The sequence below is a fragment of the Alosa alosa genome, chromosome 6 (genome assembly GCF_017589495.1).
Source record: "Alosa alosa isolate M-15738 ecotype Scorff River chromosome 6, AALO_Geno_1.1, whole genome shotgun sequence".
NCBI lineage: Eukaryota > Metazoa > Chordata > Actinopteri > Clupeiformes > Clupeidae > Alosa > Alosa alosa.
Window position 1 is genome coordinate 13,088,424 of NC_063194.1, and position 71,901 is coordinate 13,160,324.

The 71,901-nt window shown below is 41.6% G+C and overlaps 5 protein-coding genes across 5 annotated transcripts in view; 3 read left to right on the top strand and 2 right to left on the bottom strand.

The window, feature by feature from the left end:
* Window positions 1–5,915: 5,915 nt before the first annotated feature.
* On the bottom strand, window positions 5,916–11,776 carry LOC125296492 (perforin-1-like). The gene is made up of 5 exons (XM_048246441.1): window positions 11,704–11,776; window positions 10,144–10,699; window positions 9,719–9,857; window positions 7,872–8,095; window positions 5,916–7,559 (listed from the first exon to the last, which is right to left on the bottom strand). Exons 2-5 carry the CDS (start codon window positions 10,674–10,676, stop codon window positions 6,701–6,703), a joined length of 1,755 nt encoding a protein of 584 aa, XP_048102398.1. The 5' UTR covers window positions 10,677–10,699; window positions 11,704–11,776; the 3' UTR covers window positions 5,916–6,700.
* A 33,144-nt stretch (window positions 11,777–44,920) lies between these two features.
* Window positions 44,921–49,093, top strand: LOC125296521 (MAPK regulated corepressor interacting protein 2-like). Its single transcript, XM_048246487.1, has 5 exons — window positions 44,921–45,509; window positions 45,828–45,897; window positions 47,307–47,440; window positions 47,650–47,760; window positions 48,639–49,093. The coding sequence occupies exons 1-5, from the start codon at window positions 45,455–45,457 to the stop codon at window positions 48,707–48,709; spliced, it is 441 nt and encodes a 146-aa protein (XP_048102444.1). The 5' UTR covers window positions 44,921–45,454; the 3' UTR covers window positions 48,710–49,093.
* Window positions 49,094–50,424: 1,331 nt separating this feature from the next.
* Window positions 50,425–59,051, top strand: trap1 (TNF receptor-associated protein 1). Its single transcript, XM_048246436.1, has 18 exons — window positions 50,425–50,614; window positions 50,979–51,143; window positions 51,259–51,341; window positions 51,489–51,629; window positions 51,802–51,873; window positions 52,094–52,254; window positions 52,547–52,656; window positions 52,769–52,842; window positions 53,009–53,164; window positions 53,763–53,883; window positions 54,938–55,007; window positions 55,215–55,362; window positions 55,506–55,691; window positions 56,127–56,265; window positions 56,484–56,569; window positions 56,786–56,931; window positions 57,941–58,013; window positions 58,167–59,051. Exons 1-18 carry the CDS (start codon window positions 50,494–50,496, stop codon window positions 58,266–58,268), a joined length of 2,154 nt encoding a protein of 717 aa, XP_048102393.1. The 5' UTR covers window positions 50,425–50,493; the 3' UTR covers window positions 58,269–59,051.
* Window positions 59,052–63,731: 4,680 nt separating this feature from the next.
* ubald1b (UBA-like domain containing 1b) lies at window positions 63,732–69,577 on the bottom strand. Its single transcript, XM_048246484.1, has 3 exons — window positions 69,150–69,577; window positions 68,675–68,731; window positions 63,732–64,192 (listed from the first exon to the last, which is right to left on the bottom strand). Exons 1-3 carry the CDS (start codon window positions 69,255–69,257, stop codon window positions 63,887–63,889), a joined length of 471 nt encoding a protein of 156 aa, XP_048102441.1. The 5' UTR covers window positions 69,258–69,577; the 3' UTR covers window positions 63,732–63,886.
* A 401-nt stretch (window positions 69,578–69,978) lies between these two features.
* The window catches only part of mgrn1b (mahogunin, ring finger 1b), an 11,389-nt gene continuing 9,466 nt past the window's right edge, over window positions 69,979–71,901 (top strand). The window contains 6 exon segments of the mRNA XM_048246442.1: window positions 69,979–70,628; window positions 70,935–70,954; window positions 70,956–71,054; window positions 71,171–71,259; window positions 71,356–71,502; window positions 71,744–71,861. Of these exon segments, the coding sequence (XP_048102399.1) occupies window positions 70,541–70,628; window positions 70,935–70,954; window positions 70,956–71,054; window positions 71,171–71,259; window positions 71,356–71,502; window positions 71,744–71,861 (561 nt within the window). The 5' untranslated portion in view covers window positions 69,979–70,540.

Sequence of the window (71,901 nt, forward strand, 5' to 3'; positions counted from 1 at the left end):
CTGGCACTCTAGGACAAAGCTTCCGAAAACAGCTTGGCATTCAATGAGTTAACTGAGACATAGATTGACTGGCCCCCGCTTGCCGCGGTGCTGTGTTGAGGGGTGAAGGAGCTGGGCAATGGTGAGCTACATGACCTTGTTCGCCGCAGCGGAAGCACCCATCTGACCGGGCGAGATGTTATCTTCGAGCCTACAGGAGCTGTGACGTTAACTGCGGTGGCAAAACGTGCTGCTGCTTCCTCCCCTTCTTCCTCACTCTCGCTGATGTCGGCTTGACGGATACGGTGTCTGCCAGTCGGCGGATCGCAGGAGGATGTGTTCAACCCGCTCTGCCTCTTGAGCTGCACCCAACGAATCGAGAACGCGGAGACGAATATGTTCCCTCAATCGCTCAGGCTGCAGGCCCCGACAAACGCCTGGGCGCCAGCTCCTCCTGTTGGACAGCATCGAGCGAAGGGTAGCCCCGGCGGGCATAGAGGCCTGCAGTGTACGCCCCTAATCCTTCCGTCTCCGAAGGTCTGCAGTGTACGCCCCTAATCCTTCTCAGGATTTCTCAGGAACAGAGGCATGTAGAAATACACGGTTTGCACCCACTGAGAGCTTAAAGTCTCACCTTTTAAACGAGCCATCAACAATGGTCTAGATTGCTGGCACTCTAGGACAAAGCTTCCGAAAACAGCTTGGCATTCAATGAGTTAACTGAGACATAGATTGACTGGCCCCCGCTTGCCGCGGTGCTGTGTTGAGGGGTGAAGGAGCTGGGCAATGGTGAGCTACATGACCTTGTTCGCCGCAGCGGAAGCACCCATCTGACCGGCGAGATGTTATCTTCGAGAGCCTACAGGAGCGCTGTGACGTGCTTGCGGTGGCAAAACGTACTGCTGCTTCCTCCCCTTCTTCCTCACTCTCGCTGATGTCGGCTTGACGGATACGGTGTCTGCCATCGGCGGATCGCAGGAGGATGTGTTCAACCCGCTCTGCCTCTTCGAGAGCTGCACCCAACGAATCGAGAGAACGGAGACGAATATGTTCCCTCAATCGCTCAGGCTGCAGGCCCCGGACAAACGCCTGGAGCGCCAGCTCCTCCTGTTGGACAGCATCGAACGAAGGGTAGCCCCGGCGGGCATAGAGGCCTGCAGTGTACGCCCCTAATCCTTCCGTCTCCGAAGGTCTGCAGTGTACGCCCCTAATCCTTCCGTCTCGTCTCGTCTCTGTGAGGCCAACTTGTCTTGGCATCGTCAGCAAAAACTTTCTGACCAAATCGGCGCTGTAGTGCTCCTTTCAACGCTGGCCAGCTCGCTTGTTCATCTGGCTGTAGATCCAATAGGGCCTGGAGTGCTTTGCCATCAAGAGCCAGTGCGACTTGCACTCCGGTCTCCTCTCCTGTCCACCCCCCGAAGTTGGCGGCGAGTTGTACTTGAGCCAGGAATGTTTCAAATGGCTCGTCTCCCTTATATCGGGGCAACTTGGGAATGTTCTGGCGTGACGTCTCTCTCCCCGTTCCACTGGAATTGGAAGTCGATTCACGGTGCACCGACGCAGTGGCATGTTCGGCTTGACGGAGACTCGCTTGTATCCCCTTGCTCTGACTCGGCAACGGGCTCCCCAAGTCCAAGCACTGCACTAGGGTGGGCAACTCGTTGCTTACTCGGCCCGACTGTTGCAGAGGGGTCCCTGGTGCATCACGCGGTAACCACACACGTGTCCCGTCCCTCTCCTGGCGGGGCGCGCTGGCTCCCTCTGGTGCGCCTTCCCCGCGCTGGCACAGAGCTGAAGAGAGCATGTCAGCCTTGAAAAAGGCTGCCGGAATATCGCCAGGCCCTGCAGGAATGAATGCTATGCACACCGATCTACAGACACCCTGTGCACAGATGGAAACATTCAAAGCCTTGATAATATTTGTCCGTTTCCCAGTTTTGTTCGTGCATTAGTCAACTAAAAATTTAGTAGCCTATATAGTACATCTACATGCAATATCTTTACAAAAACAACGGCTAATTACGACCTATTCATTTGGACAACTTTATACAGCCCTATAAAGGCTAAAGTTACCTTTAGTTTTGTTCCAATTTACCGTTGTGTATGGCTTTAAACATTGTGTGCGCTTTAACATCAGCCTATAAGCATTATTCCAGCTGCGCTAAGGTTTTGACAAGCACCTCCAAGCTTTGCTATTTTCCCTCCATCCTTTCGTTGTTTTCAAAAACCGTTTTATATCCATGATGGCCTTGAAGTCTTGAGTTTGTGAATTAGCTTAAATCAGCTTATTATGTGCTGTTAACCAGCAACCATAGATAGTAAAAGAAAGCAGCAAGCAGCCTTGGCTACAATTTCTGTAGTTGCTGCGTCCATTCATTGTTATTCTCTCTCCTGCTCAAACAAAAGTTGTGCGTGCATTAAGTTGATGATAAAGTGTTTACAAACTCTACTTTACATAAAATATTGTAAATAGCCTACTGTCATGCAGTTAATGAGATACTGTACAGAGTTGGAAAGTTAGGTCAACTTGGAAACTGTTTCTCGTTGTTGAGTTGCCTGATGGTAAGGTGCTTGGGCAGATGTGTTGCGCAATGCACTTTGCTCCTCTCATCTATACGACACAGTTCCCATTTCTCCAAACCATACATAATTACAAGGACAAATATTGCTACACGAGGGAAATCAGTGTGGTGTCCGAAGTGAAAAAATAGGTATAAATCTGGCGTACACATTTCCACGAATCACGGATATGTTGATGACATAAATTAGGAAATATTAGAGGACTTAATGAGACGTGATGTTGAACTACATGCCGATGCCATTTAACCCAAATGCCCCAGCAGCAGCACGGGAGAGGAGAGCTTATCTGACAGAAGATCTGCATTGTCTATAGTGAGGTAATGTTAGATTACATTGCAAAAATATCACCATGCATTCATAACCTCGTAATTCAGTGAGAGTGATCCCAAAACATTGGAAAGTGAAATTTCTGTATTACATTTTGTCAAGAGGAAAAATCAATAGCAAACTGTTCCCAACTGACTATAGCGCTGTGAACCGTTCCTGGCTGCGCCTGGCAAATCCGCCATCATAATAGCAATCCGCTATGGAACTTTGTTAAAGGGAATGTGAGATGACACTCTGATTGGTTTATTGCACGTTACGCCCAAACCACACCCATGAGTAATGTAGCTACTACAGACCACTCCGCCCACAAAGCGACTTGTGCAAAGTCAATTGCGCTTGAGTGCAAGATAGAGCCCATATAAGACATAACACAACATATAAGACATAACACAACATATAAGACAGGACAAAAGAAAGAACAGGACAGACAAAGAAAGAACAGGACAGACAGGAGTGTAAGGGGGTTAGTCCCAGGAGATGGAGGAGGAGGGAACTTGGAGCATATTCAAGTTCAACAGGCGAATAGCCTCAAAAGTAAAAGTGGCCTTCCTCCTGTTAGTCCTAGCCAGAGGACAGCACAGACGCCTGCCAGAGGGCAGCCATTCAAAACTCTGTGTAGGACATGGGTAGAGTCTTCTAAGATGCAGTTGGCTTTCCTTAATGTTGCCTTGTCGTGCAGTGATGTCAGAGACTGAAGTGGGTGGTTTGGTTTCGATACGTGAAAGCATTGCTGAAATATGAGCCCACTTCCTTTGATTATAGCGCCCCCTAGTGGTCAAAGGTCATTAAATTAATTGAGCCTCCTCCTTATTGGGTCCTGACCCCATGTACTGACTTTGGTTTTTATATGTCAAAACGTTGCTGAAATGACTATACTTCCTGTGATTATAGCGCCACACAGTGGTCAAAATTTACCACATTTCTTGAGCCTCCTCCTAATTCACCCTTCGCTAAACCACACTCGAAAACCGCCACAGGCCAATCATGGCTTAGCAACCCGTCACTAGGCACGGAAGATTTGACAAGCTTTTCGAGTTTTGCCATGTTAACCTGTGGAGACTGAAGGCCTGTGGGTCATGAAGGGCACTTATTTGGATGTGTGGTGCCCTAACCCATGTAAAGACACAGTGAAATAACATGTTACACTATAGAAACATGATATAATTGGGAGCACATATTATTGTAACTATAAAAAATGACATATTGCATGATATTTCCATAACCGCGAGATACACGCTTCACGATGACGGCAAAAAGTTGTTACTGTAACAGGCATTCACCAAGATGTATAGCCTATCAGCAATCTATTTAAAATAACACCTATTTGAAGTACCATTCATGATATGTTGTCAAGTACATAGCTTAAATGGTATGTTTCTTTCGTCCCCCATGCCTGTTCCATTAATTCTGACCAGGAGAGTCGAATGAAACAAAACGCACATTCGACTTCTGCTTAAATAACTCATGAACGGTTTTGTTCACAGCTGAAATTCCAACTGTATTTGACAGAGGAGCTTGCCAGGCATAGCAACAGTAACTAAGGAGGGCGGGACTTAGCGAAGGGTGAATTGGGTCCTGGGAAACATGTATTTTCTTTTACAGTTTATATAAAAAATAGTCACATTAGGTAGAAGCTTTTTATTATTATTCGTAATTCACATTTATTGACTGACTGTCCACGTGATCTGCCAGAGTCAGCTGGGAGGAGCTCGTGACTCACGCATAGGGACTCACGCCAGATATTGCGCGAAATTTTGGTTTATGGCTATGGTTTAAATGTCCTTCCTATTCATTAACATGAACATGATGACTGACGAAATAAATGACCGATGTTTAATAAACCATTGTAGGCATACATTTAACAAGTTATCATTATATCACATCAATTACGTGTTTTCTGTAGGCTAGGCTACTGTGTGACATGCTTTACACTACAGCATAAAATCAACAATAGGCAACACGTTTGCAGTATCACTGTTGCAGAAATCACATACAAGAAGGCATCCTCTTGATTGTTTGTACTTTTTTGCACATTCCAACATAAGGATAGCCTAGAAATCTAGACGCGCCCCTAGCGGCAGCAAATTACATTTGCTGCCAGGGCTAGTCTAGCAACTCTCTGTTGGCTTGTGAGCTCCTGAAATCGAAACTTAATCAGGCCAATGAAATCGTGTATAGAGTCGTTAGGTGGGCTTAACATAATGATTGATGGCGCTACTTGAAAACAAATAAGAGGCTAACAAAAGGAAGCAGCATGAAGAAACTTGTCGTTTTTCTGCCTTATGTTCTAACTAATTTTATGAGTCTGCAGCATCACCGAGTAAAACAGCTGTTACAAGAGGATCTGGCGTCCCTTTGTTATGATGCACTTCCTGCGATGGTCACTCGTCTCTAAATTACTTAACTCCCTCTCGAGACTATGTACTGAGTTTGGTGTTGATACGCGAAAGCCTTGCTGAGATATCACTTCACTTCCTGTTTGACTTGATTGGTCACGACAGGCGACAGGTTTTGAATATGGCTCCAAAAAGCAATGCATTTGTGAGTCATGGTCTGACGATCATCTGCGTCAAGTTTTGTGAAAATTGGAGAAATTTTCTGACCTTTGATGCCTTTTTTTGTTGTTTTTGATTAAATCCAATATGGCGGAAGATCCAGCATGGTGGAAATTGACGTCATGGGGTGCGTTGAGTTCGGCCTCATCTAAGGAATCCAAATATACCTCAATGTGTACGGCTCAAACGTTAAGCACATAGATGTAATGCAAAATTTGACACATTGGTGGCGATAGAGCACTTGACACGAAACTTGGTGACATGAATCATAGGACTGTACCGAATCAATGTGCCAAATTTCCCAACTTTTTACTGGATGGTTCAATGGCAAATGATCGTTTCGTTATAATAAGAAGAAGAAGAACACATAGAATCACTATGGGTTGCCTCGCAGCTTCACTGCTTGGCCCCCAATGAACACAACAATACATTTTAGTTCCAATAATGTTTATTACCAGGCTCCAAGACCACTAAAAACATGCATCACAAGCAAAATATAATACATCCAATAAATTAAATAAAGAAAGCATTGGCGCTTCCCATAAAATACCATTATACCAATGTTTTCACCACAGTGACTGGTATTGTTAACCCTGAGGTTTAACAACAGCATGACTGTCATTCTGAGAATCATTCAGTCGATACATCAAGATTTCTAAATAAAGCCTGAAAATAGCTGCCTCCTACATTACACAACAAGGCACTCACTCAAGAGCACCTAAGGCTTTGAATAATCCACATACAAATACTATAGGCAGCCTGAGGCTTTCACCTTTTAAAACTTTGCCCACAAGGGGACAGTAGAAAGGGGAGAGTAGAAAGTGTGCAATATGCTCTTAAGAGCCTTATCTCAATATGGTTTGGTTCTTCCAAATTTATATACGGCACTGCCTATATATGCCATTACCTATTGATTGACATTTGAACTGTACAAAAAGTGCCTTTTATTACAAATGCATAATTTTTATTTTATTTAACCAGGCCTTTATTTAACCAGGCAGATCATTAAGAACAAGTTCTTATTTCTTTTCAAAGAACAGGATTACATAAACAGCACAGAATATAAAAAAAAACAATAAACAAATAATGCAACAAATAAATACATAGCACTTGCACTACTTTGCATAAAGTTTTATATAAAGAGACACTAGATCTCAGGGCTTAGCATAAATATAATGTAATGTGATAGAGCTGATCATCATCATTATTCTGTCTGAGTAAATACATCCTGTCTGAAACAATACAAATAAAACAAAAGTTTAATTTGGGTCAGTCAGATTCGAAAGTGAAGGGTATCCGTCCTGAAATACTCCCATCTTCACGAGCATGTCCTTCGGTATGGGTCGGGCATGACGAGACACGTACAGCCTCTCCAGGTGACCGTTCATGGGAGAGCTCACATACTCAGAGCAGGACGGGCCACTCAGACTTGGACCACAAACCACCTGGAGTTTGTAGTAGAACAGCCCGTGGTTCAGGTGACACACATCCTCCTTTGTTCCTTCCTTGAGATCCACTGTGCAAGTTCCGAGCCGGTCGTCATCCCACTTGCTGTCCTCGTCCCAGACCTCGAACTTCACCATGCTGGTCTGAGAGAGAATGACATCACTAAGGTCAAAGGGCATGTTCCATTCAGGTGAATTGTTGTTCCAAATTACAGGGGTTCGTCCGCGTTGGATGCCCTGGGAGTCGAAGACCTTCACATAGGCGTCTGTAGCTGTGGTGGAGTCCCCCCACAAGCCAGAGGCTCTCACCGCGGTGATGACAACCCGAGCGAGACCGCGTTTGGTGGGACAACAGTCACTACCGACCCCGGGATTGCCATGGCAACTGCACACACAGGGCTCCGTTGGGTTTCTTTTGACACCAGACTTGCAGGGCTCAGAGCAGTTTTGCCATAGTCCACTCTCTAAAATGTAATGCTTAATTGCTTTGCGTAGTTCTTTTCGCACTGGATGATTGGGGGTCACCAACTCATGGAGGGGATCCAGTGAATAGGAAATCACGTCTGGGTTGACTGGCAGGGAGGAGAGCCACTCCTTGTAGGCACTCGGGTCTTTGTCTGCTGAGAAGAGAAGCTCAGGGTCAGTGTAGTGGCCACCAAAGATCTCTGTGAGCCTGTCAGGACAAAGGGAAAAATATCAAATTTGATTGTTTGTATCACCATTATCACATTGCCTATCATTTCACGAATAAAGACCTTAGGACACTGTACCATAAAAAAGATCTTATGATAGTACACTAAATCATAAAGAAGATATTAGGACAGACCACTATACCATAAAGAATATCTTAGGACAGTGCACATAAACATGTACCATGTCTCAAGCACCACACAGGTGTATTCCCACTAACTCCTCAGCTCAGATAGATAGATAGATAGATAGATAGATACGCTATTCATCCCGAGGAAATTTTTTGTCAGCTCACCTGTCATTGAAGTTGCTGGAGAAGCTGTTCTTGGTCTCCATCCGTTTCTTCTCCTCCTGACAGTGCTTGAACTCAGCTCTTGCCTCCACGGTCCCTCCACGGTTTACGCTGGCTTCAGCCTCCAAATTCAGACACATCTGGATCTCGTCTGCGCTCAGGCCCTGTAAAGAGACCATGCACTGCCTGATGCTGGTCACCGACTGCACCATCCCGCCCAGAGTCACCTGAAGGCAAGCAATTATTATTATTATTATGACCGCCGCGCAGCGAAGCGGCGGTCATATAGGTTTAGTCAGATTTTTTTTCTTTTTTTTTCGCATGCCCAAATTTCCGTCAATGATTCCCGGGACACTGAAAGACCGGGGTACACAAAACTTGGTGGGCATGTAACCCCACATGGATAGCATGGAACCATCATTTTTCGTTTTGATCTGTAGCCCCCCCGCTGGACTGGACCCCCCGAAAGGAGGGTAGGGCAGACACAGTTTTCTGTGAATATCTCGAAAACCGTAGGGTTTAGGAGGCCCATTCTTTTTTTGTATGTTGATCTCAAGGGGCCATGTCAACCCATTCCATAACCACTCATTTCATGTATAGCGCCACCTAGTTAAACACAAAAAAGTAAAACATTAGGTGTTTTCATCACAATATCTCTGGCTGACAAGGTCAAAACTGCACGAAATTAAAAGTGTAGGATCATTATGACACCCTCCGAATGCATGCCAAGTTTTGTGTACTTTCGTTCATGGGGGCCTTACAATAAAATAATTTATGTGTACATTTAGTGACGCATTACCAACAAGGATTCCCTGACACTGAAAGACTGGGGTACACAAAACTGGTGGGCATGTACCCCCACATGGATGGCATGGAACCGTCATTTTTTGTTTTGATCTGTAGCCCCCCCGCTGGACTGGACCCCCCGAAAGGAGGGTAGGGCAGACACAGTTCTCTGTGAATATGTTGAGAACTGTAGGGCCTAGGATGACCATTTTTTTCTGTATGTTTGCCTCCAGGGGTCATGTTAACCCATTTCATGTGCACACATGTGCACAAACAGATACACACACACACACACATACATTCACAGTAATCATACATTATGACACATACTCACACAGTAGACATATGTACGCTTGCATGCACAGGCACATACGCAGGCACACACACAAGCAGGCACACACACACACACACACACACACACTCTCACACACACACACCCACACACATAACATAAACATAACACAAACAATCAAGAATTTCTCAGAATTATGAACAGGCAAGATGGAGGTGGGGTTGTATAAAATGAATTTTACATGTGAAATCTATGAACTAATCATGTTTTGGTACTTGTTGTCTAGCAGATACCAGTGAGAATTGAGTGTGGATAATGCAATTTAGTGAGACAGAATCATATAGGCCTTTCAGCGTGATTTGTTTTTGTGGAAAAAATGTGCTGAACTGGGCGGCGGTCATATTTTGTACCGCTCTGCGGTACATCTAGTTATTAGTAGTATCAATTCTGTCAGACTTGCCTCTGAAAACAGATATTGGTATAGTACAGCTGTGTATAGTGTATAGTACAGTGTTTTTTTGTACAACAAAATCAGCTAAAATCATACATTGCACCAAATACATAAAAAAAAAAAAAATTCATTTGTGTAAATTATTGGAGCTATAACACTGAGGGTCTCTCTTCTCATGAAATACATTACTGGCATCAGAGAAATTCTTTTGACATATCAGAACAGCAAAAGGATTTTTCTGCCATGAGGCTTGGCATTATAGACATAATGTAAACGAATGTAACTCATATGTCACACGGATAACCTGCTCCGCATGCTTACCTTTGTCATGTAGTGAGTGCCAAAGTTGCTTATAAGCTTGTAGAAGCGCTGTTTGCTCTCACTGGTGTATTTCTTTGGAAGTTGACGTATGGCGCGCTCAAACTCTGGGTGGAGAGGGGGTTGGTTGGAAATGCTGTAGCTGAACATGGCAACAGAGAGAGTCAGCCATAGGTGAAGAGTAAAAATGTATCTCTATGTCGCATTTAAAAGTGTGGTATCATTTAATACATTTTAATGTGTAACAAAAATAGCAATGTAAACCCAGTAGGTATGTATGTAATGTAAGTACAGTATGTAAACACATATAGGCTACTGTCAACTTCAGTAACTGTGTACTGTTATTCAGTTGGCTTTGATTACTGTATCGGATTTGCTAATGTTGATTCGGTTTTGCCAACTCAGAAATAAACAATATAAAAACATACCCGTAGAAACCACAGACCACCTTATGGCTTAAGAACGTAAACTTGTCCTTCTTTGTTTTTTCCATAGAGTACTCAGCCAAATGTGACTTGGTCCCAGCCAGCATCAAAGAGCCTTTCCCCACTTTGGCATCTATTCCTAAGTTAGCTGTCCAGTTGTTCTCCACGCTGGAGGTGCTGGAGCTGACCAGGGACTCGCTCGACTGGTGCTGAGAGCTGGCCACCTTCATGCTGCATTTCTGACTGGGTCTCCAGTGAACCACAGCTGCTGGGACTTTCTGCATCTTGCCCTCTTGATACGGGTTCCTGCACAGCATGCAGGTGTTGTTTTCACGTCTCCATAGGTTCATGTCGATGACAAAGGCTCCCTTGCGCTGCATCTTGGTGATGTCGAAGCCTTCACCGGCCAGGTTGGATCCTGGGGCAAACTCGGCCTCGTTGCAGTCGCGGGGGGAACCTTTGGTGCAGGACGGGGTAGTTTGGGGTATGAGGGTAAGATAGATAGCTACCATAAAGGTGACTAGTAAAACACTCATGGTCAAACGGCCTGGAGTTGGGTCTGTGGAAAGGAGCAAGGTCTGATATTTATGATAGACAAACAAATAAACACACAAAAAACAGCAGTCTATGATTCAAATCATTCAAATCTCTCTCTCTCTATCTCTCTCTCTCTCTCTAAAAATCCTCCAGTGTTTATACTCAGTTTGTTAATTGTAACAGAACAGTGTTTTGCAGGGATCAGTTTTAACCCTCAAACTCAACATTTTGGTTTTATTAAAACAGTTTGTGGCATTAAAAATGTATTTATATGATATACTGCTGATTTTTTTTTTAAATGAACAAAAATCATTGTGTTCACACGGTGTCACAGGTGTGAAGACACTTTGGGTTGAGGTGTAAAAATCACAGTCGTTTTGTCTTTTCACATCTTATCTACCTAATGTTGAATTTGACCACAGATGTGTTGCAGATAATGAAATAGAAAATGAAACTTTTCAAAATCGCAAGCTGTTACAATTCTTCAAGTTCCTTTACCTCTTCTCAACTCTGCTCTCTGCTCAGCTGTTTTTTGGGGAGGGCTTGTTTATCTTACTTCAAAGACATGGTTTTTGAACTTTTACAGTGTGTCACAACCAATATGCAACATGAATGAAGGAGGGATTGTCTTTGTCAAGATCTTGCAAGAGATTATAAACTGACATTTAAAAACATAACCTGTTTAAGTGACATAATCAGTCTTCTGTGAGGAAAGTATCCCAGCACACATGGGTTATCTTGCTATTTCCTGAAAAGATCTTTGCTAGCAGCTACTACAGTGCAGTTGCTGTAGTTTTCAAATTATCTTCCAAATAGAACTGGAGATTCACAGTCTGAACAACATGAAACAAATGTTTACTTCAATGGGCCTTTAACTTGAGTAGGTATCTGAAACTGTCCGTGTTGCCTAGTCAAGTATTTATATTGTTAATAATTTTCTTTGTGAAGAACCTGAAGATCAAGAAGGTCAAACAAAGAACAATGTCTTCTACGTAGCTATTGTGCATATTCAACTGGAGCTCTTACCTTGATTCTGTCCTTGCAGCAGCCGTTATGTCGTATTAGACATCAAGTGAAGACTAAGAGTCTGTAATGTTTTCTGACAATACTTTAACCTGACATCAAGTGACATTAAGTGACTCAAGACAGAGGTTGGAGGTGGAGCAAAGTTAGTGGTTGCAGATGGAAATGTTTGGTGGTTTCAGTAATGGTTGCCATGATTCAGAGGTAGGACAGCAGAGAGATACTTAAAGTGAGAAACAAGAGTGAGGGAGAGAGAGAGACAAACGTGGGCAAACATTGTGATGGAGTGTCAGATGACTGTTACTATACTGTCTAACTTTTGAAAGATATTTTTGTAGTGGCTTTATTGCGTGCATCAGGTGAAGCACCGTGGGAGGAGTGTGGTTTTTCTATGAAACTGACATCATTTTTCAAGTGAATTCTACTTCCAGTTTGATGATTGTTGAATTTATCATGCCATTTCTCTGAAGTGGTCAGGAAACCTAAACCTTCGACCCCTCATGTTGAGAACCGAGAACTGGGTAACTGAAAAAATGCAGCAAGCATGCAGATCACCATGAGTTAGGGCCTGTGCCCACCAATCCCGCTGTTTTCTATAGGTTGAGAGCGCCCTTAAACTGTTAATTTCCTGTCAGTAAAACCACAGCTGGTTGAAACATCTATCCTACACAACTGATTGTCTTGAACATTCTGTGTGTGGAGCAGGCTTCACTTAGTTTCTTATAACTTTTTTAGAGTACTTGGCCAGTAACATCAAAGAAGAAATTGGCCACACTTTGCACACAAATGTGTTTATTGCACATGTGCAGCATTATTATGGCACTTGCAATTGATTGAGAGGATGTAGTGAGTTTTGTAAATAACTGTACTTGGACCACAATATACTGGAATTACACAAACCAGTCTTATTTTTCTTCAAACCATGACGGAAATATGTTGAATTACCTATTTTGCTGCACCACTCAATTCATTCGATTCGATGTAAGGTGAGAGTGAATCAGCTATCTAGTTCTTAACCGGGAAGGCAAATGATCACATGGCCTGTGGGAAACCTTGCTGCAACCACTTCCTTGGGTTACCAAAAACCTTTGCAAGATGACTGAGACAATCAAGCATCTATTAGTGTTGCTAAAACCTTGCACATGTGCCAATCATGTGGTGTGATGTGAATACATTGAGCCAATCATATGATGTGTTGTGAAGACATCGTGCCAATCATCTGTTGTGATCTCGCCGCTGGAGCAAGATTGGTGTCGTGAAGCCTTGCGCACGTGCAGTTCAACCCAAAGACTGTGCCCGATGAGTGCCCATAAAACGTTGGTATATGGCCGCCGAGTGGAGGGACTTGCCTAAAAGGACTGGTATGAATTAGTGGTTCTTATTTTTTGTTTCCCTCTACAACGATTGCTTCTGAAAACTGTGGCACAATGCATACAGAATGTGTAATTTTAAGAAGCATTGATTTTACAATTTATCATAGCCTATTATTGACACACATATACTACATATACATATACACGTACACTTATTGGCCTGTAGATGGTGGTGTTGAGCGAAGGGTTGCTGGAAGAAGATATTCTCTCACACGCACTCTTTCACGCAAACACACATACATACATCAACACACACACGCAATCACGCATGCACACACACTCACATCCACATACACAGACACACACACACACACACACACACACACACACACACAAGTACGCACGCACACATACACACACAGACAGAAACACACACATGTGTGACGGGTCACTCCATTCTATTGTTGCCTCTACACATCACCACGGACAACCACTTGGATCAGGTTTCTTTATTGCTAGAACAAAGTATGACAGTGTGGAATTGTGGGTTCAGCAAATAGATCTCGGGACAACAATCCAGTATCTCGTAATCTCCAGTCTAGGTAAATACTATAGCCTACAAATACTTGAATGTATTTGTGCTAGTTGCAAATGTATGTGATATATCTATGAAACAAAATAAAACTGTGTGATCGTATAGTGGCTAAGTTTTAGAATATCTGATATAAGCCTTAGGCTAAATTATAATCTCTACACACAACATACTGTAGCCTACATTTCAGCATTACAATAGTGAAACTACTTGATCCATTTTACATTATATTGAAATAACAAAATAGGGGACATGTTTATCATGGCAAACGCAGCACTCGAGCACATGTGGCTAATCTCCAAACTACCACGCTGGTCTGCAATATAGCTAAACTAGCGCGAGCTGCTTATCTATAAGATAAGGTATAAAGCTATAAGGCAGCTTGCACATAGAGAGTAACATGACAATGAAACCATTTACACAACATAAGAGTAGACCTGGAACAAGGTATGACCGTGTGGAATTGTGGGTTCAGCAAATAGATCTCGGGACAACAATCTAAATAACATGTAAAGCAAGTGACAATTCGCAGGCTAGTTCACATGAAAATATGCTTTGTTGCCAATCTCTGTAACATGACTTTACAACACACATAAATCATCAACTAAGCTCAAAATAGTTTACTGAAATCATTATAAGTACATTGCATGACAAAATACGAGACATACATAGAATGACAAGAAAACATTGTTTATCCCAGACATCCCAAATTGCTTGACTTACCCAGTATCTCGTAATCTCCAGTCTGAGTAAACGCAATGCGAATCCCACTGTCACACTGAATCAACCTGCCGCTAGATGGCATAGTTGCATCACTTTTAATATAATTTAACTAGCAACTTTTTTTACTCTGTTACACATGCACACACACACATCCACATACACACAGACACGCACACACACACACACACACAGGCACGCACCAACTATCGGTATCGGCAATTAGAACGGCCAATACATAATTACAAATTCAGTAGGATTAAAGGAAAACCAAATATTCATCATCATTTGGCTGCATTTCCAGTGTTACGTAGTAGTTTGTCCACCAGATGGCGCATCGTTGCAGCGAGACGCAGACGGCTCTGGCAAGACGTAACTTTGTTGGAAGTTAAAGGAGAATTCCGGTGTGATATTGACCTAAAGTGTGTTGAAACATGATACAGAGTGTGAACGTATGTCTCATAGCCCATCTCGGCTTGTCCCATGCACTTCAAAATCTGGCGCTAGTTAGCCGATGCTACCAACAGCTTTTTCAATGGGGGTGCCTCGGCATCGGCCTAGCCATGCAAATAAATCACTGTTTTACACCATTTATGAGGCTCAACGTATCTCCACACTTCATTGGTAGACTTCCAAGGGCCCTGACATTTAAAACGAGACATTGAGAACTTTGAAAAAGCACTGGTAGTTTACTTACAGAACTTTGAAAAAGCACTGGTAGTTTACTTACAAGACGATTTATACAGACAGTATCTTCACGAACTTTAGCGTTTGCAGCCATCTTGAATTTAGTCACGATAAGTCGAGCGACGAGTAAGAATGAACAGGTATGACAGGATGAATTTTGTGGAAATGCATGGATACCAGTTACTTCAGTAGCAGCAACTAGAATCCATGCATTTCCACGGAATTATTTTTGGAATATTTTAAACTCACAGGCAAAGTGAAACTAACTTCACCATGCTCACAGACAAAACAGTTCTACCAGAAAGACTCTGTAGACAGAATATAATCAATTAATAATTTAATATGAGAAGGAATAGCTTGGATACAAGCATAATAAAGTGTTCTGAATAGGTAACAGTCTTTGCCATGGACCCGGTCTCTGATCCGTCCAGAGATGAGCGGATCTCAATTCCTGCTGATGGAAGAAGGCAGGGGCGGGGAGCCCCCCCCCCACATCGAGATGGGGACCAAGTGGTGGTGGTGGCTGAAGGGGAGATGACGCAGTTGGCGTACCGCGTCCGATGGACGTGGACTGCTGGCAGTGGTGGCTGGAGGGGTGGTGGAGGGAACGTCAAAGTCGGCGTACTGAGTAGCAGAAAGAAGTGTTAGATGTAACAGTTTTAAAATGCCTGCTGAATAGGCTACCTATAGCACAGATTGAATGAGTGAATGTCGTAGAATGCAGGGTTTTCCCAAAAATGCAAGCAAAGATTTCATGGGTGGAGTAAGAAAAGCTATGAGTCATCCCAGCAGAACCTTTGCTTAAGCTATCATTTCTACACAGTTTGACTTACACTATTGACTGCGGTCGCCATTGGTTACCATCGACACATCAACACATGCTTTGAGCTGATACACACAAGATCTTGAAACAGCACAAACTGGTACACAGGTCAGAATCATGATTATATATGGCTATGTGAGCATATGAAATATGTATAGCATTATTTTAGTCTGGTGTTGACCACAACCTGTAAACAAAGAGACAAGTTAGATAGAATGTGGCAGGAAATGCTCATATCTCAAACCCACGTCAGTGAGCTGTTAGTTTCAGTTCATTGTGGCTGGTCGGTTTGTGGTGTTCTTTTTGAGTTTTCCGGGCAGGAAAGGGAAAAGTTGGCCATAGAGGGTGCAATAATCTTGTGCCTTTGCTTCATAAAAAAATGATTATACATACAGTAGCATGTACTGTAAGTATGTCTGATGTAGTATGTGTTTGTCACAATACTATTGACTATGCAAGACTTGCTTCTTAATATAGCCTACAAAAGGTAATCAAAATGCAAGTTAAATAAAGGAGAAAAAAACAGCAGAAATTCAATATAAGTTCATGCGTCTTTATTTCTATTATAAAGGAGATTCTGACCTTTACTTGTTCCAACCAAAGATGGGCACCTCCCCTCCATAAAAGATTATTTGAAAAACTTAGTGTTTGCTATCTTCTTTGGTCTTTGCCTGTCAGGCTGGCTTGTCCCCCAGCAAGATTCTTCACTCTCAAGGCAGTGATCATAGCCTAATATACTTTGAGGGGGACATATCCCCCACCCCCAATATTCAACTATGCTCAAAATGCCAAAGCATTTGTCAAAGTATAATCAAACAACTAAACTAATTTAAACTATTAAAGGAACTATGCAGTTTTTTAAGCTTGATTTGACTGAACTAACTGAACAGCTTCGGAATCATTGGAATGATTATACTTTTTTTGGGTTGAATAGGTGGGGTCATCCCTATGTTCCCCGGGTCCTACAGTATGTTCCCCGGGTCCTATGTTCCTCGCTTTGTATGGGACCGGGGAACATAGGACCCTAACCCTATTCCTAACCCTAACCAGTGCATAATGGTCCAAACAACCACTCACCAAAGCAAATTTTAATTCTAATTTCCTAACCCCAAGTGGGGGAATAGTCAGTACACCAAATAAGGAAGGCCTACATGAATTGACACATGAATTAACACTTGTTAAACTCACCTCAACATGTCTTTTCACTTACATATGTGGGAAAATGTTTGTTTTTTTTACATTAACTGACCTGGTTTTCCTTTTCCATATCCAAATCGGTTGTGTGCTCCACAGCCATTTAACACCACTTAATGCCAAGCTTACAGTAAGCTACGGACGGTAAGTAACATTTCAACTGAGTTCAGTTCTGAAATTGCTGAGCAGAAAACATATGGGGCACAGGCAGAGGTGTCAGAGTGGATGAGCATCCTGTAGTCCCTGTTTTAGCAAGCTGCTTACCACACAGACCCAAATACATGAATAGGCAATATTGTAGACGGCGTAAGAGCTTGGCAGCCTGTGAGTCCCTGGTGGCTATGGTCGCCCCCTGGTGGTCCCTCCGCCACTTTGCAGGACTTTAGACATTTCAGAAGCGTTTATTCTCATGTTTCATTCAGATAAAACTACATGCAGTTGTATAACAGCAAATAGTCCTCATTACCTCAGTATGCCAGGAAGAACAGTTTTATAACCACCTCAAGTGTTGATATGTGGTTGATCATAATTCATACATCATGCATATTTTTAACTGTCTGCTGATGACAGCTGCTAAATGAGATATTGTCAAGGTGCCTGTCTTTTGTACATTCACATGCTCAATTTTTATATTTATATTTTGCTCAAATTTAAATAGATATGATCTCTATATGATCAACATCAGATTCTGATTGGTGTAGACAGGTGACACTCCGGAATTGACCCGCATGTATAAATAATCAATAGCAACACAGCACGCTACCTTGCAGAAGTTAGTATGGAGGCTGAACAGTGCGTGTCATTTTTAAGTTGCTGTGCAGTATCCTAAGCCAGAGAATTCGTGAGCAGATTATGTCAAGTGTCTAAATCAGCAGGTTCATTTCTGTGCCCATTTTGTTGACCGCGTAGGAGCCTAAATGAAGTCTAAAATAATTTTACATCTAAAAGGGTACAAGTTCATTAATATGATAAATATGATTTATAATTTCATGATTTAAAATGTTTTGATTTTTTTATGTTGCTTTAAGAGTTTTAAGTAAACAGTTAAACATAAGAAGTGGACTCTTTTCAAGTGTTGTTTAAGACGAGGGAGTTTGCTGAGCATCAAGCTAAAGCTTCAATTGGAACCTATGAAACTCAGACCTCTTCATTGATTTGAGTCTATAGCTCATTTAAACTTGGCTTTAAGGCTCAAGTTGTCTTTGAAAGTGCTGCACATTCTTCTGGTACATTTCAACCATTTGTTTTTATACGCTTTAAACCTGGCTGAAGCCGGCTTTAATCAGACCCATCAACTTGTGCTTGCAAGTTGCAAGTCACATAAACTCCAATATGACCGTTTAGACTGGTCACATCACAAGTAAAATCAGACCTGTATGTGATTTAAGACCACATATGGAAGTGGCTGGTAGCCCAAGGAAATGGAGCGTAAATGACTCCAGCTGACTTGTGCTGTTACAGTTTTTTTCAATCGCTAACAAGCGCTTACCCATACTTCAGATACTTTTTCTAAACACAGACTCACACCTAAAACACAATTGGCCAAATGGATAATTTTCTTCTCAAAAACACATTTTGTTAAATATATTATTAACACATATTTCTCTGCACACACTAACTTTACCAAAACACTGGAAATCTGACTCAAAATGAAATTATTCTGTCAAAGAATGACACTTGTTTTCACTTCACAAGGTACATGCATTCAATCAAAGTACACCAGGTTTCAAAATACTGGCTATTGTTGACATTACAAAAACCGCATAGACTTTTATGTTTCAGTTTTACAGGTATTTGCATGCAATTTGTACACTAAGTGTCTTGGTTGGGAACTGTATGTCCACATGTTATGTTCACATTCAAAAGCATTCCAGTAAAAAGCAAATCAGTTTATTTTTCCCTTTACTGTTTACTACAGGAGGTACAGTAGAAATACTGTTTACAGTATGATAGAACAGAAAAAGTTTTACAGTATTGCTTACAGTGAACAACAAAATATCCATGAAACACACAAGAGCATTCTGAACAAAAAAACAACAGCAAAAAGACCAGATAAAAAGGGGGGGGGGACTAAAAAAAGCACAAAATTACTGTATCTACTGCGATCTTCAGGGTTAGGCCACATGTTTTCATCAATATCGCATTGATTACATGGTCAATGATAGTGGCACGAATTTAATCACTGACAACAATTCTTGCAACCTTTGGAATGCCACCACCACACATTCTTACACCTCTACCTTGCCCTCTCTTTGGGCCTGCTCTTTTCCCTGGTCCTGCTCCTCTCACTGCTCCTGCATCTCTCACTGCTCTTCTCCCTGGACCCCTTGCTCTTACTCTTCCTCATCAAGACATTACAGTGTTTGTCTTTTTCTGTTTCTGTTTCTAAAAACATCACTTCTCAAAGTCCTCCTTTTACTGTATACGTGTCAATGTAATAGAAAAAAATAACCCCTGACACTGAGTCTAAGCCAGACTGGAATTAGTTGTGGTTGGCCCAATTTACCCAACATAAATCAATTGTGTGTCAATTATTAAATTGTTTGTTTATTATCAGCTGAGATATGTTGTTTTTGAACTGATATCATTGCAGAAGCAGAGGTTTTTATACTGTATCTAAGGTTTGGAATATTGTTTTTGCTATTGTGGGATGTTGTGTGTTAACATAGGGACAGCCGTGGCCTACTGGTTAGCGCTTCGGACTTGTAACCGGAGGGTTGCCGGTTCGAACTCCGACCAGTAGGCACGGCTGAAGTGCCCTTGAGCAAGGCCCCTAACCCCTCACTGCTCCCCGAGCGCTGCTGTTGTTGCAGGCAGCTCACTGCGCCGGGATTAGTGTGTGCTTCACTTCACTGTGTGTTGAGTGTGTTTCACTAATTCACGGATTGGGATAAATGCAGAGACCAAATAGTATAGTATATATACTAATACTATATACATTCGTAAATACTGCAAAAACAATCCCTAATTTTGTTGGGAGGTATAGCTTGTCTGAAAATGTAAGCACTGTAGAAATGTGTGACTGCATATCGTGTGAAAACGACATGAAATGTGTGAATGTTATGGCCACAAAAGACCGATGCTGTGCTAACTGTATTTAGAGTTTTGAAAATGTGACAACTGGTTGGACAAACGCTTTTTAGCGACTGAAAAAAACTGTAATACAAAAAAATAGATATGTCACATTAAATGAAAAAAGTTTTAGCTTGGTAATGTCAAGCCAGGGTCTGTAATCAGTTGTATGTGTTCAGGTCACGAGTTTATTCCACAGAAAAAGTACAAAAAATGACAAAGGACTTCAGTTTATTGCTTGCTTTCAAATGCTTTATTAGTAATTAATTCAGAAATGGATTTAATGGGGTTTTTTTGTCTTTCTGATTTCTTGCTGATATCACACATATAACTGGTTAGTAAGAAAGTAAACTGATCTAACTGAATAAGGCTTTAAAACACTTCAAAAATACCTTGATAAGCTAAAACAATCTGGGTCATTGTCAAGAAAGAATCCTGACCAATTTGTGATTGAACTTAGAGCCGATCAGCTTTGCCACCATTCTGAGCTGAGCTTTGGCCCGCGAGCGTGTAATTGAATGCCTGCCTATCCAGCCGCATTCCCATTTGGAATAGCATGTGCTTGGGAATGGGACGGGCAAGGGCGTAGGTTTGGTCTCAGCTTTGGTGTTATCCCCCCGACCCATCATGCCTTATTCCAGCATGGAAAGCGTGCCCTGCACGCTGCAGCTTTTGTCTGGAAGAAGTCCCACTCTAGCCTCGTGAGACCATCCTGATCTCGCGAGTTTCAGATTTTCGCAGATCAGTCTGGCATCTCTCCGATAAAGAAAATTTGGAGCAGTTCGCCAAACGAACGTCCAATCAGCGTTGGTTTTGAAGCAGGTTTAGTGTGACGCAACGAGAAGCTACCGTTCAATCTGAACAACATGGCAACTTCCACGGATGAGATGAGCATAGCTATCGCTGAAGTTTTATCCGAATATATTTTAGTATTCCTGGGGAAGCTAGGAGTCTCTACAATGTAGCTGGGAGGAATGAAGGACACAGACATCCTCCACGGCCAATTCAAGTTAGTGTTTGGTAGCAATGAATCTTAGTTACTTAACAAGAAGGAATATGCTTTCTTCAGACGTGTAGCCTACCATGAAAACTTGGTGGGGGATTGTCGTTGATGAGGTTCATGTCACATACAAATAGTAAGTTTAAAAACGTTAACGTTAGCTACTTATCTAACTTGTATGTTAAAAGATGGCTTTAGAAGAATGCTTCGTTTATCTGATTGGTTGATTTGGACCGACCAACATAGGTGGTGATAGACAGATGCTTTATCAAATCAGCTAAACAGTATTTTCGCCCCTTTCTCCAACGGAAAGTTCCCAGATGGATATGCGGAGCAAATGCGAAGCAATCCATCTGGCGGAGTCAGGTTTTTTTTACTGAACAAATAGATCATATTTTTAAAAGGGCAACCCAAAGACTGTTTCTTTTAAGGAAACTTAACAGTTTTGATGTTAGTAGAGAGGTCCTGAGGATGGTCTATACCAGTCTGCTGGAAAGTGTCATCTCATTCAACATCACATGCTGGTATGGGAATCTAGGGGCTAGAAGCAAAAGTAAACTCACAAAAATATAAATATGGCCAGTAAAATCATACTGAACCCCCAGAGGCAGCTGGTGGAACTGTACACAACACACATTAAGAGGAAAGCCCTACAGATAGTCCAGGATCCTTTTCATCCACTACATCACACTTTTGAAAGACTCCCTTCAGGAAGAAGATATAGAGTGCCTACATCAAGCAGAAACATTTTTAAGAAATCTTTTATACCATCATCTATTATTTTGCTAAATCAATATAATCTATGAGTTTTATGATTAACTGATTAACTTATATTATTTACTGCTTTTTTATTGACATCAACCTCTTTTGCACATTTCCATGTCTCCATATGTTGTACCTGCTGTGTAGACCTTCTTGTATGTGCTATATGTTGTAACTGTTGTATAGTCTTTGTGTGTTTGCATTATGTTGTTGTTGTTGTACCTGCTGTGTAGTCTTTGTTTGTGTCTGCTTTATGATGTACCTGTTGTGTAGTCTTGCTTGTGTGTGTTACATGTTTGTGGGGCCAAAGATGAATTTCCACAGTAGTGGACAATAAAGACCTCTAATCTAATCTTAGTCCCTCTCCAAAACTCCAGAGATTCCAGACCCCAGTGAGTGGGGTTGGGAATGGAATGACAGAACCAAAGTCTGGGTGCCATATTGGACAGATCTGGAAGATGCCAGCAAGGGATGCTCACTCCTCCTCAACTGTGACTGTGTGGTTGCCTGTATGGGCAACTGTAAGTGCCACTGAGCTGGACTTTGCTGTACCACATTGTGCAAGTGTGAGGGAGGCTGTAATGATGAAGAGTGAAACCAAAAATCTTTGAATAATAAATGATGTTTAAGTATTTAAAGAGTGCAGTGTATTTTTTTTTTGTGTTATTTGACTAAAATGTAATATTGACCCTTAACATGGTGAAAAGCCTAATATAACTTTTCACTGTGGCATAGTTCTGAAGTTGTGTTTATTTAAAGCCTCAACAATGGTCCTTTTGGTCACAACATGTGATTTTTGTGAAGTATATTTTTTGCCTTTATTTGTATAGGAGGAGAGAGATGGGGTGGGACCGGGACATGACCGCAGGTCGGATTCGAACCTGGGTCCCTGTGGGCACTTGGACCCGTATATGGTATGAGCGCTGTAGCCTGTTGTGCCACAGCGCCCCCCACAACATGTGATTTTTGACAGTATAGTGATAGTGACCTGTCCAATCAACAAAGAAAAGCATACCTTGGAGGTAAAAATATGGGTCTAGGGACCTGAGTATTTCAATGTGACTTTTTCAGATATTGACAGTTTATGAGCTAAATATGGCTATAATACTACATGGAAATGGACTTAAAATAAGCAGAACATATCAAAATTGGATTCCTTGTTTCAAACAAAGTAGAGAAAATACATTATACAACAATTTAAGACTAAAGGAAGCTGAGATATAACCTTTTTCTTTTTTTTGAGGGGGCCATTTTGGATTTTATGGATAACTGCCACCCCAACTTGTATCCATGGATTTTTTAAAACCTTAGGCCTATACCTAACACCCTGCCAAAAATCAAAAACTTATCCAGAAGTGCCCAATTTTCATGAGTTGCATCCTAGCTAAAAAGGGAATATCAAAATGTTTCACTCTGGCCTTTTATGGGGTAGGCTATATGTGCAGCATGCGTGTCAGATAACCCTTCCCCCTCCCCCTCGGTTTTTCAGCCAATCAAATGACGACGTTGCTTGTACTGTCGTGCTGGCTGTCGGAATGATCAGCAGCGCAAATGAGTTCGCTAAAATATTGGTGGGGACAATTTTGTCATCTTAAAATATTGGTTAGGACTAGTCATGGGCGTCCCACCCTAAATCTACGCCCATGGGGACGGGCATGGCGAGACACATACAGTGTCTCCAGCAGGCTGCTCATGGGAGAGCTCTTGTATTTGGTGCAAGATGGGCCACTCAGACTTGGACCACAGGTCACCTTAACCTTGTAAAAAATCCGCCCATACCTAAGAGGGCAGACCACTCTCCCCCGGTTATTTGAACGAAGTTTAGCGTAGCACGTTCCAAGGAGGTCATCATACCGGTTGTCCTCATTCCACACTTCAATCTTGAGTTTGCTGTCTGCAGACAAAAGCATGTCACCAATGTTGAACTGATAGTTCCAGATAGGAGAGTTGTTGTCATTAATCGTGGGCGTCTTGCCAAGCGGTATGTTGTTCTTATCAAAGACCTTCACATACTCATTGGTGCCTGAGCTAATATCTCCGTACAAATCTTCGCCTTTTATGACGGTCAAAATAACCTTAACTTGCCCACTGCGCGTTGGACAGCAGTTGGTGCTTAACCCCTTGTGACTTTGACAGTGGCAGGCACAGGACCCTGGGTTGGTTCTCCTCCCAATGTTACACTGGTCAGAGCATGCTCTCTTCAGGCCCCTGCTGAGGATGTAGTCTTTGATGGCTTGCTTCAATCCCTCCCTCACCTGTGTAGATGAAACCAGCTGGTGAAGGGGCTTCAACGTGTAGGGGATCACATCTGGGTTGTCTGGCAGATATGAAAGACACTTCTTATAAGAAGATACATCTGAAGAGAAAAGAAGCTCAGCCCCTGTGGTTCTCCCACCACTGATTTCTGTGGTCCTTTGAAAAAACATTGAAAGATACAGCACATGTAGAAGCACATTTTATACTTTAGAATTGTATGTAGCTGCAACACCCACATAGCCCTTTCCCACAAAGGAACCAGCCATTTTGCTGGCCAAAAACATACATTGTTACATGATACAGAAACCCTATGGCTCAGACTCATGAGACTCAGTCGAGAGTGATAGGCTACTTCTGGAAAAGCTTTTCTGAGATATCTGCACAAACTTCCATGGCAACACACAAAATTTGTGGTTTTGTCTGGGGGTATAAATAGGGCTATTGTTTGAGTATTTGTGTTTGTATGTCAATGTCTTATGGGTGCCGGGGATGTTTATGTAATTTTTGTGAATAGTGCGTTAAGTTTCCCATCACATCCTGACTCACCTCCAATGAAACGTGTTTGAGAAGCTGCTTCTTCCCTGCAGATTCCTTTTCCGTCCATTACAATAGTTTGTCTCTGCACTCAACGTCTGAGGTCAACGTCTGTCTTGTATTTGATTTTTCCAGAAACCTCAGCAGTCAGGCACATCCTGACCTCATCAGTGTTCAGACCCATTAGAGAAGCCTTGCACTCCCTGATACTCGTCATAGACTGCACTTTCCCGCCAGCCTGCACCTGTACAAAGCCATCATATTTGGTACATCTATCAAGGTTATATCTTGGCCAAACCCATGAACAATATTGATATTTAATTTTACTGCTATGCTGTGGCAATGCTATAGTAGACTTTAAAGAACACACTGATGAAAGCTAGCTAGTAGTCTTGTTCCCATACCTTTTTTATGAAGTGAGTTCCATATGTGTCAATGAAAGAATCAAAAGTTGCTTTATTACTGGGGCTGTAGATCTGGGGGAGTTTATCCAAGGCTTGTTTGAAATCTTGATTCAATTTTGGATTGCTAGAGACCATGTACCTGAGTTGGAGAGGTTTTAAAAAACACACACACACACACAAAAAACACAAGTAATCCACTTCAGAATCAGCTTTATTGGCCAGGTTTGCTACCCTGGAAAATTCAGAGTTCTCGCAAGAGCACAATTTAAATTGTCTCTGCGAGACACTCTGCCAATGAGTAATGAAGTAAAGTAAAGTTACTTTTGCCACTTGTATCGCGGGGAGCCAATCACATCGGTGTATCTGATATAGGCGGGCCAAAAGCGAGCTAAACAGATCGTAGTGTTATCCAATTGCGTCGAAGTCTGGAATCAGTCAGTAAACGTTGGTCGTATAGTCTTATCCAATTGCGTGCAGTGAGATTTTCAAATGCACGCTTGGTGCCGCCCCTCGAGTTGGGCCATTACATTATTCGTGGCCAGACCCTTAATCTTTCTAGATTACCAGGGTCTGGAATCTCCAGGCTACAGGTTTGCATAAACAAGCAAGGAATTTGGCTCTGGATAATCTTTGCTCTCAAAGTACAACACTCACTTAGCATAAGGATAAAAAATAATAATAAACTACTTCATTTGCATGATGTGTTAGTGTGTCTGAAATGAATGCTCTGTTGACCTACCTGTAAAATCCACAATGTACTGAATGGCTAACATAGGTGAAGCGGTCCTGTTTACTCTTATCCATAGCAGTCTTCGTCAGTCTTGCATGGGTCCCAGCAAGGGACACTGAGCCTTCATTGACCCTACTTAAACCTAAACCGATCCTCCAGTCGTTCTGCACGCTCTCACTACCATGATCCACCACTGACAGAGCGGACTCCAGAGTTTTGCTCTGGATTGCCATCCTGAATTTTCTGCATTGCCCTATTGTAAGTGTTATTACAGAGGGTGCAGGTTCCGTTTTTGGTTTGAGGTTCTCATGCCGATAACAAAAGCTCCCTTGCGTTGGACTGTGGTAATATCAAAACCTTCACCAGCCAGGGTGGATCCTGAGGCAATTTCTGCCCTGTGGCAGCACTCTCTTGTGCCAGATATGCATGACAGGAGAGTGGGATGGGGCAGGAGCAGAAAGGCCCCTGCCAGTATAGTGGTGGTTGGCAGCAACATTGCCACCTACTGATTTGAGCACCTGAAAAAAAACAAAAAAAAAACATGCATGTCATCAAAAAAAAGTCTCAGTCTGGCCTTTAAATAGATAGATAGATAGATACTTTATTGATCCCCATGGGGAAATTCAAGTACATGAGTTTATGAGGAGTAAGTAGACTGAGAAACTGAATATTGACATTCTTTTCAGAGCTCTCTTAATATTATGGCAGGTTGTGGTTAATTTCGCTTAAACGAATAATAAAATGAATGAATAATGAATAAATAAAAAAACTGATTTTAGGGTGCATCCGAGTTGGTCAAAAGTACTGTATACTTTTGCATCGTATACTGGAGCATCGTCTCCAGCAGCATCACAGTGTGGGGCGGAAGCTGCACAGATCAGAACAGGAAGACCCTCCAGCGCACTGTTAACACAGCTAAGAGGATCATTGGAGCACCACTCCCCTCCCTGCAGGACATTTACACCACCCGCCTCACCCAAAGCACTAATGATTGTCAAGGATACAACCCACCCTGCACACGAAACTGTTCAGCCTCCTGCCCTCTGGAAAGCGGTACAGGAGCCTCGGCCCCCGCACCACCAGACTGGCAAGTAGCTTCATCCACCAAGCAATCAGGATGCTGAACACTCTACCCACTCTCCCATCACTGACAGCCCCCACCCACCAGCCAGCCAGGAACCTAGGGAAACTAGGATCCTGTCTACCCTAAACCCCCCAACACCGCCCTGTGGAACTGCACTGTGACTGCGCAGCCTAACGTGTTGCTGCTTCACATCAAGCCTGATATACTTGAAATTACTGCATACTGCATATCAATGTAAATATACAGGTCACACAAGCACAAGTTTAAACTTCATCTAACTGTTAAGACTATATAAATACACAACACAACTACCTCTATTTTTTATATATATGTCCTATATTTCTATTTTGATACATACATGTTCTATATTTCAGTCTTGCACTTTAATTTAATGTTTATTGTCTATGGCTATGTCTATAGTATGTCTATGTCTGTATTTAAAGCATGTCTATGTCTGCATGGGAAAGTAAGAAACGAAATTTCAATTCTTTGTATGACCAGTGCATGTAAAGAAATTGACAATAAAAGCCGCTTGACTTGACTTGTATATGGAACCACAAGTCAAGTGTGCAAACACACACACACACTCTTAATTAGCTATTTAAATTAATGTAATCATTACTTATTGCTCTGTCGTGTTTCAGTTCTTGCTCTGGTTATGATCTATGCATCTGTCCATTCATAGTGAAAAATATATTTGTGTAGGGTATATGTGAAACTACGCCCTTTACTCCTCAACGAGCAACATCACAGCTGCAACATTGTGCAGTAACAGTAATTCAGTTATGAATGTGTATAGGAACTGACCAAAGTGGTAACAATATTATTGCAGCACCAAAAAGGGCTGTGAATTGTTTTGGGTGTAGCTAAATTATGTGCTGGTGTGCCTATATTGAAAAGTTAAGCCGGGCAAACACGGAATTTTAGCAATGTTTTTGTTAAATACCAACTAAATACTACAAAAGTAAATTGCATGTGATGTAAAGCTAAAGCTCGCGATTTATGTGCTCACACTATATGGTCCAATGGTCAAGCTACAACTTAACTGCTCGCTACAAGTGTGAAATAAACTAATTTACATTTTGCAAGAAGAACTGGGGATAAGCAACAGTTTGGTAAATTACATTGCAGTTAACTGGATAGAACTTGCACAATCCTGTCACAGCTCAACCACCAGTTGTCTTCATGGTTGTTTTTGCACAGGTGCTAGCCTGGAGATTCCAGACCCTGGTAATCTAGAAAGATTGTGCTCTTGCAAGAACTCTGGATTTTCCAGGGTACACAGGTGCAGTGTGTGAAAAAAACTGAATTTCAGCGGATCAGTTCGAGGCTTGGGTTCAACTGTGCAATACCCTTTAGCATGAATTTCTGTTACAGTGCCTATAAAAAGTATTCACCCCCTTGGATATTTGCCCTTTTACTGCTTTCATAAATGGAATCTTGATCAATTTAATTTGGCCTTTTTTTTACAATCATCTACAAAAATCCCCTCTTTAATGTCAAATTAATGAAAGCAAATTTCTACAAAGTAATGTTTGTAGAACATAATTGAGCTTTTTGGCCATCAGACTAGATGTTATGTTTGGCGAACACCAAACCCATGATAATGACTGGGAATAATAGTAGAGTGATAGCTCTCATACAGCAGAAAGCCCCAAATACAATTTTTACACACTGTGTGCTCCATCGCGAAGTGCTTGTGGCTAAAATAATTATTAGGATTAGCTTAATGTATTTTTACATTTGCCGTAGTATTGTCGATGGGTTTACTAGGGGGGGTCACATCAAGGGGGTCCTTGGCCAGAACCTAGTGTTATTTGGGGGGCCTTGTCGTGGAAAAGTTTGGGAACACCTGGGTTAGGCTCTACAAGACTTTTTTCGAGTTGAATGGTGGCCGTCTCGCTTCCCCTATACCTGTGAGTGGAAAAAACACCCTTGCAACTTTAGGCCCGCGGGCCGGCGGCCTCAGTGTCAGGAAGTATAACGAGTGTAACAAATTGCTTTACTGCATCTAAATACACATACACGCCAGGCACCGGCTAGAACAAGGTAGCGATGGAGTTTCTCAGACATTCATCATGACAGAGCCAGCGAAAAAAAAGCAAAAACCGAGAAAACAGCGAAGAAATTGCCAATACTGCATAGCCTAGTTTCTCTTTAAATCAGTGCTCGAATTACATGGGAGCCAGAGGGAGCCGAGCTCCCATAGAGTGAGGACTGGCTCCCATGAAGCAACAAAGTCTAAAACCTGAGGGAGGTCTCTCATATCTGAAGGTGTCTGGCATTGCAATTTAATCAAACAACCGCTCATTATCCATCCCTGTGCGATCTCTTACCATTAAAGACGTTAAATTAAAATATAGGCTACTACGGGACGTAGACCTACGCTCTTGATTGCAGCACGACCCTTCACCACTAGACTAGGCTATATGAGCAAACCGTATAGGCCTACGATCGTTTTGACAGCACTCGCAAATCTGAAGAAGTCCCCCTGTTTTGATGCGAGTGTTTCGTCTATTTACATAGGCGTTCATTGGGCTAGCCTATGGTTTGATATGTGCTGAAAAGTCCTGTTTGCTGTTGAACTTGCGCTTCACCTCTTCTATGTTGATTGACAAAGCCATAAATTATGGCCCATAATGCAGCCTACAATGATGATCTGTGAGCTATCTGTGAGCTATCCTATCTGATGAGCTATCCTCTGCCATTCAGAGCTCCGGAAAGTTCCCACTTCCCAGATATTTTGAAACACCTGTTAATCTCTGATGTCGGAAAATGGCTACAACATCCAAAATTGTTCGTCTATTAATTGTCCACGGTTCAACAATACTAGAGCATAGTTTGGCTACAATGGCTTATAATTTCTGCCAGTTAGTGCTTTTTCCCTGTGTAAGTTATACTACATGCATTATTGTGTTTGACACTGAGGATAGCCTATCTGAGACGGTGGTCTGGTTCAAATGAGTTACGTTGTGAAATTGAGAATGGCACAGACTAAATCGTTTAGTCTATTTCTTTGTATTGTGATATTGAAATGAAATATGGATTATTACAATCAATAATATGTTGAAATTAATTAAAAGCAATCAATTTCTATGAAAAATCTATGTCTGTTGTGTGCGTGTGTCAAGGTAAAGCCTAGCTTACCGTGCGCATATTGTTTGCCTAGGCTATTTCATCGCCTTGTTAGGCTATGCACGGGGTGTGCCAACTTTTTATGAGATAGAGAGACCCCTTTAAAGACTAAAAGATAATTCGAGCCCTGCTTTAAATTGATCAAAACTGCATTTATAAAAACAGTAAAAGGGAAGATATGACCTGTGACAATGACATGCTAATGCATGTCATGCACCTAACCCCTCACTGCTCCCCGAGCGCCGCCGTTGAAGCAGGCAGCTCACTGCGCCGGGATTAGTGTGTGCTTCACCTCACTGTGTGTTCACTGTGTGCTGTTTGTGTTTCACTAATTCACCGATTGGGTTAAATGCAGAGACCAAATTTCCCTCACGGGATCAAAAAAGTATATATACTTATATATATATACTGGCATGGAAGCTGCAAATCCCCAGTTCATATAAAAGGTAAATATGAGGTGTTCAACTCTGTAATGACAAAAAAGCGTACAATGATGACATGAAAAAGCAAAAGCATAACACTCTGTGTTTGCGGCAGGGATGCGCGATCTGCAAAGATGTGATGGCAGAACACAGAACTGGTGTCCTTTCACACTGCTTAAATACCCTCTGAGTGACAAAATGAAGCCATGCAAATGGTGTTATGCTGTGATGCTAACTTCTGTATAAATATTCAGTTTACTGCAATATAGGCCTAAACCAGAAAAAAAAAAACTTTAAGAAGCTGGTGAAGCTTGATCTTTTTCCCCTTGAAAGCCTATTCAAACAGATTAATTAATTACCAATAATTGATCATTAATGGCTAAAAGGCCATTAATTGATTCATTGTTGCTGGTCTGATGTCCATCCACCTGAACAGCATGAAGAAACAGGTAATATTCTTCAGTTGCTCAGTAATACAGAATCAAGGCTTCATGTCATGGTCAACGATGGGGCCATATTGGACCAGACGTTTCCATCCACCACTTACTTTTGGTGTAAGTTGAGGTAAGTTGCCCATCTTGGTCATGCTCAATGTTCATGTTGTCAATGCACAGCACACACCACAGTAGTTTTCCCAATCTCCCTGCTTCTTGCAGCTGAATAGTCATTTAACACCACCTCATGCCAAGCCTACATGACTGAGTAACGAAATTAACTTTATGTCTGTCTGTGTTATCTTTTGGAGAGCTACAGTCGGCTACTCAAAAAGCTACTGGGGTGCTACTGGTATAGCTCAAGCTACCTGTAGGAGACCCCTGTTCAGGGCTATAATCTGGCTCAGTCATATTAATTTTCCCTGTAAAATAACTTGTATATTTCATATATTTTTATATTTCAGCTTCTGGCATGTATGATGCTGCGATATGTTATACACTAAATCAGGGGTGGGCAACTAATTTCCCCAAGGGGCCACATGACAAACTGGGACTGTTGAGGAGGGCCGGACCCAAAATACCGAACTCAAGTCTGAACTCAATTCTGTTCAATTCTATTCTGTTCTTGTATAACATTAAGTAAATCATATGGTTTTGTTTACTAGTCGTAAGAACAGATGAAAATGTGAGGGAGACAAAGGAAAAACAGCAATATTTAATCTATGTCCAGTATTTAATCCTCCTTCTCGAAAATGATTTTTTGACATTGACATTTTTTTTCAGTTTTCAAAGACTGATATAAAAAAGTACTACAATATCTATATAATTAGGCATGAAAATGTGAAGGAGTCAGTACAACCGATAGGCCTGTGCCACCATTTCATCAACACTCAGCAATATTTCATCATTAAATCATTACCATCATTAAATTAACTCTATGCAGAATAAGACTACGAAAATGTGGAGCAGACAATAGTAGGCTGTCATTAGTTAATCAACATGCACAAAGAAAACTATTTTAAAAATGTAGGCTATGATTTTGCTTTAACTTTATGCACATAACTCTGGTCAACTCGCTCTGTGTTGAGCCGGCTGCTTCAAGCAACCTGTGGGTAGTAGCATCATACTAGTTCGCTAACATAAGCTTTGCAAATAAACTCAGACATATTTTGATTACAATTACGGGGTTATCCGATTGTAAACTGTCTGTCTGCCAGTAACGTTTTTTTTAAATGAACACTTCGTATCGCCAACGAGCAGCAGTAGGAGTTCGTTCTAACAACCTTTGCGGTGGTGAGCGACGCAGACATAAGAGACACAAAACTTTGAAAGGTTTACGCCGACGTAAAGGCAACTGCATTGTGTCGACGCAGAAACATAAATTCTATTCACCAGCACATCAGTGAGGGTGTTTACGTCGTATGCATCCACGCACAAATGTATGGGCGTACAAATAGCAGTCGCTTTCAGAATAAAAACAACGATATTGATTTGCATGCATTATCTCTATGCTAGGCTCTTGACTTTGTTCTTTTACAGACCTTACGCGGGCCGGTCAGGGAAAGCCCACGGGCCGGATGTGGCCCGCGGGCCGTATGTTGCCCATGTATGCACTAAATGTATTGTCCCTTTCTGGACAAAGAGATATGTTAAAAACAAGGTAGTTGTGTTGTTTTCAACACATTCATTTTAAGGGTGTAGCATTAGAAAGACACCACGTGTGTGTACATCACACACACACAAACACACACACACACACACACACACACACACACAGTAAAGTAGCAAAGCCCAACTGACTTATTAATACATAAACACATACATACACAGTAAAGTGACAAAGCCCAACTGACATATTAATACATAAACATACAGACACACACACAGAGGGAGAGGCAGAGAGTAACTGACCTTGTAAATTGGTTAAGGTCAAAGAAAGACCCCTGCTGGTGTTTTTGGGAGGTGGTTACACAAAGCCCAACTAAACACAACCACTCACACATTAATGAGCATGAGTAACGTCTTGTAGCCAAACAGAGGTAAATATCATAGCAAATAGCCTAGATGATGACACAGCTTTTATTTCACTCTCACTGGAGTGAACGCAGAACATTGTTGCGCAAGCAAATGAATTAGGGGGATGATCTGCATCTCTGTTCTCCAAAAGCTATGGTTTTGCTAACTCATTTGCGCAATAAATAATTTCTGTGAATAATATAACAATTTACGAAAATTGTGTGTGAAAATTGTGGTGCCCCCCCACTGGTTGTGAATGGTTGTGCCCCTGGGCACTGGCCCACTTGCCCTTATGGATAATCCGGCCCTGCTCTCATCCTGTTCAGAAGACAGCATGAGACAGAGAAAGTCGGATAAAGCATGACAGTGACTTCACGTCACTTTAGCCTTGCATTTTCCGTCATTCTATGCAAACGTGTCAAACCATTATCTGTGAGTGATAAAGGGTGTTGTTGAAGTGAGAAAGGGTGTTGGTGAAGTGAGAAGAGTGCTCAGGCATGATTAGACCAATGATCATCAAAACTGTAAAATGCATTCCTTTTTAGGAGACATGTTAATCAGGCTTTAGTGGAAAAGAATGTGATTTATTGAACTATTAGGGGTGTAACGGTACACAGAAGTCACGGTTCGGTTCATACCTCGGTTCGGACATCATGGTTCGGTAAGAGTTCGGTACAATGGAAGGAAAAGCAAAACAAAAATGCAGAAAGCATTTCTTTTTTTAATTCACCCTTCGCTAAGTCCCGCCCTCCTTAGTTACTGTTGCTATGTCTAACAAGCTTTAGCACCCTGCACGTCTATTACATAGGGGGAGAACCAGGACTTTTCAATGAAATGTAATTTACAAAGACATCGTACCACACTGGAAACGAATATTTTGTCACTAGCAACCTACATCTGTCCTCTGTCAAATACAGTTGGAATTTCATCTCTGAACAAAACCGTTCATGAGTTATTATGACCGCCGCGCAGCGAAGCGGCGGTCATATAGGTTTAGTCAGATTTGTTTTTTTTTTTTTTTTTTTTTTTTTTTTTTTTTTTTTTTTTTTCTTATGTCCAAATTTCCGTCAATGATTCCCGGGACACTGAAAGACCGGGGTAGACAAAACTTGGTGGGCATGTAACCCCATATGGATAGCATGGAACCATCGTTTTTCGTTTTGATCTGTAGCCCCCACGCTGGACTGCACCCCCCGAAAGGAGGGTAGGGGTAGACACAGTTTTCTGTGAATATCTCGAGAACCGTAAGGTTTAGGAGGACCACCTTTTTTTGTATGTTGATCTCAAGGGGCCATGTCAACCCATTCCATAACCACTAATTTCATGTATAGCGCCACCTAGTTAAACACAAAAAGTAAAAATGAGGTGTTGTAATTGTAGGTATCTGTGACCTAACATAGTCAAAACTGCACGAAATTGGAAGTGTAGGATCATTTTGACACCTTCTGAATGCACGCCAAGTTTCGTGGAATTTTGTTCATGGGGGGCCACACAATAAATTAATTTATATTACTATACACCAACTGGCCTGTAGGTGGCCGGAGACAGTTTTCTGTGAATATCTCGAGAACCGTAGGGCCTAGGGGTCCACCTTTTTGTATGTTGGTCTTAAGGGGCATGTCAACCCATCCCATTACCACTTATTTCATGTATAGCGCCACCTAGTTAAAAATTAAAAAGCAAAAATTAAGTGTTTTCATCTCAATATCTCTGGCTGACAAGGTCAAAACTGCACGAAATTAAAAGTGTAGGATCATTATGACACCCTCTGAATACATGCCAAGTTTTGTGTACTTTCGTTCATGGGGGCCTTACAATAAAATAATTTATGTGTACATTTAGTGACGCATACACCAACAAGGATTCCCGGACACTGAAAGACCGGGGTACACAAAACTTGGTGGGCATGTACCCCACATGGATAGCATGGAACCGTCATTTTTCGTTTTCATCTGCAGCCCCCGCTGGACTGGACCCCCGAAAGGAGGGTAGGGCAGAAACAGTTCTCTGTGAATCTTTATGGTATGTTGGTCTCAAGGGCCCACATCAACCTGGCTCATAATCACTCATTTGTGATTTGCCCCGGTAAAAAAAAATGAAAATCAGTAGGATTAAAAAGAAAGCCAAAATAAATATTCATCATCATCATCATGGCTGCATTTTCAGTATTGGTCGCTTATCGTTTGTCCACTAGATGGCGCATCGTTGCAGTGAGACGTAATTTTGTTGGAAGTTAAAAGTGGGTTGGAAAAAAAACAATGGACGCTTCATACAAGGACTGTAATTTACCGCAGCAGCGAACATCTAATAAGGATAGGGCGATGTTCACATGAAGTGTAATTCCCATTTCTTCTTGAAGCGAAATAAATCTGAGGATGTTTATCGGACATGCTTGGTTTTTTTACTGCAGGTAATGTTAATCTTGTAATATCAATAAGGACCTAGGTAATGTTACCGTTAAGCGTTGGTTGAGTGATGGAGGCATTTGATTTATTGCATTTGTAGAAAACTATAAATGCGGTTATACCAAGCAAATGTATAGCAGCACTGTTTGTATCTTCGACTGTCATTTATTGCACGTGCTACAAAATCATTCTGTGCAATGGAAGATTTACCAACGTTACACCCGGTCTGATACAGTTTTGCCTATACATGCGTGAGACTGAGGCGCCTGTTTATTTTTTTTTTTTAAGTGCGTGCAGGGTGTGAGAGGGGAATCGATGTGCTTTGATTACAGCTTGGTAGTTGTAGTCTGTGAAATTAAAAAAGCACGTGTGTGAAGTATCCAAACAATGACACCTTCATTTCATTATGGCTGCTTTAGCAAAACACCTTAAGCTACTGTGTAGTGGGTCCCATTTAGAAGTGGCTACTTCATTCGGCTTTCCTTGACTCATGGAGCTGCGTGAATGTTATTACAACTTTTCCCGCGATATGACAGTTTAAGTCCAGCTTTGATACTGTAAGGCGTAAGCCATTGGTTTTCAAAGGAGATTTTATTTGTGTCGCCAGCATAGCCTATTGACAATTTATGTTGTCATTAGGCCTACCTTATAATCCTACCTGTAGCTTAGGGAAGCTAACAACTTTCTATTAGGATCTAGTTTGTTAGTTACCGTTTTGTCATAACTCCCTGATGCATTTTGCATTTAGAATAGCCAGAGCGGAAGGCTATATCTCAATCGGAAAATTAAACAATATCGGGTGCCTATGGACTAGGCTGGGTGAACCCAGCCTGATCTGCCCGCTATTTATTTTTGATTTCTTAAAAGATTGAGCTTGGTCTGATGAAAGCCAGACTAGCCATGGACCTCAGTTAAACAATGCAAGGGAACATGAATCAGCCTATTTTGCACTAACAATAACGGACAAAAGCTCTTCAACTTTGGCCCGTTAAAATGTGTATGAACAGTCTAGCGACGCATTTCATCAAGGCCCATTTGGACATGTCAGTTATTTGCACCACTGGTTAGATGTAAAACAGCATTTCATTTCAGACTAGGCTACTGTTACTTAATTTGTGCATTAACAATAACGTTTCAGACTACTGTTACTTAATTTGTGCATTGACAATAAAGTATTACATGAACTAAAGATGACTAAAATCTTATGTAGAAGAAGAAACATTCACAAAAAAATCCATCCATCCAAAAATGACCTTTGTTTTTGATAGCTGTTGAAAACAGCATTGAACTGACAGAGATGTTTTTGTTTATAAATACATAAAAAATAAATAAATAAATAACATTATGCTGATACCTTTTGCTTTTCCCAAATACAATGTAGCCTACAGGTGTAAGTGACCTTTCATCAATCCAGTTGCAATGGATGAACTGTGATGAACTGCCCTACTTGTGATTGTTTAGAGATTTTAAAGGTTTTATAACAATTCTACATCTTCTTTGGCTATTCTACAATCTATTCACCTTTTCAGCACCAGTAGGGTACTTTCTGTGCAGCCGCGCGCACACACTCAGGCATGCCAAATAAGCATACACAAAAGTTTCAAGAGTGGGGGATGGAGTAAAATATGGAGACAAATTGAAGTGTGATTTATTTTCGCGGAACGGATGTACAGGACTGAGCGGCGGTCATATTTTGTACCGCTATGCGGTACATCTAGTTTAAGCAGAAGTCGAATGTGCATTTTGTTTCATTCGACTCTCCTGGCCAGAATGAATGGAACAGGCGTGGGGGACGAAAGAAACATACCATTTAAGCTATGTACTTCCCACAACTTCAATATTTGACAACATATCACGCGAGACACGGCAGGTGAAAACATTGTTTTTTCATGCACTGGTCAATTTCGAGATTTTGGGCTAATTTGCTACCTTAGCATGTATTCTTTCACACTACTACAACACCAAAGCCCGATTTACACATTTAGGTGTTTATTTCATTACATTTTGTCTACTCGCGCCTGTATATTTCTCCTAAATTCACCAAAAGTTACTCTTCTAACGTTTCATGCTCTACCACGACCGTGCTACAAAACATAACATGTGTAGTACGGTTGGAAAGCTCTGTTTTTCCTGCATGACGTTGTGCTATCCAAATATGGACACTTTGTAACCGCAACCAATCGCGAAAGTTCAAAGGCGAGTCTAGGCTGAGAACGGAATCTCTTGGCTGTGTTCCAAGGCTGTTTTCTCAAATTGAGTTTTTCTCATTTTCCAGTAGAAACATCTCAGCCTATGTAGCACCTATCTACACCAAACTTTCCAGATATACACTTAGCAGTGTTCTGAAGATATTTACAGAGGGATTTGTTAATAAATCATTCCTGGCCTGATTTATGTGACATTTTAATCAAAAATATATGGCAAAAAATCGATTTTTTTAAGGCTATGGACAGTATATTCTGATTTCCTAGGTAATGAAAGCAGATATCCTGAAATCCCTCTGTAATTTTATTTTTATCTAGTATGCAAACAAAATGAAAAAATAATTTTGTACCTGGCTTTATCATATGTTCAGATCTATCTACCGAAAATATATGCAAATATGCGCATATTTAATGAGATCATGCCTAATTTGCATAATTAGACATTCAAATTTCAAAAACTTCTAATACATTTTTTGTTCATACTTGTGTAAGTAATCAGTAGTAATTATCATGAACTATCTGTCAAAATAAGCCCCGCCCCCTGAAACGTCATAAATCACGTCATAACCACGCCTCCTTTTTATGCAAATTATACAATTTATTAAAAAAGTATGAAGCAAAGCCAAGATGGTCAGGCTAGGCTGGAGGCATTTGTTGATTTGGCACAAATGACCCTGGTAACAGTTAATGGAGTGGGGCGTGGGTAAGTGAGCAGCAGCTCATTAATATGTAATGAGCAGCAGAAGCACACTTTGACAGGGACTGAAAAAGAGTGTAATAGAGGTAGGTAAGAATCTTTTCCTACAAGCTATTTCCAGCAAACAACTTCAGAAACATGTTTTCTGGAACTCATAGACCTATTTTAAAGGAGAATTCCGGTGTGATTTTAACCTAAAGTGTGTTGAAACATGATACCGAGTGTGAACGTATGTCTCATACAAGCTCTGACAAGCTTTTCGAGTTTTGCCATGTTAAGGCGAGACACTACAGGTGAATAGGGTAAAATTTTAAAATAATAGACATCACCATGAAACTTCCTCAGTTGATTACAGTAGTAGTAATTATCATGAACTATCTGTCAAAATAAGCCCCGCCCCCTGAAACGTCATAAACCACGCCTCCTTTTTATGCAAATTAGCCACGTGGTTGTCACCACGTGTTGTTTGTTATTGTTATTGTTTTGTGAGTCATGTGACAGTCATGTGACTGGTGTCAAACCCCTGGGCAGCCATATTGGATGTAAAGTCATGTGACAGTCATGTGTCTGTTGTCAAACAATGCCACGCCCCCCTTGGCATCCATATTGGATGTAGAGTCATGTGACAGACATGTGACTGATGTCAAACCCCTGGGCGGCCATATTGGCCCCCAAACCCCCATGTGTGTTTTGTGGATAATGGGGGATCAGATAAACTTTGTAAGAGTTGTATATGTTTAGTGGTAAATGAAAAAAAAAAATTCTAATCTAACGCTCTCCCAACTGAGCTATTTCGGCTGCAGGGCTTCAATGGTATGCAATGCATCCTACTTTGTAGGGGTGGTGTTTTGTCCGGGCATGTCTCTGAGTGTGTTGTTTGAGACCCCTTTCATGTCGGGGTCTGCCTGCTACCCACGCATTACTAGTGCTGATAACATTGTAAAAGACCTGTTTATGAGTAGTGACGTCTGTATGCAGACACCCGGTTATCTATAAACCCTTTTGTAGTGGGTGTGTTTTGCCCCGGCGTGTCTCTAGGATTGAGATTATAAAAGCTGGGGGCGATGTATAGCTATCATTGTTAGCAGTGATTTTGAACAGAACTTACCATGGCTGACATGATTGAATGTGTATTCCCCCTGTTGATAGATGCGTCTCCAAGACCTATCAAGTCACCATGCTACACTTAGAAGGCATACATGTATGGAGAATAAAACAACTAGACATTAAATTACAGAGATCTCCAAATGGTCACCTGTAATGATTTAGACCAACACTCTACCCCAAAGTGGGTGTCACAGTTATAAACATACCCGTAACAACAGCTGTTTTATCAAAAGGGGAAAGAATGAACAATTGGGAAATATCAACTTACCCCGTATCACACGCGTTACCCCAGTAAAACGCTTTGCAGACCTCGCAGTTATGGCTAGATCTTCAGAATCGCTATAACGTCTCTTCTTAGTATCCTTCCAATAGACATGGTCGTAAGATGGTAAGGGTTCTGTACAGGGCCGGAGTGGGGGCACTTTTCAGCCCAGAAGTTTCGGGCCCAAGACCGGCCCCCTTTTTTTAGTGGTGGTGGAAATTGGATAAAAAAAGGCATCATTTCAGCTCTTACTATCCTGTAGTTTTTATTAAAGGCTAATATTCCACTATTCCACAAGGATAGGTTGATAAGTTAACAAAAACAGGAAGGAAGAAATAAAGCATTTGAAATATATCCCACAATTCCACTAAGAGGCATATTGAACTACTGTATTGTTTACATGTTTTTTCTGCATGGGTCAGCTATCATGTTGTTGTTTGGTGATTTGCTCCTTTACTACACCCACTTCTCAAGCAAACAAGCCATATAGGTTGATCATGCAGCCTACTGCTGTCATAGCCTACTGTTCTTTCTTCCATAAAATAACTTTAATTCATATGGTTAATTATCCTTTCTACTTGCCCCTATAGTCATAGTTCATTTCGGGCTCATCATTGCGGGGGACTGGCTGATCTGCTGCTCAGGCTACTTTTGTTTTTTTAATTTTAGGCTACTGCATACACAGATCAAGCTTGAGTTTTTTGTTATCAATATTTGCATAATATTTGCAAAGTCTATGAATAGCCATATTGGATGATACCAAAATGCTAATATTTTAATTCATTATATTACTTGCTTAATAGGTTGACAACACTACAACGTTCAGTAGGTTATTAGCCCAATTACGATGTTATAATCATGGCTATCTCTCTTTACCAGTTGCCACTTATGTCTGTCCTCTTCAAAAAAATTGGAAGCATGGCACATTTGGCAGCATTTCCCTCAATACTTTTCGTCTTTTTTTTACCTGGCCTTTTCAGTCCCTCATGGCATCTTTCTACCATCCATCCTCCCTGACGCTTATCACTACGGTAGGTCCGGCCCGGCTGGTCTCTGAGAAGACTTTTTTTGGAAAGGCGGGCTATATGGACCCAACCAATTAACTCTTCTCGGGAGGGGAGAACAACGCATGCAGAGGCTGCGGTGTTAGGCATAGAATGTGAACGTGTGTAGCCAACTTTAAGAGAAGATAGATTAACGTGACAAATGCCAATATTTTTCCCTCGACCGGCCCAAAAGTGAAGCGGCCCACCGGGAATTCTCCCGATTCTCCGATTACCCACTCGGGCCTGGTTCTGTACCAGATGTAGATTTACTGCTTGTCGCAGCATCTAATTCAGATCCCCGAAAGCGTGGCTCCCAAATCGTTTTCGTCAGCGCACAAAACACCAGATGTTTCGAGGCTGATAACACAGTGACCAACTAGATCATGGGATGGCTACAAAATAAAAATAGAAGAATAAATATGCGAGTGAAATACATTTTAGATTCGAACATAAAACCAACCAGAAACTCTGACAAACCATACAGTTCTTTTACAATGTTATCAGCACTAGTGTATGCGTAAAGTAGTAGGCAGACCCCCACATGAAAGGGGTCTCAAACAATACACCCAGAGACATCCCGGACAAAACACCACCCCTACAAAGTAGGGGATCATAGACTATCATTTTAGGTCACCTAAGACCTCCATGATTTCAGTTATAAAGGTTACATTACAATGCGTAGCGTCTAGCTAACACATTTTTCAACCAAAACCACTAACAACATGCTAAACAGGTTATTGGCTATGCTAGTAGCATACTATAAGTTTATTTCCAACTATTAACACTCCTATACATTTCATACAAAGTGTATCTGATTCCCCATTATCCACAAAACACACATGGGGGTTTGGGGGCCAATATGGCCGCCCAGGGGTTTGACATCAGTCACATGTCTGTCACATGACTCTACATCCAATATGGATGCCAAGGGGGGCGTGGCATTGTTTGACAACAGACACATGACTGTCACATGACTTTACATCCAATATGGCTGCCCAGGGGTTTGACACCAGTCACATGACTGTCACATGACTCACAAAACAATAACAATAACAAACAACACGTGGTGACAACCACGTGGCTAATTTGCATAAACATTTATGACGTTTCAGGGGGCGGGGGTTATTTTGACAGATAGTTCATGATAATTACTACTACTGTAATCAACTGAGGAAGTTTCATGGTGATGTCTATTATTTTAAAATTTTACCCTATTCACCTGTAGTGTCTCGCCTTAACATGGCAAAACTCGAAAAGCTTGTCAGAGCTTGTATGAGACATACGTTCACACTCGGTATCATGTTTCAACACACTTTAGGTTAAAATCACACCGGAATTCTCCTTTAAAATAGGTCTATGAGTTCCAGAAAACATGTTTCTGAAGTTGTTTGCTGGAAATAGCTTGTAGGAAAAGATTCTTACCTACCTCTATTACACTCTTTTTCAGTCCCTGTCAAAGTGTGCTTCTGCTGCTCATTACATATTAATGAGCTGCTGCTCACTTACCCACGCCCCACTCCATTAACTGTTACCAGGGTCATTTGTGCCAAATCAACAAATGCCTCCAGCCTAGCCTGACCATCTTGGCTTTGCTTCATACTTTATGTCAATAATGCTAAATATTACCCAACAACTACTGTGCAAAGGTTTAAGCTTGTATCTACATTATTTTCTGAGATATGTAGGCTTAAAAAACAGTTGAACTCATAGGCTTGATGTGGAGAGGTGGGGTGTTGATTATGCAACGTCTGAAGCACGCCAATTCAAAATCCCCTAACATCTACTACACCTTCGTTTTACATAGTAGGGCCTAGGGTTGCCACCTGTGTCTGACAAAAATCCTGGACATTTTGACCATCCAATCGACCTTTTTGTTTGTAAGCAACGGCGCCATTCGTACTTTCGCCTTTCGCCATGACGTACACTGTGATAGGTGCTTGCTAGTGCTTGCTAGTTCAGCGACCTTAACTTTGTCTTGCGATGATTTTGTCACCATGAAGGACGAAATTGCCTTTGTTTGACGTGAGCTTTCGGTTCGATTTTGATGGTTTTTACTTTTGACGTGGTCATCTAATGCTTTTTTTCCTTCATGTTTTATGAGAAATTTTGCTGGGCACAGGGAGCAGCTAGCATAAAATGGATCGCCTGGCCATGGTTTTAGCCACATAGCCAGCGTACTTCTCCTGTTTAACCCAATCACTGTTAAAACGCGTCGACCTCTTTTGTTTTTTCTTTACTGGCCTACATCACCTCCTGTTGCACCCTTGTCGTCAACCCGTCTCTCCACCCATTTTCACAATGTAACTTCACTGTTTTTCACTGGATACTTCCCTTTCTCTGTCTCTCCTTGTCCCACACACTCTCCGTCTCCACCCAACCTCCACGGTGCGTGCCCCCACCACCACCACCCATGTTATGCTACGCCATTTTTGTAGAGCCAATAAGGGTGTGCATATGTTTATGGACGTAGGCACGCTTCAATTAAGCTGAAATACACATTTTGCGCATCATGTACAAAAATCCGGGACATTCAGTGTCCAGGATTTTTATTTTTATTTTCCTGGACAGACCATGAAAATCCGGGACAATCAGGAAAATCCTGGACAGGTGGCAACCCTAGTAGGGCCCATAGTAGGCCCTAGCCCGTAGCTAACACTTAGCCTACCATAATCTCTATGTAAAACGGTTAGCTTGCTAGCTAGCTATCTCACCTAGTTGTAGGAAATATGTAAGTGATGGAATTAGAATGAATCCCATGAACAAACTGATAACTCTTACACCAACCTTATTTTGTGCCTTTTATTCACGTTTGTTCAACGATTGCCCTGCCCACTTCGATGCAGCTCCATAGGTTTCCATTATATCCACGTAACGTAATTGCCCTAAAAGGAGGTGGTGGGTGGGAATATTGAAATGTTTCGGCTTGTGACGTCAAAAGCCTGAATCCAGAAACCCTTATCTCACTCAAAACATCATGGGTGTTTTTTTTTTCAAGTTTGTATGCGTGTGGAAGCACCAGAGACACACAATAACACATCAAATCCCAGAAAAAGTGATTTTTTCATAATATGGGCACTTTAAAAAACAACTTTACAGTAAGGGTACATGAATTCATACATGAATTAATGAATGATTTATGTATTACTTCATTCCTTAATATCTCATGAATCATGAGGAATTGACATGAGTTAGTCTGTTATTCGTGACCTCATGAACAGCATAGGTGGGCACATCATTATGAATTATGATTTATTAAGCATGATCATGATCATTTCTCTTTGCCAAAAATGTGGTCAACACTGCTCAAATTCTGAACACAACTTTGCATGCAATGTGTTTAGACACCACTTTAGTTGATGAACTCATGAGCAATTAACCTTAAAGGAACCATATGTAAGATTGTGGCCAAAACTGGTACTGCAATCACTTTCAAATTACTAGTCAAGTCAAGTCAAGTCAGTTTTATTTAGTATAGCGCATTTAACATGCACAAAGTGCAACCCAAAGCGCTCCACATACAAGACATTGACAAAAAACAAAAGACAATAAGACAAAAAATGCCAGGCGGATGGTGATCGTACATTGACACCACATGACAAAAACATTTAAAAAATAACAAACACAAATACTGTAGAGCGGTGTATCCCCTCCCCCTGACTCGAGGTTGCCAACCCGAATGCCGAAGCACTACTGACTTCGTGATTAGTAGATAGGTGGAGGGTGGCGCATCAGGCCAAAACACAACTTGACATGACAAAACACAACATCAACATCAGTTGAGGGCTGCAACTTCACTTTTTAAATGACAATATCCTGGCCAGACTACTGTTGTCAGTGATATAAGTATTTGAAATGAACATGATTTCTTAATGTCTAGTGACATATCAGGGCCATTTTATGATTAATTGAAATACATTTCTTACATACGGTTCCTTTAAATACATGTAGTCGTGATGATTACACCACCATGGCGTCAACCACAGGGAAAATGTATGGAACAGTCGTCCTATAAGCAAAACAGTTAATTAACCTATTAAGAATACCCATTTGCCATTATTTAACCATCACAAGGCCTGTTGCTTGTCACATAGGTTTCAAGAACATAAGTTAATGCATTAGTCTACTGATGGAAATTAAGAGTTGCCTTAGCCCGTATCGGCGCATTTGGACATATATATGCAGGAGTTTTATGATTATATTAATTATTTCCATATTTTGAAAGGACATCTGTCTTGTCGCAAGTTGCACAAGGTATGGCATCATCCATTGGCACGCACGCTTTCCCTTTAAAACGTCAAGGGAGGCGTGTAGCTACGTCACTGGAGCTGACCAGTTCTAGACGGCGTGTGAGAAGCATTTGGTAACCACTGAACAGGCTACCTGTTTCATCAGAAGTCGGCAATACAATCCGTAAGAGGTCCCAAGGGTCCACGTTCATCTACCTCCACTAGGCTCTGCGGGTACAAGCCAGTGGGTATACATCTCTACAAATCTGTGATATGGTAGGCCTAACATTATCGGGAGCCACCCATGCTTTTAACCTAGACTGACCTACACCGGTATTGCAAAGACGCTTCATTCGTTTGCTTGTGTTGAGAGTTAAGGAACAGCTACTGGCCTACTCGGAATTCGCAGAAACGACATCACGTCATAATATTCCAGATACAGTTTTCACCGTGGCTGCCACCAGAGAAAGCGAGTGCCAAGGACTGTCAAGAGGATATACATTTATTTCAAGAAATATTTGTGTGCCTTTACCTGATCGTCTTTACTGCGCAACCTACTTTGACATCAAGCAAGTACCTGGACACTTTTTAAAGTGCCACACAGGATTTTGCACAGAGTTTTCCAGCACATGATGTACACAATTACAAGGGGTCCCAGCAAACTTGTTACGCAGAGGAGAACAGGTGAGTGTAGCCTACTCCTTGACCTCAGGATGATCATTCCATTGCATGTAGTGGTCATATGGTGGCACGCATTCATATTTAATACTTATTATACATGGTTAATTTACCTAAATATTGTTGTTTCCATCGCCTTGGCAACACTGCGGTGTAATTTACCAGATGAGATTATCAAAATGTATTCGTGTAGTTATGCCACCTTGCAAATTGAGCAAGTTTGAGTTCTGTCTGAATTGGAATGGCTAACGTTACCATAACTAACCTACATTCAAACGTGTTATCATGTGTGCTTGTTATGACTGTACGTTTATTTGAATTAAGGTCCAACACAACAGATTGACAACAAAATAAACGACTTCAAGCACAAACAAACATCTTGGACAACGACAAGGTGAGTAACAGTGGGTACAGCAATGCTGCAATGCTAGTATCGCTAGCTCATTTGCTAAGATTACACATAATGTTGCTGTTATGTAGCCTACTGTTCATGGCATGATGAAGCGACATTTGCATGGTTTTTTACATTATCGCCATGTGTCTTTCTTCCGAGTTTTCCAGGATAATGCAGCCTTCTGATACTTGGAGACTAGCGATAAGAAGGTTAACGTACCTAACGTTATATTCATAGGAAGCTGCTGAAGACTAACGTTAATGCTAGTCGGCTAACTCAAGCTATGAAGGCAGAATGACATTTGCTTGGTCAGAACGAGTAACGTTAGTCTCTATGCAAAAAGTTGTTGGTCATGAAGCCAAAATGCAAAAGCCACCTGTTAACTTTATGCACATATGCGTACGTTCTCTGCGGTATCCTACTTAATGTAAAATGACGCTGAGCAAGGAAGGTGTGACCTTGTACAAGGCAAGGTTACAGTGGCGAGGTGTAATGGTTAGCCAAATAATCTGAGTTTGCATTAGCTACGCGGTATTCTATGCACTTTTCTAACACGTGAAACAATAAATGAAGACCTTGAAATAAAAATGTTTGCAAGAAAAATTGATCAATGACATAAAACCTCATCTAAGTTTAAGTGAAGAGATTAGATAACCTTCCAGATTTCAATGTTATCAAGCTAGGTCTAGCTAGCCATGCCTGTAGCTAACTAGGAGCTACACTTTTAATTTCACACTTTCAGTGAGTAGAACAAAATCAAGATACTTAGGCGCAGGTTAACACCAGAAATTTACTATAGTATTAAACGTATGTGCCCAGTGACATTTTGTTTAGTAGGTTACTAAACAAGTTAACTAGCCAAATAACTTAACGCACGCTAGCAACACAATAACGTTTCGATAAGTGCAAAATTAACTAGACCTTAAGTGAGACGTGCAAGAAATCGTATGTTGCGCAGTGAGCTTGAAAGCGATTTTAAGTAATTACGTATTAAACGCTTTAGCAGTAATCGTTAACGTTAGATTGTTTCATTGCACCCCTAGCTGTCTCTTAGCAGTGGTCGCATGGTCTTCCCAGCCTTTCGTAATTTCATCATACAAAGTTTTGTAAGAGGAAGTACGGCAAGCCCGATGGTTCAATGTTTTCAAACGGCACAAACGCAATTTTTTACAGAAATGTATACAGTTAGTTCTTCACTTACAGATACATTCACAAATATACTTTGTTTTGCAAATAATAAATGTCACTTTTTGAGATTCAGAGATACTATTTCAGAAAATTAACCCGTCCCATATACTTCAACTGACCTGGCAGCGTTATCCATATTTAGCTCTGACTCCACATTAGCTCCATGTTTTATGTGGCCGTCTTGAATGGACTGACAGACTGATTTGAATTCCCAAATACAGCTCCCCTGCTCCCAAGCTTGTGTTTAATGGATTAAACAAGAAGAAACTCCACGCACAAACTACACCACAAGCCGATGCACAACCTGAAGGATTCACCCCCTCTCATGAAGAGAACGTCAAGTTTGTGTATGACGGTAAGCACAGCATATGAGCCGACTTTTAAAATGAGAACTTCTGAACTGTAATCCACAACCATGGAACAGCAGTAGAAGGTACTCTTTAGCAAGTAGAGCTGTTTTGACAGCTTTATATTGAGGATTTGTATAGGGTTGTATGTGTGTGTCTGTTTGTGTGTTATGCTGTGAAATGTACTGACTAATTATGTGTGTGTGTGTGTGTGTAGCCTGGCAGGAGGTGGAGCAGCAGTTGGGAGATGCTGCGGCTGCTGGGGACCCAGGAGCAGGTCTGGGACCTGTGCAGTACTCAGAGAAGACTCCCAATCCCCAGCTGAAGAGTGAGTCCTCTTCCTCACTCTCCCCACTCTATGGTGTCAGATGGCCAACCCAATGCTCCAGTTCCTTAATTGCATAACTGGATAAATGTGCATTAATCCAGATGAGAGGGTGCAGCATGAGATTCCGTGCGATTAGTGGAAGGCAATGAGTGCATTCAGGAACAGGTTGCTGAAGTGTATCTTAACCTAAAGCTTTACACCATGCAGAGACACTGTTAATGTGCTGATCACTTTATTTCAATGTTCCCATGATCCCATCTCATCTCCGTGTTGGTCAATTTGAATGATTACAGTTTGCATGAGCTTCTCTGGTTTATGATCAAACACATGGCATTGGCAAACAAAATGTTGTTCTCTATTGGACCAGAGAAATTCATGGAGTGAATCAGTCCTGTCCTGACCAAAGCCGTTACACTCTGTGTGCTGGCGCAGTTAATGCTCACCTGCAGTTGAGGACTTTGGTAAATCACCTGTTTTGAAAGTGGCATGGTGTGAAGGAAGCTGTGCGGACACCTTACTGCTGCTGTTGCTCTTCCTCACCCTTCCCTTAGTTCTCACAGACACTTCAGGGCAGCGGGGTCAGGCGTGTTTGTCCTGAGAACTTATCCTGTTAGAGATTTACAGGCTTCAACAGATCTCCCTAGACTTTGGTGGGAATATGCTCTCTCTCTCTCTCACTCACTCACTCACTCACTCACTCACTCACACTCTCTCTCTCTTTCTTTCTTTCTTTCTTTGTATCTCTTTCTCCCCCCCCATTCCTCAGATTGAGTTTATGTTGCCTCTCTCATTCCATGACACATGAGCACTATTTTTTTTTAAACTGAAGTTGCACAAGAGTAGGTATCATTATGAAAGGTCTCTGGTCTGTCTTGCAGATTTTGTGCCCATTGATCTGGAAGAGTGGTGGGCTCAGCGTTTCCTAGCCAACATTGCTAACCTGTCATGATTGGCTGAGAGAAGAGATGGCCTAGAAGAACCCAGGGCGACTCCCTGAGTGTGGTGTAGGACGAAGGCTGAGCTCTTGTGAAGAAAGGAGGAGAGTCCTGCGCGACACAGAGGCATGAAGGCCTTAGGAAAGAGTTCTAGGCCACCACTGGGACTATTGCACATTGCCACATCTGAACTCTGACCCCTTTTAGCCTTTTGACTAGTCTCTCAACACTAACAGCTGTCCTTTCGGCCAGTCAGCAAGAGGGTTGATGAATGTTTTTTTTGTTTTGTTTTGTTTTCAATTATTATTATTTTTATTTTGAATCTTTGTCAACCCCACACTGTGCTGAGATAAAATGTCTGTATTACTTTGAAATGCAGTAAATGTGTATTTTCAAAATGTGTGTGTGTTTGTGTTTCCAGTGATAGAACATTCCTTGTAGTTTTGTCTTGTGATAGAGATATGCGTTTGTGCCAGAATCTTTCATTTTACCAAAATGGGGTGGTGATAAGGAAGCTGTTGGCCATATTCAAATCAGTACTACCCTACCTTTACCTGGCTGTAGTATCTTATTGAAAGATACCCATGAGGCATGACACAATAATGTAATCAGTTAGAGGTGATTGGAAACAAATACCTTTGGGCAAAGGCTGCTCTTTGAAGCAATCATTCTTGATACCTTGTGATCATTCTTTGAAAACAAACAAGACCAAAGAGCGGTTTGCTCTAATTAACATCTCACACCTCCCACTGAGAAACGAAGACACTACAATGAGAAGAGTGAAGGGGGAAAAGGAAGGATGTCACAGACTGGTTAATGTAAAAGATTGCATGCAACAGTGGCCAAAATGCCTGAGATGCGTGGTGAGAATCGTCACTCCAAAAATTAAACATGGCAACTAGTGTAGTGTCCTTGCTGGTATAGTAAAGGGACCTGGATGAGTGTAATGAGGGACTGAGTGGTTCATGCCAAAGGATGTACAAGTCAATACATAGTAGTTCAATGGCACCGATAGAGGGAGAGTTCTGGATTCTGGAGGTTAACATGACTTTGCCTTCAAGGCAGAGATCATCTCATTCTCAGCCAACAGGGAGCCTTTCCAAGGCCTGTCCTTGAGCGCACTGAGAAAATAAACTCAAGGTCCTCTCTATGCCCACACTCTCCTGTGTAATCATAAATCAGATAGACTAGGGTAGAGTATTTTTGCCAGTAAGAATAAGCATTGCATGTTGTGCAAGTGATTGCATTCATGATTTTGAGAAAGTTGTGGAAAGTTTTAGAAGAAATGTCATTACAGGAATTCAGAAAATCTTATCTGTAGCCAGCTGTTTGGTTTCATGATGCAATTTTCCAGTGCAATATATTCAGCACACATTAGTTCTGACCTCATTAGAAATATTTTATATTATATATACTCTATAACTTAGTCTATAACTTAGTACATAATTAATTCAGCCTCAGCCTCCTCCTACAGTTTTTATGTTAAGCAAATAGGTTTGATGATTTTTACTTGGATTTTGAATTTTTACAGTAAACTGCTTCTTTCATTGTAAATGAAGTTAACTTTGATTGTAAGTTGGTTTGTCCTGGTTTGCGTGATCAGCTATCTATGGTAATCAGCAACCAGCAGGCCAGCTGTAAATTACTTAACTCCCTCTCCAGCAGGCTGCGCTAGTCTTTCAGGCAAATCGCTGGATACCTTACAACGTCATCAAAGAGCGTTGAGTTAGGGTCTTATGAGTTACTGTTGTCGCATACTTGCTGAACACGCCGGATAGGTCAAACGTTCCCTGACAAGATGTCTCGGTGTTTAATGTTAATGAAATATGCTGTCGGAATTTCTCCGCGAATCAGTTCGAGACTTGTGCTCTCTGGACGAGGATCTGGAAGTAGAGTTCTGACAGCCACATTTAAAGCAGGTAACGTTAGTCAGCTGTTAAACGTTTTTAACGTTAACGTTAACCATAGTGATACTGGCTCTGTAGGTTTGTGATCTTTAATCATGGTGAATTTTAGGTCAATGCATTTGCAAGGTCAGGTTTAACTAATACATAGACCATGAGGTAAATTCATGCATTGACTCCGGAAGGAACCAGATAGCTACGTTAAAATAGTTTGTTTTGACAGCTGATGCAACTCGCTGCAGAGTGTTATGTTAAATCCCTGTGATTACTGTCTACATTGCTTCTAAAACATGATTGTAAAGACAGCTGATTATAATGTCCTGGCATGAAATGGATTGATATACTACGGTAACTTGTTACTGTTCTCTACAACTGTCAGATGGTGGTGAAGTCGGAAAACATCATTACCACACAAGACCCCAGTTCTGGGGCTCGGTCCACTCCGGTGTCGCACAGAACCAGCGATATTTCAGCACACAGCAGGCCGAGAGTGCGGAAGAGGAGCCTTTGCACACCATCATAAGTGATACAGAGAACGTACAAGGTGTGAAGGCTAATGCAATGTAGAAACTTTGTCTCGCTAACTAATTGTGTCTCTGATGAGTTTAGACTAGTATCCGTGCCTTTATATTAATGGTCGCATCTTTGGGTTCTTCAAGGTTCCTTTTCCAAGCATGAGTTTCAGGCAGAGACGAAGAAACTCCTGGACATTGTTGCCAGGTCACTGTACTCTGAGAAAGAGGTTTGTGAATAGATGTGTGTTTTTGTGTTTGCATTTTTCCCCATCCCTTAAACTGCACAGTTCACTGCAGTGTTATTGGAATATGCACGTGATCATCACGTGACATTGATGTAACTCTATTTATGGTCTACGTTGTCCCTTGCCCAGGTGTTTATCCGTGAGCTCATCTCCAACGGCAGCGATGCTCTGGAGAAGCTCAGGCACCGTCTGATCACGGGAGGCGGGGACACTGCTCCCATGGAGATCCACTTGCAGACTGATGCCGCCAAAGGCACCTTTACTATCCAGGTGTTTGCTCAGAGCATGCACTCTATAACACACACACACACACATACACACATATATGTACACACCCATAGATACTCTCACCCACTTCCAAAACAATCTTTATTGTTTGTTTTACTCTGTCGTAATCATGCAGTCTGTAGTGTCTATATCTGGTGTCTGTTCTCTATGTTAGGACACAGGGGTTGGGATGAACCAGGAAGAGCTGGTGGCTAATCTGGGTACTATTGCTCGTTCTGGCTCTAAGGTACGTCTGTTCTCTTTGTAAAGATGGTGAAATTAAGAGAGCTTTCTACTCACTTTCCAGGAAATCCATAGTAGTTATTACTCCCTTTTTGCCCAATCAAGCCTTTTTTAATTGCTCAGTGAAACCTCTTTTTTTTTTTTTTTTTTTTTTTTTTTCTGTCTCTCTCTCTTCTCTCTCTCTCTCTCTGCCCACTCCCTGTCTTGTGTCCCGCCTCCCCCAGGCTTTCCTGGACTCTCTGCAGAGTCAGGCAGAGGCCAGCAGCTCCATCATTGGCCAGTTTGGGGTTGGTTTCTACTCGGCCTTCATGGTGGCTGATAAAGTGGAGGTGTTCTCCCAGTCTGCAGAGCCTGGCACCCCTGCATATAAATGGGCCTCAGATGGGTATGCTCACACTTAGAGTGAACAATGTATACAATATACATATAAGATTCAAGTTTATGTATACATATATGTATGTTTTATATAGATTATGCCCAGAGTCATGTATTATCAATTATATGTCTCTTTATATGCTAATGATCCTCTATGTTGGAGATGTATGTATGACTGGTGTTGTGAGATAATATGATAATGCTGAGGGTGAAGTGTGACTGAAAAGGGTGAGTGTGTGTGAGTAAGACACTGATGTGCACTGTCCCTGTGTGTGTGTGTCTGTATGTGATTGTCTTTTCAGGTCTGGTGTGTTTGAGATTGCGGAGGCCAGTGGGGTCCGCCAGGGCACCAAGATCGTCCTGTACCTTAAAGATGACTGCAAGGAATTCTCTGCTGAAGACAGGGTCAAAGGTCAGTTCATGATGCTTTTGAATCTCACTCACAGTAGCCACCATGAATTCTTGGTACCTACCATGAATTCTTGCTGTGATTGAGCCAGAGCTCTTGGTGTTTTTGATTGCAGAGGTGGTCACCAAGTACAGCAACTTTGTTAGTTTTCCCATATTCCTGAATGGACGAAGATTGAATACCCTGCAGGTAATTTTTTTTTTTTTCCTCCCTTTTTTATTTTTTCTGAAGCTTACTGCTTAGCAAAAAAGGTCAAAGTTCACCACAATGGCTACTACTATTATGCTCTGAACCCAGCAGCGCATAGTCCCTTGTATGTGAAACCGTCTTTATTGTCCCCTGTGTGCCTCTTCAGGCCCTGTGGATGATGGAGCCGAAGGAGATCAGTGAGTGGCAGCACGAGGAGTTCTACCGCTTTGTGGCACAATCGTACGATAAGCCTCGCTACACCCTGCACTACCGCGCAGACGCCCCCCTCAACATCCGCAGTATCTTCTATGTACCTGACATGGTGAGAACAGAGGCAGGCCTGTCTGCTGTGGGCAGCACGTTTTAGGCCTTCATGTGTGGTATTGTATGTGTTTAAAAAAACAGCCTTGTGGTTATGTCTTTAGTTGTCAACAGACCAATGACTGAACTGGATATTAGAAAAGAATCAATCAAATCTGTGATTTAATTGCCAAATATGCTTGCACACACACACAAGACATTTTTGATTTTGATTTGAAAACTATACGTGCATGTTATGCCATATAGCAGATCAATAAGATAGATTGATTGTGAATATACTATAGTTGCTCCTATACACATTTACAGTAAGATTCCTCTGTGATCGTCCTCAGATTAATGCAGTTTTTCATGAGGCAAGTGCATTGCTAGGCTAGTGTGTAGTGATCCATGCAGTGGAAACACAGAAACACAATATTGTGTTTGTATTTTACATATACAGTATATATTGTAAAATATATATTATATTCATTTATTTTTAAAAGTCCGCTTTGTGTGTAATGCTGAGGTCATCAATGTATTGGCTAAATGCATTGTTCAAGAAGTTGTTGGCTGTCAGAGTCCTGTAACTGACGCTTGGTTGTCTGTGTTTGCATGAGCAGAAGCCTACCATGTTTGACGTCAGTCGTGAGATGGGCTCCAGTGTGGCCCTGTACAGCCGCAAGGTTCTCATCCAGACCAAAGCCGCCGACATCCTGCCCAAGTGGCTCCGCTTCCTCCGAGGTGAGCCTAGTCTCGCTTCGCATCAGGGCTGGGGAATGGGGCGACTGAAACATTGCAGCTCTAAAAGGAGTAGTTCATTATTATGTTCTAAAAGGAGGAGTCTGTTGGCTCCACATGTGTCTACTGTCCTAATGAATGGTTGGATTTATATGGATTTCTATGGTTTCTTCAGTTAAAGGTTGTATCAGCGATAGCGAGGATACGTCACTTCTGTTGATGTTCAAACAAAACAGAGCTAGGTCTCTACTCCCTCCCCCCCCCCCGTGCAATTAAAACTGTCCTAAACGTGCATCTCATCAGTTGTTGAAACACTTTATTTTGCTTTTGAGTGGGTTGCCAACCCTTGTTGGTAGCAATTGTTTTTGTACAAATCTCGGAGCCTAGGCTGCCCACAGAGACGCGTTTTTGTGACGGCCTGCTTATGGGGCAGACAGCTAGCGGATCGTTAGGAAAGATTAGATGAATGTGATCATTTATGTTTGGGCCTTTTTTTGGGCCTGAAATCGCTGATACAACCTTTAAATACGCATAGTGGTGTCTCATGAGGATCCTATTCATGTTGCACAGCACTTAACTATGAAATTCTAAGTATATTAAGAAGTCTAAATTCTGCCCCCATGGCATAGCTTGGTAGCCGACTGTGCTAGCCACTTGCAGGATAACTTGAATTGGGTAGCACCAAATTTGTTTTGTTATTTTTCCTAACGACAGGACTCGGTGACTTCAAAATTGCTGCCTTGGCAACGCTATGTCATGGCTTCGGGACTATTGCAGTGTCGTCAGATCTTCTGTATTTGGCACAAATCAGTGGTGTAAGTGTCTGCAGTATGCAGGGTGAATAAGATTGAAGAGAGCACAGTCCCCTGTGGTGCACCAGTACTATTGACCACTCAAATGTTCTCAAATGTTCAGGCCCTCCGCTTGACAAACTGAGGTCTCTGTCCAGGACATCTGGTGCGAATGGCGCTGTGAACAGGGTCCTGCATATTTGGTGCCAAATGTGCACACATGCATACCCACTTACCCTCTGCACCATTTTTTCCTGTTTCTATAGGTGTGGTGGACAGTGAGGATATTCCCCTTAATCTTAGCAGAGAGCTACTTCAGGAGAGTGCCCTCATCAGGTAAGGAGCAGTACACACACTGACGTTTTGATCTGGACAGTTCTGTAAGATGTAGGTGCAAACCCCAGTCGTGGTGTATTTCATAATTTAGCAATGCAGGAAATCACACACCCAAGGAGTTGTGTTTAGTTTTGTATGGTATAGACTGGTTGTACTTGGTCCTGTCTGTGTGGGCCTCTAATAACAGGGACTGTGTTTTCTACTCAGGAAACTGCGGGATGTCCTTCAGCAACGCGTGATCCGCTTCTTCTTGGACCAGAGCAAGAAGGAGCCAGAGAAGTATTCCCGCTTCTTCGAGGACTACGGCCTCTTCATGAGGGAGGGCATCGTCACCACAGCAGAGCAGGATGTCAAGGTAGTCATGGCAGCTTAATTGTTTTAATGATGTTTCCTGGCAACCAGAACTTACCTCAGAATTACCACCCACAGACTTTTTTTCCTCAGTGTTTCAGTGTCAAGAGTTATTGTAAATGTCTGTGTTGTTTCTGGTCTCTGCAGGAGGACATCGCAAAGCTGTTGCGCTTCGAATCGTCGGCACTGCCGGCAGGCCAGACCACCAGCCTGATGGAGTATGGCAGTCGCATGAAGGCGGGCACCCGCAACATCTACTACCTGTGTGCCCCCAACCGCCACCTGGCCGAACACTCGCCTTACTTTGAGGCCATGAAGCAGAAGGACATGGAGGTGAGAGGCTGAGAGAAGTGTAGAGCGGGAGAGGTCGCAGTCAGGCTTTTTATGTGCACCAGCAGGTGTTGTGTTTGTATAGGAAGGCACAAAAGATGTCCATTATGCATTTCCTTGCAAAAGTGTTTTATTCTTTTATTTAAAGGATAAAATGATAATGGAGATTATGAGACTTACATGGATGAAATAAGATGACGTATGGGGGGTGGCAGGGGTGTCGGACTGGGGGTAAAACCAGTACTGATTGCTAGGGACCCAAGGGGAGGGAGGGCCCTTGAAAAGTCTGGAATATATTTTATTATATTTATTATGGGGGCCCATCAGGACTGCCTATGCATAGGGCCCAGAATCTTGTGCTACGCCCCTGGGTGGTGGGATGGGTAGGGGTCAAATTGTATTCAAGTTTAATGATGGTCTTTCCTTGTCCTCTCTCAGGTCCTCTTCTGCTTTGAGCAGTTTGATGAGCTGACACTCCTCCACCTGCGAGAGTTTGACAAGAAGAAGGTGATCTCTGTGGAAACTGACATTGTGGTGGATCACTACAAAGAGGAGAAGTTTCAGGATAGCAAGCCAGGTAGGGGGGGGTTCTTCTCATGTGTTATTCATGTTAAGAACAGATGGGGGCACTCTAGCCCTGGTTAATCCACTTACTGTTATAGTTACAGCAAAGTGTTGATTCGGGTGTACTTTAAAGGTGTTTCTTTGGATGTTGAATAGCTTTGAACCTAATTTGTCTCGATGCGCAATTGATGAAAGTGTGTGTGTGTGTGTGTGTGTGTGTGTGTACCGCAGCATCTGAGAGGTTGACAGATCAGCAAACGGAGGATCTAATGGCCTGGATGAGGAATACTCTGGGATCCAGAGTGACTAACATAAAGGTAGCAGCAGCATGACCTCATATGAGCACATCTAACACACACACACTAAGCTAAACTAAGCTAAGCTACTCGTGGAATTGTGTTGCCAGTATGTAGTAAGTTTGAAAAGTTGTAATTTTTCATGTCTGCTCTAAAGTGTAAAGCTATAGTGTTTGTAACGAGTACATAAAGTCTGAGTGTTTATGTATATATTGTGTATTATTGCGTAATCCTCAGATGACGCCCCGTTTGGACACACACCCGGCCATGATCACGGTGCTGGAGATGGGTGCAGCACGGCACTTCCTGCGCACTCAGCAGCTGGCACGGAGTGCAGAAGAGCGGGCACAGATCCTGCAGCCCACGCTGGAGATCAACGCTGGGTAAGGAGCAGGGGGTCAGGATTTGCAGGGTTAGCATCAGCCAATTAGCATCCACTATCTTTTGTCTTGGTGCCCCTCAGGGGCTCACCTCTGTTCACATTTTCACAACAAGTCAATTAGGTGCCACATCCACTGGAGGACACAGACATGTGTTGGTTTTGTGGCTTGGTGAATGAGCTGACAATTTCCTGTTGGGAGGATCAGCTGATGTGCATGGACAACATAGTTTTAATTGGCCTGTTTGTGAAAATGTGGGCAGAAATGTGCACATGCTGGACACCTTTTTTAAAAATGGTGGCAGCCTACTGAGTATATTTTTGGCTGAATTAGCCTAGCATCAGCCATTAAAAATGAATGCGGATGGAAATTCCTCCCTCTGTCCAGTTTATATATAATACTCCCGTGTTAAGGAGGGAAGGCACTGGGAGGGAGGGAATATGGGGATTATCCAGAACTGTTTTGTTGTTGACAAACAGACCTGATCGAGGAGAAAGTCTTAAACCCATTTTGTATTTCCAATTGCATGTCAGTAACTGGTGAGAACAGTACAGTACTTCATATTGCTAATCCAGGGTTTCCACAGCCATGGAAAACCTGGACAAGTCATAGGATTTAATAATTCTATTTCCAGCCTTGGAATTCAGTAAATTCAGTAAAAAGTTTCATAGTAGGGGCATAGGCAGGAGATGTAGTCTAGCTATGTTATTTCATGTTTTTGATTAGCCACAGAATTCGATCGTTTCCTTAGCCTACCTCCTATCTAACAGTGTGGTAACCATACAAATAGAATGGTGGTAATGGTGGGGGAGAAAACCACCTTTTATAATTGGCCCAAACTGGTGATGTAATTTTACACAATTCTTTATACTTGTAGGTCATGAAGTGAAATATCATTGAAGTCATGGAAAGACTTGAAGTCTTGTCATTGAAAATGGGTGGGAGCCCTGCGAATTGCAGTTTTGTAATGGAAGTAACCTGTGTGTCATTTTGTTGTTGTTGCTGTTTTAAGTCATGATCTGATCAAGAAGCTGCACGCACTGAAAGACTCCAACTCTGAACTGGCACAGCTGCTTCTGGAGCAGGTACGGCGGCCCCTAGGAGTCACATTTCACATGTTACTGATGTGGTCAAGACATCTAATGAGTGACATGTTTCACATATGATTTGTTTGAATATGGTTTGTTGGATTACATACTCGCTGGTGCTCACACAAGCATGCTTCGCTTATCCCTTAGATCTACGACAACGCCATGATTGCAGCAGGTCTTAACGACGACCCCAGGCCCATGATCTCGCGGCTCAATGACCTGCTGACCAAAGCCCTGGAGAAGCACTGACCCTTGCCCCTTCCCAATCATCCAACATGTCCTCTGTACCCCCAGTAGGGTTTAAGACTCTTGGCTTACCCCCTTATCTGTCCTCCCTAAACAAACTATGCCTTTTTCACACCATGAAATGTGATTGGAACCAGAACCTGTAGTCACTTTGGAGACAATACAGGAAGGCCTGGAGGTGTGTGTGTGTGTGTGTGTGTGTGTGTGTGCGCGCCTGCGTGCCTGTGTGCCCGCCCTGAGGTACAGTCAAGAGGACTCACAGTGGGGAAAGTTGAGTGGAAGCTGAACGCTACCTTTCTTACATGTTCATTCATTAAATGAATGTGGGTTTGGTCTGGGAGAGGAACACAGCCATGATATTCCAGTAGGATGTTGGCACAGATTAACATCAATGTGAGGCAATGTGAAGAAGTTTGTGTCAATGTGAAGAAGACCTGGTGTCAATGAACAGCAAGGAGTGTAGACCCTCATGTTTTAGTCTATTTATGAAGCATTTTAAAGCAAGAGCACTTCTCCACGATAAAAGGTTCAAAGCCTCCATGAAGATCAGGCAGTTGCAAAGATCCACCAGTAATAGAGCTTACACAAGCACATTAAATGTGAAGGGCAAAATTCCGCCACAAACAAAATAAAGTTAATTCTTCCCAGGCTTCTCTGCTCTTTTAGTCATACCCCCACAAACAGCTCCTCTGTGATTATTCTCTGGTGTATAAAAGTTATGTCAATTGAAATGTTTTCAGTATAATTTCTTCTGTGTCATGATAAAATAATTTCAGAAAAATTCAAGTGATTCATTTCTTTAAAAAAAAAAAAAAAAAAAAAAAAAAAATATATATATATATATATATATATATATATATATATATATATATATATATATATATATATATATATATATATATATATACATACAAACTGAATGTATGAATATGTTAGTAATGGAAATATAGGACATCATATATTTGAAATATATATATATATCATTTTATTTTATTTACTTTAAAGGTACCTCTAGATTGGTGTGGAATGGTGAATTGTATATAGTTTGTATAAAAACTAAAAGTAACCTTCAGGGTACAAACTTTAGCTCTGTTTCCACTGTTTCTCGCTTACACTGCATTGTGAGGAGTTGGGATCCGGGCAGGGCCAGCCGGTGTGCAGCGAGGCGTAGTTTGGATGAAGTCGTGTCAGCAGAGCCATTAGCACCCATATGGCTGTGGTGGATTCCCAAGAGGTTGGCAGCCATGCCCCAGATTGATCCTTTAACACATTCACTGGATGAGAGATCAGGGGCACTTTTCTTTAATTCAATTTGTTGACTATTTTCAGGTGTATGTGAATTACTATACTGTATATAACACTGTTCATGCTTTCATTCTTTGTAGATAACGGTTATGAGATCAGAACAGGTCAAGGCATGCAACATACACAACATATCCTATGAAGTAAGATCTCAAATATCATAACTATTATGCTTCAAAGGTGATGGCAACCAGGCGGCCCATTTATAGTTACATTTAATTAGGTAATCACAGAGAGAGGATGCATGCAATTTTCCTCCTGCCTCCACCTACTGGTTGGCCTACATTTTTGGCACCCTCCAGTTAACCCTAGAAGGTATTACTGTTGAATGTTATGTTATGGAATGTTATTCTCCAAGAATGAGGAAATGATTAGATGCATTACCTTAAGCTTTGTGTGTGCATATAAGAAATGTGCTACATTTTTAGGATATATTTGCATTCCTTTGGCGGTAACTCATGTGTAACACACTTCACACATTTGAACAGTTTTAAAAGCCTGCACTCAGCCTTGTAAAAGAAGATGCAGTAATGGAATTTGCAATAACGGTAATTCCTTTAACCGTTTTCACATGCTGACTAAGACATATCCTTCCTGTTCAGCTGCAGGCGCTTCCAATGCCAACAAACAGGCAGGCTGTTCTAGCGGCCTCCTTCCTTAAGAAAAACGAACTGAAGTTCTGATGTGGGCCAAAGCAAACCTGTTACCCTGAGGCAGGACATTCAGTGAGGACAATTAAAAATCGTCCCCTGAGGGAAATGCTCCACAGCCTGCATCAAACTTCAATTGAAAAGGTATAACAATGCATACATATAATGTAAACAAACCAACATACATTGAAATGGAAAATAAACACACTACCTCATTTATAGCATGTTTTAGGTCATATTTAGGCACACCTTTGAATGGCACCAATTTGTTTTTGTCTCTTCCTAAATGAAGTAAAATTAGATACTTCTAAATTAGCTACAAATTAGTTACATTAAGCATCCATCTCAAGGCAGTTCCAGTTAGACAGGTTATCCTACCTATTGTTTACCAAAGTGCGCTGCATAAACAAATCATAATAAGGGGACTTGCTTTTTTTTTTTTTTTTGGCGGTTACAGCCATCATTTTTTTTTCAATGCAAAGCCCACTAAGGGCTTGTATTGTAGTTGGTTGCAGCATTAAGACAGTTGTATATTGCTTGATTTTACATATGTGATTAAAAAAAAATCATTCCCTGATCCCCCCCCAGTATAGTGCAACTCTATGAATCCTCTTTCCCCTCCCCTCAGATATATGGGCTATAATGGTCAGTGTTTAGTGTTATGACACAGAACAGGAGCATTGAAATGCAGGCATTGTCCATTTCTGAGGCTGCAGCTCAGGACAGGAGTCCCTTATGGTGGGCAGGGCTCGCGCCTCGTCTGTTTTCTTAGATCAGGACACCATGTTCTCTGCGCTCTAGCGCGAGCGTGAGTGAGGGAGCAAGCGAGCGCGCTGGCAGAGCAGAGACAGGCGTGACACACTGGGCCAGACTGCGGCGATGCGGCACACAAGCGCAGTTATGTAACGAGTAGGGCTGCAGAAACGCACCGACAGAGAGAGAGACCGAGCCCAATCTCTCCCTCCCGTCCTGTTGGAGAGAAAAAATAATTCTCTCTTCAACCCCCCACCCCACTGACAAGATCACATCTTAAAACAGCAGCTGTGCTCATTTTTCTTTTTTTTCCTGTGCAATCATCAGTTAATTTTACATGGATAAGAATAACTACAATTAATTCATGCAATCATTTCAGAATTATTTGGCTACATGTATGTCTTGCAGGCTTAATAACTTTTTTTTACCAGCCAGTTGCACTCCGCAGAGGTTGTAGTCTGTAGGTCTATAGTTCTGCGGAGTGGCTGATTGTTTCGTTACTTTGATACAGAAGGGTTACTGTCGAGTTTTCCCAGTACAGTAAGCATCTCTTTCCCCTCCATGGCCCTTTAACCCAGTTCTCTTCCATTTTTAGCCAGCACATGAAAAACTCATTATAAAAGCACAAAGTGAATGAAGGCTTACCAAAATGGTCACTGATAACGGTTTTAATTACAACCATATGCTCATCCATCACCAAGAGCAAGGAAAAACAAACAGCTCAGCCTGCGTATACAGACAGACAAAAGCAGGGCTGTGGATGAAGGAAGAGTGCCTGCAAAGCTCTCTCCTGAATATAAACAGGGAATATGAAAAAAAAAATCGTATTTTCCGTTTCTTCTTAGAAATCTACAGGCTGAGAATACCATTTCAAAAGGCTTGTTCTGGACATGCCCAGCCCTTTGTCTAGCTCAGCTTGTCCTTGCCCAAACTGGCAACTGCCTACCATTCAGGTCACGCTTTGCAAACACTGAAACTCACACACTGAGGTGACAAAGGCAGACGTGGGTGTTCTCTAGTGAGTGCCTAAAAACTCAAAGGTCTTTCATGGGCAGGTGCTGGCGGGGAGGCAGAGGAGATTTAAGGACATACAGTAAACCCACCACATGACCCACATTTGCCTCCATGTTTATGCTACTTGTTTTATGACTGGGTGGCTGTATTGACAGAATATGTATGTAGTCAGAGCGACATAATACGGTAGCTAAAAGCTACTCGGATCACAGATCTCCAATTGGCCTTCAAACATCCATGTTTCATGTTTTCACACAGCCTCTCGCGCATTGTTGATAAAATATTATTTGATTGAAGCCTTTGCTTAGATTCTTCTAATTCTTCAGTGTCAAATAAGAATTTAATTGCTGTCTGGAGCAACGAAACACCAGTTACCTGTGTATAGTTGGATGGTTACGATAGCACTAGAGGCAAGGTCATACCAGGTCATGTTTGAACACTGAGAAACTTCATCAACAAATCATTAGCTATTGCTAGCCATTACTGCTACCAATTAAAGTCAATCATAATGTCTCAGAGAACTTCAAAATACTCTAAAATGTTTAAACCAAAAAATAATAGATGAAGTCTAGGGCAAATGTTAAGACAAGGCGAGAGCCACAAAGTCTAGGCAGAAGTTAAATACTGGAATGAAAACCAAAGCAATTATGATATTTATCTCAACACTAGTGAGTGGGAAAAGACCTTGCCACTGTGGTCTTAAGTTGGTATTGGTCTACACATACTTTCTTTGGGTGCGGAATAAACCATATCCGATTCCAGACAAAGGTAAAAACATTGCCATGACAGACACAACATGCCTTCAGACCATTCTTCTCTATCCATATCTCGTGTTTTTCTGACAAAAGGTTGCCTTAGTCCTCAAAGTAGATTCCTGTCGACAAATGATATAACACACCAAGAGAGTTTAGAGTCAGTCTCACATAATGTATACCTTGTTTATTGTCACAAACAGAACACTGATAAATTAATGAAGGCCATCCACAAATATTGTGGAAAGTGGTTTCAATGGTCATACAAAGTTGTCATCTGCTAATCTTAAAAAATGTGAAAAATGAAAAAAATGTGTAATGAAAAAGTACACCAGAACCTTCAGTGCTTCAAATAATATTCATCTTAACCTTTTGCTTTCTTGTTGCAATAAAAAGATCATTAATACAAGCCTTCTTAACTCAAACAAAAAGAGTGCCAACTTTACTGAGGTCCTTATAGTAACTCTAGGGTTTCTGATGAGTTTCGGAAATAATTCATACCAATTCTTACCAATAGTATAGGACATATTTTGGTGACTAGGCTTGCTTAGCTGTCCACCAAATCAAATGAAAATTAGGCCTATTGTATAATTGCAATTGAAGATATGTTCGTGTGGATGATACGAATGACTCAGATACCACACACACACACACACAGCGCATGATTTCACTTTGAAAAAATGTTCGAACTTAAAAAACTGAGTACACACCCTGTCATCTAATGCAGTGTACTCAGTTGTGGGAGAGAGCTAAAGAGAGAACAATGCAAGAGTGGACATCTCACATACCAGTAGAGTCCTCCACAAGAACCCCACTTGCGCCCTCAAGTCCTTCACATCTATCGGCCTTGTTCTCCATTTTAATACTATGGGGACAATTTTAAACATTCAAATTAAACAGAAACAAAAACAAAATGTTCTTCTAGGCATTGAGGCACCCTGTGTTTGTCCCATCAACCGTGCCCCCCCAACCACCCGCCCACCCACCCACACCCGTTTCGCCCTGTCATTGTATACTGGTTTGATTTCTTCTTCAGTGCTTATCCACATTGCAAAAGATAGATCTCCATCCCAACCCTGGCCCTCTCCCCACGTCCCACCCGAGAGAGGACGGTCCTCCCAGTAGTGTGTAACCTCCCTGCGGTAGGCCCTCATCTCTCCGCCTCCATGACCATGGTGGCCATCTGCTCCGGAGAGGCCTGCTGGGCCACGGCTGCGGGCCAGCCTGACGGGGGGGTGGCCGTCTGGGGGGCCCGTGGCGCTGCAGTCCACAGGCCCTGGGGGCTCGGGGCTGGGGGGCTCATGGCCCAGTTCACCTGAGGTGGTGGGGAAGTCGCCATGGACCCACGGGGGCTGCCCGCGCTGTTGTAGCTCTCCGAGGCCTTGAGGCGCGAGAACATGGCGAGTGCGTCGGGGAAGTTGGGTGGCGTCGCTGGCGTGTTTGCTGGAGTGCACATCTATGGGAGGAGGAAGGAGAGTGACAACAATAAGGAGAGTGTAGTGTTCCGGAAAAATCTTTCATTCACCCTTACTATACTTTTCAACTATCATTACAGGCCATTTTTATGCTATGTGTGACGTTACCGTTATTGTTATTTCCTGCCTATTATCCTAGGTTTATACATTGATTTAGCAAAATGTATTCAGCCATTAGGTTAATACACTGGGGCAGGCTATATATGGGAATGCATTTATTTTCTTCTTTCTGATGATACCATGATCCGATTAATTTGGCTATTAGGCACTGTGGTTAATTCATGTACATAGTACATAAAACACTGTCCTGTGGTTTATACGCGATGCATCTAATACAAGGTAAATTACTGTACCATAACATTGGTCACCAAATAAATTGACAATAACAAGAATCAAATGACAATTCTATAGACAGCTTCACGTGTAATTGGAGCTTCCCCCTATTGGCTGGCCCCTTGGTGCGACATGAAGACTCCTACTTCCTGTTTCCTGTCTCTTAGTACATGCTATAAATGTTCCCAGGGGCCAATGCCCTCAAAGCAAAACAGTAAGCCACCATGCCAAAACAAACATGACCTAAGGAAAATTCTCCATTGCAAATTAGTAGTTTGACATACACATCACATACTCCCGAGTCCACACAATTATTCCCTGTTTTTAGAACACAGGATATCCTTACATCTATGCTTTGTACAAAATGTGATCATGCAGTGCATGCATGACAAACATGTTTTTTTTGTCCTAAAGAATTACACACAGGAAACTGGTATCCTCATCTCTAACAAGAGAGATGCCCATCAAAATAATTCCTGGTGATTACAATTGTCAAAACACAGTTACAACTTCAAGAGAAAACCTGGGACTGCTAGTGCTTCAAGAATGGATGGAAATAATTCAAAGTGTAGGCTAGATGCCAAAAGAAGGTTTAGTTCTATTCGCAGAAAGAGTCCGCAAGTCCTCCCTGGTGTGATGTAACTTTTTTTCTGAGAAAAAGACAAGAGACTTTTCATTGTCACCTTCACACCAGTGTGCAATTATGCCTGCTGAGATGCTCTCAAGAGCGGCGTCTGAACAAAGACACTAACCACACGTTTCACAGCACCAAGGTACAGCCTTCAAAAGATGACTACTGTGGCATGAAAACTGAAGGAAAAACAAAGGCATTCTGCCAGGAAAACACAGCTGAGACTATTCACTAAACATTTAGTTTTTTTTGCATTTGTTTGAACAATGGTATTCTGGCCCTGTTACAAATGCCCTCCATTTTGTTGGCCCAAAACAGTGTCCATTCAAAACAAATGAAGTATTGTTTTGTATATGCCCACAACAATGTACAAAAGGGTTTGTTTACACTCGGATTTTCATTTTACAATCTCTAAAAGGTAACGTAAATAAATAACATTCCTCTCTAATGAACACTGAATGCATTTCTATATTTTAGGCACATCAGTATGGAGTGTAAAGACCGCTGTGTAATCCCTGTAGCAATATAGTGTGACAATAATTATCTTTTCCACACCAGCCCTGCTTGGCTCTAGATATTCTATTTACAGTACTGTTCTACTCCCTGTCCAATAATTCTGATTCCAATAATTTGCACATTGTTACAGCATATTTCTACAGCCATACTTAAACAATAGTTGTTCAACACCAGTACACAAGACAGAGCAGAGATGAGAAAGAACAGGATGATCAAGGCATAACAGAGGATCTGTGTAAGAGTACCCTAGGATGCGCCTTTTCATAGACAAAATACCACACATGATAATGACAAAGATGTAGTGAATGAAAATGACTAAAGAAGAACCCCTAAAGGGAGAGAGGGGAATACCCATCCCCCTCATTCTGTGTCACATGCTAACTTTATAACTCCACTTCCTCTTTACAGGAACATGCATCTACTACGTCCGTCATAGACCGAGACGCACACACAGGGGATCACACAATGATCACACACAGGGGATCACACACTCATCTTGAGGAGAAATTAAGATTTCAGTATTTCACTAAACAAATTCTCAGTATTCAATGATGAAAACTTTGAGCTCGGTACATCAATCATGATAGCCATTTGGACCTTAATTATTTTTGGGAGGGGTTAAATGTCAAAAATTGTTATGACCTCTTGCAAGAAACAGTACAGTACACTAATGAGAACTGATTTTCCATTAAACATACATTTAAGCTTTTCCCAATTTTTAAAGGGGGAAGAGGTATAAAAATAAAGAACTTGATTTCCTTTTGCATAATAACAAAATGTACCTCTTGTTTTTTGCAAGAAGTCATAACAATTTTTGACATTTAACCCCTCCCAAAAATAATTAAGGTCCAAATGGCTATCATGCTCATCATGATAAAGGGACAGGCGCTAAGCCTGTAAATGGTTTATAGATTGTTTTTAGAAAAGCCAGTGCCTTTCCAAGCACAATGAAGAACAAAGAGACAGGAAAGCATAAGCCCAAGAGAGAATGAAGTACGCAAAGTGCAACAAACTTTTTTTTGAGCAAAGGAATTCAGATGTCAACACTGACTCAACTAGAGGGCTCAGCTGAAAGTGTGAACTGTGTCACTCGATATCCTCCTCCTCTGCTGTCACAGGGAGTTTCTCAACACACATTTGTTTCCTACAAGCTGCACCATAGGCCTCCATGTTGGCAAATCCTCTGTTACTGGCACTCTCTTGTTCCTGACCTAAAATAAAGCGCACATACTACTGAGCTGACATATTTAAGGACCACAATGAAAGGACCACAATGGAAATAAGCCCTAGGGCTTTATTGTGTTTATCATTTTTACCAATAATGTACAATGGCATTTTATTTATTTATTAATTTCAAAATCAATCAATCAATGCATCACAAAAACATGCTTGTCGTTTGTTTTACATTTCACATCATAATGGCCGCCTATTTGAATCCCCCCATAAAATATCAAGGGTATTGTTGATAGTACTTCAATAATATCAGGCAGGTAGTAGTAGTAGTGGTGGCGGTGGTAGTAGGAGTAGTGGTAGTAGCAGTTGTTGTTGTGGACACTCAAGTACGCTAGAGCTTAATAATTGTCTGATGTTTTTAAAGACAAACCAGACAAGAAACCAAACAAAGTCAAATCAGAATCTATTCGATTAAACAATGGCTTAATCCCTTAAAATGTTCATCTTGCTAGACAGGTTCACAAAAGGATTACTTTTGTTCTAATTATGGCTTAGAAGCTACATACCGTAATGTTTGGGGGTTTTTTTCCAGTGAACAGCATCTGAACTTAAAACAGTTAAAAAGTTTTGCATATTGCATGTTCTGGTGCTTTGGATAAGGTTCTGTGCAAAAGTTCTTTAGCCAACCATGGTCTTTACATGGATTTGAAATGGTTTCAATGTAGTCTGCATCAGTTGAGTTCAGGTTGTTTGTAGTGTGTGTCAAAGCATTGGAAGACCTTAGATTAGCTCTTTAGAGATTCAAAACTGCTGTATGAGGCTATTAGACAATTTTAGTAACACCAAACATAATTGTGAATACCCTTTTCCTTGAGGGTGTCTTCCACAAATGGCTTCTAATGGTTCCCTGTATGCTGCATAATTACTTAGAGCAGCCATTTTAATAATACAATAACCATAAATCTGGTAAAGTTGATGTTTCCAGACTAAGTCCCGGTGTGAACTGAGTCATTATGTAGCAAAGTCCTTTAATAAATGGAAAACTGAAATACTCATCTGTCGGTACACCTACTGTAATGTTCCCACACTCAATCACAGAAATTGAATCATATTGCCTGTAGGTAATGATCGACTAACTACACCATATGAAGTGTCAGTTTTAAGTTATTACACCCATTTGTGCATGTCTGTTTCCTTAGATCTAGTCAAAGCTGTTCAGTCAAACGCCAATTGAATTGTCAAGCAGTACACAGGATGTTGATATTCATAGAAAATAAAACATCTGGTGTCTGACTTGCTTAAATCATGGCCTTTGGGGACATGTTCTTTGAAAGTGTTGAGTTTACTTCAGCGTTTGAGTTTCATTCATAGCGCTGAATGCAACTAACACTACACCACCACGGATGTAAACAGCAGTTTCAAAATGTTCTCTCTCCTTCCTGGAATCACCCTCCCCCACAATTTAAGAACACGTATGAAAGCTTGAATTAGCATTTAGATGTCTGGCCAGTCTGCGTTAAATTTGAATCAAAGGTTTCTGAGTTTCGTGGGGCAACCAGAGGCCCGACCTTGGTGTTGTATAAATATGTTTAATTCTTTAGTAGGCTCAAACAGTACAAAAAACGTGAGCAGAGTCTGTGTTTATTTTTGTTTGACGCGTGCTCCGCAACATGGCGGACAGGATTTATTTTTTGTAAGAATACCCTTTTAACCTCTACATATTGCTATCACCACTAAGAACATTAATAATGGCAAAACACCACAACAACCAAACAATTATAGTGCCAAGAAAACATATGACCATACTTACCATTTGATGGTGGCTGTATGGTATATTAGTTTCTTGAAAGAATGTGCTGAGAGCAGTCTGCAAAACCGAAAAAAGCTCGACTGAGTAGCCTAATCAACAGAGCTGATATAACATCTACCGTGACAAACTTCTTGCTACAAAATCTCCTTTGCATTCCTTATAGTTGAAATTACACAATTTCACCAATAATTCCCACATTACATCGATTTGCCATTTAGCCTACATTACATAACAGCAGATGACAGTGTTGGTGTGACTTGCACGCTATCTTTACATGAGCTATAATGAATGTCGAAATTGTAGATATATCAATAATATTTTAGAGCAGGAGTGTAGCCTTTCCTGGACTACACGGTTCAAACGAGTCCTTATTTTTGTTCAAAGGAATCAAGTATTGCTAGGGCTAACGGGTTCTCCAAACATACACAATTCAGCCACCTTCATGTAAACAGAAATAGAGCAAGCGTGTCCTTACCTCGAACTGCCAGTGTGCCGCTTGTAAAAGCTGCTTTGCTTGGTCTGCCGCACAGCCAGCAGTTAGAACAAACTGATTAATCATGACCTGGTGTTTTAATTCATCCATAATTATTATGTTTACGTATCAGTGTTGAAGCCTAAAATCGAAACGAGGTTGAAGGTCTCGTCTTTTCACCCATCCACCATTGCCGGTTGAACCAACGATAATGTTTAAGTAGGCTAACAGTGTCCTCGGCGCCCCCTGACTGACAACTGACTGCAGCGAACTGAAAGGATCATTGTGGTAGGCTAGAGCTGCTTGCAAATCCTCCTCAACCAATAATCTCAACTAGGTGTTTCTGTAACGTTATAGGAAGTGTCATTAGTTCAGTAAACAATACCAGAAAATTATGACCAGCTGCTGGTTATTGCCAGTCGGTTTAACAAATGTAGGCATCAGTCTTGAATGGACATGCTCATGCTTAAAACATATAAATCAGTACCCCGCATTTTACAGGAATGTATTATTAATTTTAGTAATTGTGTAATTTTCCAGGGTAGGCAATTGGAGAATTCAGAAAATCACCGCACGTGTTTGCTATCAAAACATAACATGCACACATATTATAACCAGAGAATTTCTATCCCACGTCAAATCTGCTATCTTGGAATAGAAGCTAAATGCACGGATTTGCTGTCGTGTAGCCTAGAATTGTCTACAAGATAACATTTTCTTTCTACATGATCAAGCTAATGTTTACAAAGATATTTCGGTAGGAGGTGCCTTGATGTTCTTGTCAAGGGTTGGATTACTTTTTCAACGTCATTAAAGCTTCAGCCAATCATATCGTTTCATGCTGAGACACGGCGGTGTACTAACGTTAGGTTAGACTTTTCTGCCTTTGGCGTCTAATTTTTATGCCATGTTTATATAACATTTCGTCAGTCGTTAACAGCAGAATAGTGCTCCAAAACACGAAATTCAAATTTCGAGAATCAAGAAGCTAGTGTACGACTTAAGATTCACGTTAACCTGTTCCCTAGTTAGCCAAATCATTAGCTGGCTACCTAGCTAATTAGCTACTTACGTAGCTAACGTAAGAAGAATCATTGCTCAAACAACGTTATCGTTATTTACCCTGTAAGTTATCGTTTACTGTCAGATCTTGTTTAACTTATTCACCATCGAATTACGTGGAGATTGTACGGTTCAGTTTTACCTGATTGTCGTATATTTTGTCAACACAGCCGGGTGTATGTTAACGAGTCGACATAACTGGTGGTTATCCTTTTAGCCAAACAATCTAGCTAGCAAATATCTTCTAGCCAGTTGAGCTAGCGTTTAACATTAACGTTACAGACTTCATTGCGTCTAAGTTACCATCTAGCCAGATCATCAACAAGAACAAAATGGGCTCAATACTTAGTCGGAGGATCGCGGGTGTCGAGGATATTGACATCCAGGCTAATTCGGCATACAGATTTCCACCTAAATCAGGTAAGCTAACGTATAGCCTTGCTTTAATGTATTATCAGTGTGTCTAATGTAGTTAGCTAACCACGCTTCCATGATACTAGCATCAATTTATGATTGCTCAGGCCCTGGAAGTAATAAAGGTATTATAGCTGTACCAGGGACTACCTTACTAACTGGCTACTTTGCTACCTTAAAATGTTGTGACGATACAGCTGTATCAAACCATTATGAAAACAGACGGTGCAGTCTCCACAGCACATGCCAACTGTTCAAAACAATTGTCTTTGTGAAAACCATACGTCTTGACGTTTGCCATGTCTTTCTAAGGGAACTATTTTGCCAGTCACTTTTTTCATGGGAGGGGAGAAATTTGACACACCCCATCCAGAAGGCTACCTCTTTGGGGAAAATATGGATTTGAACTTCCTTGGCAATCGTCCTGTACAGGTAAAACCCATTTTAAGTATGTCCTATAATAATTACACCCATTTTAAGTATGTCCTATAATAATTATTTTGTAGGTGATTAAACCTGATTTGTATCTTTATCTCCTTGACTTCTAGTTCCCATATGTTACACCGGCACCTCATGAGCCAGTTAAAACGTTGAGGAGTCTTGTCAACATCAGGAAAGATTCCCTGCGTCTTGTAAGGTGAGATGGTTTCCTTTGATTTTTGACTGTCAGTATTGGCATTGATTTATACATGCTATTAGCAGTCTTTGATTCGTTGTCTTCGTCTAATTTCAGGTACAAAGATGATGCTGACAGTCCCACAGAAGAAGATGGCAAGCCCAGGGTCCTATATGGAGTCGAGTTCACCTTTGATTCAGATGCACGGGTGGCCATCAGCATCTATTGCCAGGCTTTTGAAGAATTCAGTAATGGAATGGCTGTGTAAGAATAAGAGTTCCATTTTGAGCAGAGTTATTTTTTTGTCTAACTAGTATTTCAGATAAGCAATCTCGTTCAATAGTATTACATAAAGTGAAGCAGAGTGCTGTGTTTGTAAGCAGTGGCGTTGTGACTCCTCACCAATGTGTAGGCGTTGATGCTTTTTAATTAATGCTCTTTTAAGTTTTTGATGTGTAGTAAAGATCATTATTAAATGCTGTGATGTGGTGATGCTTTTCACCAGCTACACCTCAAAGGTTCCCACTATGGCTTCCGAAACGGTCCACTACAAGAGAGGAGTGAGCCAGCAGTTCTCTCTGCCGTCCTTCAAAATCGATTTCGATGAATGGAAGGAGGAGGATGTGAGTACAGGTTATACAATAGTTGTTGATTACGCATGAT

Coding starts and splice junctions, on each gene's coding strand:
- LOC125296521 (XM_048246487.1), top strand. CDS start 45,455: ATGATGTACACAATTACAAGGGGTCCCAGCAAACTTGTTACGCAGAGG. Junction 45,510..45,827: donor TGTTACGCAGAGGAGAACAG/GTGAGTGTAGCC, acceptor ATTTGAATTAAG/GTCCAACACAACAGATTGAC. Junction 47,441..47,649: donor CGTCAAGTTTGTGTATGACG/GTAAGCACAGCA, acceptor GTGTGTGTGTAG/CCTGGCAGGAGGTGGAGCAG.
- LOC125296492 (XM_048246441.1), bottom strand. CDS start 10,676: ATGAGTGTTTTACTAGTCACCTTTATGGTAGCTATCTATCTTACCCTC. Junction 9,858..10,143: donor GTGGTCTGTGGTTTCTACGG/GTATGTTTTTAT, acceptor TGCCATGTTCAG/CTACAGCATTTCCAACCAAC. Junction 7,560..7,871: donor TCCAGCAACTTCAATGACAG/GTGAGCTGACAA, acceptor TTGTCCTGACAG/GCTCACAGAGATCTTTGGTG.
- ubald1b (XM_048246484.1), bottom strand. CDS start 69,257: ATGGATGAATTAAAACACCAGGTCATGATTAATCAGTTTGTTCTAACT. Junction 68,732..69,149: donor CGGCACACTGGCAGTTCGAG/GTAAGGACACGC, acceptor TCGGTTTTGCAG/ACTGCTCTCAGCACATTCTT. Junction 64,193..68,674: donor CATACAGCCACCATCAAATG/GTAAGTATGGTC, acceptor CTCCTCCCATAG/ATGTGCACTCCAGCAAACAC.
- trap1 (XM_048246436.1), top strand. CDS start 50,494: ATGTCTCGGTGTTTAATGTTAATGAAATATGCTGTCGGAATTTCTCCG. Junction 51,144..51,258: donor TGATACAGAGAACGTACAAG/GTGTGAAGGCTA, acceptor GGGTTCTTCAAG/GTTCCTTTTCCAAGCATGAG. Junction 53,165..53,762: donor TCTTCTATGTACCTGACATG/GTGAGAACAGAG, acceptor TTGCATGAGCAG/AAGCCTACCATGTTTGACGT.